General features: G+C 36.0%; 3 protein-coding genes across 8 annotated transcripts; 1 reads left to right on the top strand and 2 right to left on the bottom strand.

The window, feature by feature from the left end:
• Positions 1-20,722: 20,722 nt before the first annotated feature.
• On the top strand, positions 20,723-29,633 carry LOC139894422 (PH, RCC1 and FYVE domains-containing protein 1-like). 5 transcript variants are annotated; one of them, XM_071877707.1, is made up of 9 exons: positions 20,723-21,226; positions 23,028-23,114; positions 23,321-23,410; positions 23,943-24,047; positions 24,140-24,334; positions 24,752-26,902; positions 27,215-27,361; positions 27,824-28,209; positions 29,135-29,633. In XM_071877707.1, exons 1-9 carry the CDS (start codon positions 21,173-21,175, stop codon positions 29,265-29,267), a joined length of 3,348 nt encoding a protein of 1,115 aa, XP_071733808.1. In that variant the 5' UTR covers positions 20,723-21,172; the 3' UTR covers positions 29,268-29,633. The 5 variants fall into 5 exon arrangements, with proteins under 5 accessions (XP_071733808.1, XP_071733810.1, XP_071733806.1 ...); XM_071877709.1 differs by having other exon boundaries at positions 23,943-24,023; XM_071877705.1 differs by lacking the exon at positions 29,135-29,633 and having other exon boundaries at positions 20,723-20,968; positions 21,058-21,226; positions 27,824-28,444.
• Positions 29,634-44,327: 14,694 nt separating this feature from the next.
• On the bottom strand, positions 44,328-44,792 carry LOC139888708 (uncharacterized). Its single transcript, XM_071871701.1, has one exon. The coding sequence runs from the start codon at positions 44,790-44,792 to the stop codon at positions 44,328-44,330; it is 465 nt and encodes a 154-aa protein (XP_071727802.1).
• A 5,526-nt stretch (positions 44,793-50,318) lies between these two features.
• Positions 50,319-53,212, bottom strand: LOC139891803 (cytochrome P450 94A1-like). 2 transcript variants are annotated; one of them, XM_071874800.1, is made up of 2 exons: positions 52,805-53,212; positions 50,319-51,481 (listed from the first exon to the last, which is right to left on the bottom strand). In XM_071874800.1, the coding sequence occupies exons 1-2, from the start codon at positions 53,172-53,174 to the stop codon at positions 50,496-50,498; spliced, it is 1,356 nt and encodes a 451-aa protein (XP_071730901.1). In that variant the 5' UTR covers positions 53,175-53,212; the 3' UTR covers positions 50,319-50,495. The 2 variants fall into 2 exon arrangements, with proteins under 2 accessions (XP_071730901.1, XP_071730900.1); XM_071874799.1 differs by having other exon boundaries at positions 52,565-53,212.
• Positions 53,213-72,089: the final 18,877 nt, after the last annotated feature.

The following is a 72,089-nucleotide window of genomic DNA, read 5'->3' on the forward strand; positions in this document are numbered from 1 at the left end:
GGTCGGTATATATAATACTTTTGACCTCATATAAGTAGTGCCTCCAAGTCTTTAATGCAAAAACAACCGCGCCAAATTCCAAATCATGCGTCGTATAATTTTGTTCGTGAATCTTCAATTGTCTAGACGCATAAGCAATCACCTTCGTTCGTTGCATTAATACACAACCGAGACCTTGCTTTGATGCGTCACAATAAATCACAAAATCATCATTCCCTTCAGGCAATGACAATATAGGTGCCGTAGTTAGCTTTTTCTTCAATAACTGAAACGCTTTCTCTTGTTCATCATTCCATTCAAATTTCTTCCCTTTATGCGTTAATGCAGTCAAGGGTTTTGCTATTCTGGAAAAGTCTTGGATGAACCTTCTGTAGTAACCAGCTAGTCCTAAAAACTGGCGTATGTGTTTCGGAGTTTTCGGGGTTTCCCACTTTTCAACAGTTTCTATCTTTGCCGGATCCACCTTAATACCTTCTTTGTTCACTATGTGACCGAGGAATTGAACTTCTTCCAACCAAAATGCACACTTTGAAAACTTAGCGTACAATTCTTCCTTCCTCAATACTTCTAACACCTTTCTCAAATGTTCACCGTGTTCTTGGTCATTCTTTGAGTAAATAAGTATGTCATCAATGAAAACAATGACAAACTTGTCAAGGTATGGTCCACACACTCGGTTCATAAGGTCCATGAACACAGCTGGTGCATTAGTTAAACCAAACGGCATGACCATAAACTCGTAATGACCGTAACGTGTTCTGAAAGCAGTCTTTGGAATATCATCTTCTTTCACCCGCATCTGATGATACCCGGAACGTAAGTCAATCTTTGAGTAAACAGACGAGCCTTGTAGTTGATCAAATAAGTCATCGATTCTCGGTAGTGGGTAGCGGTTCTTGATGGTAAGTTTGTTCAACTCTCGGTAGTCGATACACAACCTGAATGTACCATCTTTCTTCTTGGCAAACAAAACAGGAGCTCCCCACGGTGATGTGCTTGGTCGAATGAAACCACGCTCTAAAAGTTCTTGTAATTGGCTTTGCAGTTCTTTCATCTCGCTGGGTGCGAGTCTGTAAGGAGCACGAGTGTGATGACCCGGGAATTTCTGACCAAATTTAAACTTGAATCTTATTTGATTTCGATACGATAAGTAAAGTTTATATACATAAGTCTCAATTTCTTGAAAATGTTTATATGGATTCAATTACCTTTGACTGTTTCCGAGGATTCACGAACAATTGTTTGTAAATAAATATATATATATATATATACATATATATATATATATATATATATATATATATATATATATATATATATATATATATATATATATATATATATATATGAATATAAGTATGTATGAATTCTATAAATAATTACTAAAATATACACATATGAATATACATATAATGTATAAATATTAGATATCTAATATATGTTAGCATATATAACATTAATAAATAAACTTAAATTACAAGTTCGAATATAATTGATTAATATTATTAAACAATACTTTCATTTTAAAGTATCATTATTGTTAGTATTAATATTATCAATTATCATTTATTATTACTAGATCCTTCATCAATAATTTTATTATTATTAGTAATATTATTATCGTATTAATATATTTATATTTGTAATTAACAAGATTTACAAATTATATATACTTATATATATATAGAGTTATACGCATGAAGGAATATACATATACATATATGTAATATATGTAATATAAATATTTATAATAGGAAATTAGTATTATTTTTATGTAGATTATTATTATTAATAAAATTATAATCATTATTATTTAAAATTAATAAATTTTTTTTATCGATATCTATTTATGATTACTTCATGAATTTAGAAGTTGGATTAGTTTTAAATCGCTATCTACATTATTGGTCCTGTCTGTAAATCGAATCCTTTTAACAAGAACAAAACAAAATCTGTTTAGGGTCAATCTCATCTTTAATATATTTGTCTACTCCAATAATTTGATGTAGAATTCATAATCTGTTATAAACCACTATCAACAATTCACTATCAAAACAACTAACGCGTTTTCCTTTCTTTTCTTGATTAACCACTATTAACACCACCGAAGCCTCCCATCGAGCTCTTTTCTGTTTCTATGGGTACGTACACCTACGAATCAAACACACAACCACCATGAACAAATATCACCACTCTTTATCTTTACAATACAATACCCACATCCACCATATCATACATATACACGATCATCACCCATAACCTATAATACATCACCACCATCGACCATTTCATCAACCAACAAACATCCACCTGCTGCTATACTAATGTTCGAAAAACTCAAGCAAAGAAACCCATTTACTATTCTTCTCGATCACCTTTAGTTAATAAAGTTGTTGTTTCAGTTTAACACCACAACCATACCACCTTCATCTTTTAAACCATCACAAAAATTGTTTCTGTTCAGATTTTGTCGAATAGCATATACAAACATACTACTTCTACTCATTTTTTTTTATCAAACACCCATTATCACACCACCACTTCCCTATTATCATTGATATGATTGTGTTCCTGTTTGCAACCACCATTATCCATCTTACAAAACTCAAACAACCACCACCACCGTGGAAAGCCCAAACCCATTAGTTGATAAAGGTTGCTGCTACTAAGCCATTTCTGTTTCCATTCGAGAACACCCCTAGTTACAATCTTTCTATTCTATAACCGAATAAGACAACCATCATGATCACAGCTGCAAAATCTGCTTGATTTCCTTCTGGTTCCTGCTTCATTCGAACAACAAAGGTTGTGTTCCCTTTGTTATTCTAATCGTGATATATCATTGATCTTTGTTATTCATTATAATAGATAAAGTAATGAAGAGTGGGAGACTTAATAATGATAAATCAAATGTTGTTGCTCTTTCTTTTGTTCGGTTCCTGTGGTGGGCCGAGACACACTCATATGGAATTGATTTTTTTACATGTTTAAATAAAATAAAGCTAGTGATAAAGTGCAAGTGGAATGTAGTGGGAACTAGTTGGAACTTTGGCCGATAATTGGGGATGAGTGGGATAGGATTTGTTTATTGCAATTTATATTGTTCCACCACCTTTGGTATTATATTTTTTTTTTAAACGAAACCACACAGCACCCTATTCTAAAATCAGTTAGCGGATTAATTGTGGGCCGTGACCCAAAAGAGCTTTTTCTGTTGGGGCAACATAGACCACGAATGACAACTTAATAATTTCTGTTTTTTTTTTCTTCTTGTTCGGCAACAACACACACCCGCAATCATTTAATGATGTACAAAATGGAATGAGGTTTACGGGATTGTTAGATGAAAACAATATTGATAATGGTAATATGATGAAGTAATAATGCATAAAACGAAGGTGATTAGATGAGGAGAATGTAAACAGAACATACGGGTTATATAGATACAAGTTGAGTATTAAACAGAAATGAATGGGCAGTGGAGTGGTTAGGTGTGTTTGTGTTAAACGAGAGGTCTCGAGTTCGAGCCGGTCTAAGGCATTCTTTTTGTTAGAAAAGCTTTGAGGTAGTTATCTTCTTTTTATTATTATTATTATTATTATTATTATTATTATTATTATTATTATTATTATTATTATTATTATTATTATTATTATTATTATTATTATTATTATTATTATTATTATTATCATTATTATTATTATTATTATTACTCAATATTATTATTGTTATTATTCTTGCAACTATATATTTTATCTAAAAATACATTACAATCATAATACATAATATTATATGATATCATTAAAATGATACTAATAAAACTATATATAAATTATATTAATTAATATATATATATATATATATATATATATATATATATATATATATATATATATACATGTATATTTTTATCGAATAAACCTTAAAAATAAGTTCTTATTATTAATGAAGGATAAATATTATAATTACAAATAAATTATCAAACTACCTTAAATTATTATATTAATATCAATAAAAGAATCAATGAAACATATAAATCATATCACTCATAATATATAAATTGTTCGATTTCCATTATATATGTTAATATATATACAACTGATATAGGTTCGTGAATCCGAGGCCAACCCTACATTGTTCAATGTTGTCATATGTATTTTTACTACAAAATACATTAGGTGAGTTTCATTGATCCCCTTTTACTCTTTACATTTTTGGGGCTGAGAATACATGCAAATGCTTTAGTAACTGTTTTACAATAATTATATGCGTGAGTTTCATTTACTCCCTTTTTACTCATTACATTTTTTGGGCTGAGAATACATGCAAATGCTTTATTAACTGTTTTACAATATTTATATGCGTGAGTTTCATTAATCCCCTTTTAAATGCTTTTGCAATATATATTTTTGGGACTGAGAATACATGCGCTGTTTTTATAACTGTTTTACGAAATAGACACAAGTACGTGAAACTACATTCTATGGTTGAATTATCGAAATCGAATATGCCCCTTTTTATTAAGTCTAGTAATCTAAGAATTAGGGAACAGACACCCTAATTAACGCGAACTCTAAAGATAGATCTATCGGGCCCAACAAGCCCCATCCAAAGTACCGGATGCTTTAGTACTTCGAAATTTATATCATGTCCGAAGGAGGATCCCGGAATGATGGGGATATTCTTATATGTATATTGTGAATGTCGGTTACCAGGTGTTCAATCCATATGAATGATATTTCTGTCTCTATGCATGGGACGTATATTTATGAGAAATGAAAATCTTATGGTCTATTAAAATGATGGAAATGATTATTTATGTTAAACTAATGAACTCACCAACCTGTTGGTTGACACTTGAAAGCATGTTTATTCTCAGGTATGAAAGAAATCTTCCGCTGTGCATTTGCTCATTTTAAGGACATTACTTGGAGTTGATCATCGCTCTGGAATCAAATGTTGATGACTTCGTCCAGAGGGATTAGGACGGGGCATTTCAACGAGCTATTGGTGCAGCTCCTGGTACAAGATCTATTTGAAATTCAACGGATCGCTGTGGGGGTAATCCCGGTAATTCTTTCGGAAATACATCGGGAAATTCTTTTGCAATGGGAACATCATTGATGCTCTTTTCTTCAGTTTGTACTTAATCGACGTGTGCTAGAACAGCATAGCAACCTTTTCTTATTAGTTTTTGTGCCTTCAAATTACTAATAATATGTAGTTTCGTGTTGCCCTTTTCTCCGTACACCATTAAGGGTTTTCCTTTTTCTCGTATAATGCGAATTGCATTTTTGTAACAAACGATCTCTGCTTTCACTTCTTTCAACCAGTCCATACCGATTATCACATCAAAACTCCCTAACTCTACTGGTATCAAATCAATCTTAAATGTTTCGCTAACCAGTTTAATTTCTCGATTCTGACATATATTATCTGCTGAAATTAATTTACCATTTGCTAATTCGAGTAAAAATTTACTATCCAAAGGCGTCAATGGACAACTTAATTTAGCACAAAAATCTCTACTCATATAGCTTCTATCCGCACCCGAATCAAATAAAACGTAAGCAGATTTATTGTCAATAAGAAACGTACCCGTAACAAGCTCCGGGTCTTCCTGTGCCTCTGCCGCATTAATATTGAAAACTCTTCCGCTGCCGTGTCCATTCGTGTTCTCCTGGTTCGGGCAATTTCTAATAATGTGGCCTGGTTTTCCACATTTATAACAAACTACATTGGCATAACTTGCTCCGACACTACTTGCTCTGCCATTTCTCGTTCCGACACCATTTGTTCCTTTCGTTCTATTAACCCCTGGTCCGTAGACCTCACACTTCGCCGCGCTATGACCATTTCTTTTACACTTGTTGCAAAATTTGGTGCAGAACCCCGAGTGATACTTTTCACACCTTTGGCATAGCTGCTTCTGATTGTTGTTGTTGTTGCGGTTATTATTGTTGTTGGGATGATTGTTGTAGTTGCTGTTGTTGTTGTTGTTGTTGTTGTTGTTGGGCCGTTTGTTGTAGTTGCGATTGTTGGGATAATTGTTGCGATTATTGTTGTAATTGCTGTTGTTGTTGTATTGGTGATTCTTATCACCGTTTTCCTCCCACTTTCTTTTGACTTGCTTCACATTGGCCTCTTCAGCAGTCTGTTCTTTAATTCTTTCTTCAATCTGGTTCACTAGTTTGTGAGCCATTCTACATGCCTGTTGTATGAAGGCGGGCTCGTGTGAACTTATATCTTCTTGGATTCTTTCCGGTAATCCTTTCACAAACGCGTCGATCTTCTCTTCCTCATCTTCGAATGCTCCCGGACACAATAGGCACAATTCTGTGAATCTTCTTTCGTACGTGGTAATATCAAATCCTTAGGTTCGTAACCCTCTAAGTTCTGTCTTGAGCTTATTGACCTAGGTTCTGGGACGGTACTTCTCGTTCATCAAGTGCTTATCATACAGAATATTAAGAGTAGTTAATAGTATTTCGTAGCATAATATGAACTCATTTATAAAAGCTTTTTCTTCATATTAGCGTTTTATAAGTTTAAATTCGGGTAGTACCTACCCGTTAAGTTCATACTTAGTAGCTAATATACAATTCAACTACTACAATTCTATATGAAAAACTGATTGTAATAATATTTCGCGTTCAAACTTTTATACAATATTTTACAAACTTACAATACCGCTTATTTTACATAAAGCATGAAATATAGCACACAATAACTTTGATACAAGATAGTTGTGAAGATAATTCTAGCTAGTACACAAGTCGTTCAGCAAAGGCAATAAAGACACGTAATTCATACGTCCAGAAACAAGTCATGCATTCTGGTTTTACTAGGACTACTTCCCATCCTTGGTCTTGTGGAACATAACCGTTATGGCCGTTGATAAGACAGCGTGTTGTAACATCGTCAAAGGGACGAGGGTTACGTAATGACCAACAGTCTCGTAATAACCTAAAAACCTCATTTCTTACCCCAATTACCGACTCCGTCACTTGTGGGAACGTTTTATTTAATAGTTGTAGCCCGATGTTCTTGTTCTCACTTTGGTGAGAAGCGAACATTACTAACCCGTAAGCATAACATGCTTCTTTATGTTGCATGTTAGCCGCTTTTTCTAAATCACGAAGTCCTATATTCGGATATACTGAGTCAAAATAATTTCTTAACCCGTTGCGTAAAATAGCATTTGGGTTCCCCGCAATATATGCGTCAAAGTAAACACATCGTAACTTATGGATTTCCCAATGTGATATCCCCCATCTTTCGAACGAAAGCCTTTTATAAACCAAGGCATTCTTGGAACGTTCTTCGAATGTCTTACAAACTGATCTCGCCTTAAATAGTTGTGCCGAGGAATTCTGACCGACTCTAGACAAGATTTCATCAATCATGTCTCCGGGTAGGTCTCTTAAAATATTGGGTTGTCTATCCATTTTGTGTTTTTATACTGTAAAATAGACAAGAGTTAGATTCATAAAAAAATACTTATTAATACAAGCAATTTTTACATATATCATAAAGCATAAGCACACTATATTACATATATTACACCACACGAATACAACTATCTTATTCCGACTCGCTCGTTTCTTCTTGTTCGGTTTTGGTTCGTTTTGCCAAGTTTCTAGGGATATATGATGTTCCCCTAATACGAGCCGTCGTTGTCCACATTGGTTTAGAAAAACCTGGTGGTTTAGAGGTTCCCGGGTCATTGTTACAACTTAAGGACTTCGGGGGTTGACGATACATATAAAGTTCATCGGGGTTGGAATTAGATTTCTCTATTTTTATGCCCTTTCCCTTATTATTTTCTTTTGCCTTTTTAAATTCAGTTGGGGTAATTTCTATAACATCATCGGAATTCTCGTCGGAATCCGATTCATCGGAGAATTGGTAATCCTCCCAATATTTTGCTTCCTTGGCAGAAACACCATTGACCATAATTAACTTTGGTCGGTTGGTTGAGGATTCTCTTTTACTTAACCGTTTTATTATTTCCCCCACTGGTTCTATTTCTTCTTCCGGTTCCGATTCTTCTTCCGGTTCCGATTCTTCTTCCGGTTTCGACTCTTCTTCCGGTTCCTCTTCGGGAACTTGTGAATCAGTCCACGAATCATTTCAATTTACATTTGACTCTTCATTATTATTAGGTGAGTCAATGGGACTTGTTCTAAAGGTAGACATCTATCACATAATATCAAACACGTTAAGAGATTAATATATCACATAATATTCATATGTTAAAAATATATAGTTTCCAACAAAAATGTTAAGCAATCATTTTTAAAGAAAACACGGTCGAAGTCCAGACTCACTAATGCATCCTAACAAACTCGATAAGACACACTAATGCAAATTTTCTGGTTCTCTAAGACCAACGCTCGGATACCAACTGAAATGTCCCGTTCTTATTGATTAAAAACGTTCCATATTAATTGATTTCGTTGCGAGGTTTTGACCTCTATATGAGACGTTTTTCAAAGACTGCATTCATTTTTAAAACAAACCATAACCTTTATTTCATAAATAAAGGTTTAAAAGCTTTACATAGATTATCAAATAATGATAATCTAAAATATCCTGTTTACACACGACCATTACATAATGGTTTACAATACAAATATGTTACATCGAAATCAGTTTCTTGAATGCAGTTTTTACACATATCATACAAACATGGACTCCAAATCTTGTCCTTATTTTAGTATGCAACAGCGGAAGCTCTTAGTATTCACCTGAGAATAAACATGCTTTAAACGTCAACAAAAATGTTGGTGAGTTATAGGTTTAACCTATATGTATCAAATCGTAACAATAGACCACAAGATTTCATATTTCAATACACATCCCATACATAGAGATAAAAATCATTCATATGGTGAACACCTGGTAACCGACATTAACAAGATGCATATATAAGAATATCCCCATCATTCCGGGACACCCTTCGGATATGATATAAATTTCGAAGTACTAAAGCATCCGGTACTTTGGATGGGGTTTGTTAGGCCCAATAGATCTATCTTTAGGATTCGCGTCAATTAGGGTGTCTGTTCCCTAATTCTTAGATTACCAGACTTAATAAAAAGGGGCATATTCGATTTCGATAATTCAACCATAGAATGTAGTTTCACGTACTTGTGTCTATTTTGTAAATCATTTATAAAACCTGCATGTATTCTCATCCCAAAAATATTAGATTTTAAAAGTGGGACTATAACTCACTTTCACATATTTTTACTTCGTCGGGAAGTAAGACTTGGCCACTGGTTGATTCACGAACCTATAACAATATATACATATATATCAAAGTATGTTTAAAATATATTTACAACACTTTTAATATATTTTGATGTTTTAAGTTTATTAAGTCAGCTGTCCTCGTTAGTAACCTACAACTAGTTGTCCACAGTTAGATGTACAGAAATAAATCGATAAATATTATCTTGAATCAATCCACGACCCAGTGTATACGTATCTCAGTATTGATCACAACTCAAACTATATATATTTTGGAATCAACCTCAATCCTGTATAGCTAACTCCAACATTCACATATAGAGTGTCTATGGTTGTTCCGAAATATATATAGATGTGTCGACATGATAGGTCGAAACATTGTATACGTGTCTATGGTATCTCAAGATTACATAATATACAATACAAGTTGATTAAGTTATGGTTGGAATAGATTTGTTACCAATTTTCACGTAGCTAAAATGAGAAAAATTATCCAATCTTGTTTTACCCATAACTTCTTCATTTTAAATCCGTTTTGAGTGAATCAAATTGCTATGGTTTCATATTGAACTCTATTTTATGAATCTAAACAGAAAAAGTATAAGTTTATAGTCGGAAAAATAAGTTACAAGTCGTTTTTGTAAAGGTAGTCATTTCAGTTGAAAGAACGACGTCTAGATGACCATTTTAGAAAACATACTTCCACTTTGAGTTTAACCATAATTTTTTGATATAGTTTCATGTTCATAATAAAAATCATTTTCTCAGAATAACAACTTTTAAATCAAAGTTTATCATAGTTTTTAATTAACTAACCCAAAACAGCCCGCAGTGTTACTACGACGGCGTAAATCCGGTTTTACGGTGTTTTTCGTGTTTTCAGGTTTTAAATCATTAAGTTAGCATATCATATAGATATAGAACATGTGTGTAGTTAATTTTAAAAGTCAAGTTAGAAGGATTAACTTTTGTTTGCGAACAAGTTTAGAATTAACTAAACTATGTTCTAGTGATTACGAGTTTAAACCTTCGAATAAGATAGTTTTATATATATGAATCGAATGATATTATGAACATCATTACTACCTCAAGTTTAGTAGGTAAACCTACTGGAAGTGACAAGAAATGATCTAGCTTCCGATGGCTTGAAAGTTCTTGAAGTAGGATCATGACACAAAAACAAGTTCAAGTAAGATTTTTACTCGAATTAAGATAGTTTATAGTTATAGAAATTGAATCAAAGTTTGAATATGAATATTACCTTGAATAAGAAAGATAACCTACTGTATATAACAAAGGTTTCTTGATCTTAGATGATTACTTGGAATGGATTAGAAAGCTTGGAAGTAAATTAGTAAACTTGAAGGGATTTTTGAAGTGTTCTTGAAGTGTTCTTCCTATGATGATTATAGCTTGATTCTTGAAGTGATTTTTGATGAAGATGATGATTAACTACTAGAAAAATACGTTCATAATAGTGTGTGTGTGTGTGTTGAGAGAGAATTAGAAAGAGAATTGGAAGTGAAATGGAGTGAATGATGAGTGGTAATTGGTGAGTGGTGAGTGGGGTTAAAAGGAGTTCTAGTTAGTTGACTAGCTCATGGTAGAAGTTAAAATTGATTAGTCATAACATAATCAAGAGTGGAATCCCATGCTAGTTCCTATTGGTATATACTCATAGTAAGTACGTTTTGAAGCTGTGTATAATACGGGTAAGAATACGACTAGAATTCTTGATGAAAGAAAAGAATGGAAAAGTAACTGTAACCATTTTCATTAAGTATGAGTGTTTTGATATATGTCTTCAAGTCTTCCAAAAGTATTTTAATACATCTAAATACACTACATGTATATACATTTTAACTGAGTCGTTAAGTCATCGTTAGTCGTTACATGTAAGTGTTGTTTTGAAACCTTTAAGTTAACGATCTCAATTAATGTTGTTAACCCATTGTTTATTATATCTAATGAGATGCTAAATTATTATATTATCATGATATTATGATATATTAATATATCTTAATATGATATATATACATTTAAATGTCGTTACAACGATAATCGTTACATATATGTCTCGTTTCGAAATCCTTAAGTTAGTAGTCTTGTTTATATGTATATAACTCATTGTTAATATACTTATGGAGATACTTACTTATCATAATCTCATGTTAACCATATGTATACCCATATATATATCGTCATGTCGTTTTTACAAGTTTTAACGTTCGTGAATCGCCGGTCAACTTGGGTGGTCAATTGTCTATATGAAACATATTTCAATTAATCAAGTCTTAACAAGTTTGATTGCTTAACATGTTGGAAACATTTAATCATATAAATATCAATCTCAATTAATATATATAAACATGGAAAAGTTCGGGTCACTACATGCGTTAACATGGTGGAATACCTATCTAGAGCAAGTGGGACAAGATGATGCGTACGCACTACCGTGGTCAGCATTCAAGCACTTGATGAACGAGAAGTACCGTCCCAGAATCGAGGTCAATAAGCTCAAGACAGAACTTACAGGGTTACGAACCCAAGGATTTGATATTACCACGTACGAAAGTCGATTCACAGAATTGTGCCTATTGTGTCCGGGAGCGTTCGAAGATGAGGAAGAGAAGATCGACGCGTTTGTGAAAGGATTACCGGAAAGAATCCAAGAAGATATAAGTTCACACGAGCCCGCCTCCATACAACAGGCATGTAGAATGGCTCACAAACTAGTGAACCAGATTGAAGAAAGAATTAAAGAACAGACGGCTGAAGAGGCCAATGTGAAGAAAGTCAAAAGAAAGTGGGAGGAAAACGGTGATAAGAATCACCAATACAACAACAACAGCAATTACAATAATAATCGCAACAATTATCCCAACAATCGCAACATCAATCGCAACTACAACAAACGACCCAACAACAACAACAACAACAATAACAATAACAACAACAACAACAACAACAACAACAACAACAACAGCAACTACAACAATCATCCCAACAACAATAACAACCGCAACAACAACAACAACAATCAGAAGCAGCTATGCCAAAGGTGTGAAAAGTATCACTCGGGGTTCTGCACCAAATTTTGCAACAAGTGTAAAAGAAATGGTCATAGCGCAGCGAAGTGTGAGGTCTACGGACCAGGGGCTAACAGAACGAAAGGAACAAATGGTGTCGGAACGAGTAATGGTGGAGCAAGTAGTGTCGGAACAAGTTATGCCAATGTAGTTTGTTATAAATGTGGAAAACCGGACCACATTATTAGAAATTGCCTGAACCAGGAGAACACGAATGGACAAGGCCGTGGAAGAGTTTTCAATATTAATGCGGCAGAGGCACAGGAAGACCCGGAGCTTGTTACGGGTACGTTTCTTATTGACAATAAATCTGCTTACGTTTTATTTGATCCGGGTGCGGATAGAAGCTATATGAGTAGAGATTTTTGTGCTAAATTAAGTTGTCCATTGACGCCGTTGGATAGTAAATTTTTACTCGAATTAGCAAACGGTAAATTAATTTCAGCAGATAATATATGCCGGAATCGAGAAATTAAACTGGGTAGCGAAATATTTAAGATTGATTTGATACCAGTATAGTTAGGGAGTTTTGATGTAATAGTTGGCATGGACTGGCTGAAGAAGGTGAAAGCAGAGATCGTATGTTATAAAAATGCAATTCGCATTGTACGAGAAGAAGGAGAACCCTTAATGGTGTACGGAGAAAAGGGCAACATGAAGCTACATCTTATTAGTAATTTGAAGGCACAAAAACTAATAAGAAAAGGTTGCTATGCTGTTCTAGCACACGTCGAGAAAGTACAAACTGAAGAAAAGAGCATCAATGATGTTCCCGTCGCAAAAGAATTTCCCGATGTATTTTCGAAAGAATTACCGGGACTACCTCCACATCGATCTGTTGAATTTCAAATAGATATTGTACCAGGAGCTGCACCAATAGCTCGTGCTCCTTATAGACTCGCACCCAGCGAGATGAAAGAACTGCAAAGCCAACTGCAAGAACTATTAGAACGTGGTTTTATTCGACCAAGCACATCACCATGGGGAGCTCCTGTTTTGTTTGTCAAGAAGAAGGATGGTACATTTAGGTTGTGTATTGACTACAGAGAGTTGAACAAACTTACCATCAAAAACCGTTATCCATTGCCGAGAATTGACGACTTATTTGATCAACTACAAGGCTCATCGGTTTATTTGAAGATCGATTTACGTTCTGGATATCATCAAATGCGAGTAAAGGAGGATGATATTTCAAAAACTGCTTTTAGGACGCGTTATGGTCATTACGAGTTTATGGTTATGCCATTTGGATTGACTAACGCACCAGCTGTGTTCATGGACCTTATGAACCGTGTGTGTGGGCCATATGTTGACAAGTTTGTCATTGTTTTCATCGATGACATACTTATTTACTCAAAGAATGATCAAGAGCACGAAGAACATTTGAGAAAAGTGCTAGAAGTATTGAGGAAAGAAAAACTGTACACTAAGTTTTCAAAGTGTGCATTTTGGTTGGAAGAAGTTTAATTCCTTGGTCACATAGTGAACAAAGAAGGTATCCAGGTGGACCCGGCAAAGATCGAAACCATTGAAAAGTGGGAAACCCCAAAAACTCCAAAGCATATACGTCAATTTTTAGGATTGGCTGGTTACTACAGAAGATTCATCCAAGATTTCTCCAAAATAGCAAAACCCTTGACTGCATTAACGCATAAAGGGAAGAAATTTGAATGGAAGGATGAACAAGAGACGTTTCAATTATTGAAGAAAAAGCTAACTACGGCACCTATATTGTCATTGCCTGAAGGGAATGATGATTTTGTGATTTATTGTGACGCATCAAAGCAAGGTCTCGGTTGTGTATTAATGCAACGGACGAAGGTGATTGCTTATGCGTCTAGACAATTGAAGATTCACGAGCAAAATTATACGACGCATGATTTGGAATTAGGCGCGGTTGTTTTTGCATTAAAGACTTGGAGGCACTACTTATATGGGGTCAAAAGTATTATATATACCGACCACAAAAGTCTTCAACACATATTTAATCAGAAACAACTGAATATGAGGCAGCGTAGGTGGATTGAATTGTTGAATGATTACGACTTTGAGATTCGTTACCACCTGGGGAAGGCAAATGTGGTAGCCGACGCCTTGAGCAGAAAGGACAGAGAACCCATTCGAGTAAAATCTATGAATATAATGATTCACACTAACCTTACTACTCAAATAAAGGAGGCGCAACAAGAAGTTTTAAAAGAGGGAAATTTAAAGGATGAAATACCCAAAGGATCGGAGAAGCATCTTAATATTCGGGAAGACGGAACCCGGTATAGGGCTGAAAGAATTTGGGTACCAAAATTTGGAGATATGAGAGAAATGGTACTTAGAGAAGCTCATAAAACCAGATACTCAATACATCCTAGAACGGGGAAGATGTACAAGGATCTTAAGAAACATTTTTGGTGGCCAGGTATGAAAGCCGATATTGCTAAATATGTAGGAGAATGTTTGACGTGTTCTAAGGTCAAAGCTGAACATCAGAAACCATCAGGTCTACTACAACAACCTGAAATCCCGGAATGGAAATGGGAAAACATTACCATGGATTTCATTACTAAATTGCCAAGGACTGCAAGTGGTTATGATACTATTTGGGTAATAGTTGATCGTCTCACCAAGTCAGCACACTTCCTGCCAATAAGAGAAGATGACAAGATGGAGAAGTTAGCACGACTGTATTTGAAGGAAGTCGTCTCCAGACATGGAATACCAATCTCTATTATCTCTGATGGGGATGGCAGATTTATTTCAAGATTCTGGCAGACATTACAGCAAGTATTGGGAACTCGTCTAGACATGAGTACTGCCTATCATCCACAAACTGATGGGCAGAGCGAAAGGACGATACAAACGCTTGAAGACACGCTACGAGCTTGTGTTATTGATTTCGGAAACAGTTGGGATCGACATCTACCGTTAGCAGAATTTTCCTACAACAACAGCTACCATTCAAGCATTGAGATGGAGCCGTTTGAAGCACTTTATGGTAGAAAGTGCAGGTCTCCGATTTATTGGAGTGAAGTGGGGGATAGACAGATTACGGGTCCGGAGATGATACAAGAAACTACCGAGAAAATCATCCAAATTCAACAAAGATTGAAAACCGCCCAGAGTCGACAAAAGAGCTACACGGACAGTAAAAGAAAAGATATAGAGTTTGAAATTGGATAAATGGTAATGCTTAAGGTTTCACCTTGGAAAGGCGTTGTTCGATTTGGTAAACGGGGGAAACTAAATCCAAGGTACATTGGACCATTCAAGATTATAGATCGTGTCGGACCAGTAGCTTACCAACTGGAGCTACCTCAACAAAACAATGGAGCTACCTCAAATTTGAAGAAATGTTTTACTAAAGAAGATCTCACTATTCCGTTGGACGAAATCCAAATCAATAAAAAACTTCAATTCTTTGAAGAACCCGTCGAAATAATGGATCGTGAGGTTAAGAGACTTAAACAAAACAAGATACCGATTGTTAAGGTTCGATGGAATGCTCGTAGAGGACCCGAGTTCACCTGGGAGCGTGAAGATCAGATGCAGAAGAAATACCCTCATTTATTTCTAGAAGATACGTCAACACCTCCAACTGCTTAAAATTTCGGGACGAAATTTATTTAACGGGTAGGTACTGTAGTGACCCGAACTTTTCCATGTTTATATATATATTAAATGAAATTGTTATTTACATGATTAAGTGTTTCCAACATGTTAAGCAATCAAACTTGTTAAGACTTGATTAATTGAAATAGGTTTCATATGGACAATTGACCACCCAAGTTGACCGGTGATTCACGAACGTTAAAACTTGTAAAAACTATACGATGACATATATATGGTTATATATATAGTTAAAATGATTTTATTATAAGTATGTATCTCATTAGGTATTTTAACAATGAGTTATATACATAAAAATGAGACTGTTAATTTAAGAAACTCGAAAATGATATATATAACGATTATCGTTATAACAACGTCTTACTAGGTACATATGAATCATATTAAGATATTGATACACTTGGTTAATTATGTTAAATGATAAGTAAATATATTATTAAGTGTATTAACAATGAAATACATATGTAAAAATAAGACTACTAACTTAATGATTTCGAAACGAGACATATATGTAACGATTATCGTTGTAACGACATTTAACTGTATATATATCATACTAAGATATATTATATATCATAATATCATGATAATATAAAAATTTAACATCTCATTTGTTATAATAAACAATGGGTTAACAACATTCAACAAGATCGTTAACCTAAAGGCTTAAAAACAACGTTTACATGTAACGACTAACGATGACTTAACGACTCAGTTAAAATGTATATACATGTATTGTTTTAATATGTATTCATACACTTTTGAAAGACTTCAAGACACTTATCAAAATACTTCTACTTAACAAAAATGCTTACAATTACATCCTCGTTCAGTTTCATCAACAATTCTACTCGTATGCACCCGTATTCGTACTCGTACAATATACAGCTTTTAGATGTATGTACTATTGGTATATACACTCCAATGATCAGCTCTTAGCAGCCCATGTGAGTCACCTAACACATGTGGGAACCATCATTTGGCAACTAGCATGAAATATCTCATAAAATTATAAAAATATGAGTAATCATTCATGACTTATTTACATGAAAACAAAATTACATATCCTTTATATCTAATCCATACACCAACGACCAAAAACACCTACAAACACTTTCATTCTTCAATTTTCTTCATCTAATTGATCTCTCTCAAGTTCTATCTTCAAGTTCTAAGTGTTCTTCATAAATTCTAAAAGTTCTAGTTTCATAAAATCAAGAATACTTCCAAGATTGCAAGTTTACTTCCAAGTTTTCTAAATCCATTCCAAGTAATCATCCAAGATCAAGAAACCTTTGTTACTTACAGTAGGTTATCTTTCTAATGCAAGGTAATAATCATATTCAAAATTTAATTCAATTTCTATAACTATAACAATCTTATTTCGAGTGGAAATCTTACTTGAAATTGTTTTCGTGTCATGATTCTGCTTCAAGAACTTTCAAGCCATCCAAGGATCCTTTGAAGCTAGATCAATTTTTCTCATTTCCAGTAGGTTTGTCCAAGGAACTTGAGGTAGTAATGATGTTCATAACATCATTCGATTCATACATATAAAGCTATCTTATTCGAAGGTTTAAACTTGTAATCACTAGAACATAGTTTAGTTAATTCTAAACTTGTTCGCAAATAAAAGTTAATCCTTCTAACTTGACTTTTAAAATCAACTAAACACATGTTCTATATCTATATGATATGCTAACTTAATGATTTAAAACCTGGATACACGAAAAACACCGTAAAATCGGATTTACGCCGTCGTAGTAACACCGCGGGCTGTTTTGGGTTAGTTAATTAAAAACTATGATAAACTTTGATTTAAAAGTTGTTATTCTGGGAAAATGATTTTTATTATGAACATGAAACTATATCAAAAAATTATGGTTAAACTCAAAGTGAAAGTATGTTTTCTAAAATGGTCATCTAGACGTCGTTCTTTCGACTGAAATGACTACCTTTACAAAAACGAATTGTAACTTATTTTTCCGACTATAAACCTATACTTTTCTGTTTAGATTCATAAAATAGAGTTCAATATGAAACCATAGCAATTTGATTCACTCAAAACGGATTTAAAATGAAGAAGTTATGGGTAAAACAAGATTGGATAATTTTTCTCATTTTAGCTACGTGAAAATTGGTAACAAATCTATTCCAACCATAACTTAATCAACTTGTATTGTATATTATGTAATCTTGAGATACCATAGACACGTATACAATGTTTCGACCTATCATGTCGACACATCTATATATATTTCGGAACAACCATAGACACTCTATATGTGAATGTTGGAGTTAGCTATACAGGATTGAGGTTGATTCCAAAATATATATAGTTTGAGTTGTGATCAATAATGAGATACGTATACACTGGGTCGTGGATTGATTCAAGATAATATATATCAATTTTTTTCTGTACATCTAACTTTGGACAACTAGTTGTAGGTTACTAACGAGGACAACTGACTTAATGAACTTAAAACATCAAAATGTATTAAAAGTGTTGTAAATATATTTTGAACATACTTTTATATATATGTACATATTTGTTATAGGTTCGTGAATTGACCAGTGGCCAAGTCTTACTTCCCGACGAAGTAAAAATCTGTGAAAGTGAGTTATAGTCCCACTTTTAAAATCTAATATTTTTGGGATGAGAATACATGCAGGTTTTATAAATGATTTACAAAATAGACACAAGTACGTGAAACTACATTCTATGGTTGAATTATCGAAATCGAATATGCCATTTTTTATTAAGTATGGTAATCTAAGAATTAGGGAACAGACACCCTAATTGACGCGAATCTTAAAGATAGATCTATTGGGCCTAACAAACCCCATCCAAAGTACCGGATGCTTTAGTACTTCGAAATTTATATCATATCCGAAGGGTGTCCCGGAATGATGGGGATATTCTTATATATGCATCTTGTTAATGTCGGTTACCAGGTGTTCACCATATGAATGATTTTTATCTCTATGTATGGGATGTGTATTGAAATATGAAATCTTGTGGTCTATTGTTACGATTTGATATATATAGGTTAAACCTATAACTCACCAACATTTTTGTTGACGTTTAAAGCATGTTTATTCTCAGGTGAATACTAAGAGCTTCCGTTGTTGCATACTAAAATAAGGACAAGATTTGGAGTCCATGTTTGTATGATATTGTGTAAAAACTGCATTCAAGAAACCGATTTCGATGTAACATATTTGTATTGTAAACCATTATGTAATGGTCGTGTGTAAACAGGATATTTTAGATTATCATTATTTGATAATCTACGTAAAGCTTTTTAAACCTTTATTTATGAAATAAAGGTTATGGTTTGTTTTAAAAATGAATGCAGTCTTTGAAAAACGTCTCATATAGAGGTCAAAACCTCGCAACGAAATCAATTAATATGGAACGTTTTTAATCAATAAGAACGGAACATTTCAAAACCCAACACTCGACAACATTTAAATCGAATTAAAAAACACTCATGAATCTCATATCTGGAGGTCAAAGTTCAATGGTACTCGGTCAATTTTAAATTGGATCGAGTCTGAGATTTTCAGGTGTTTCAAGTTATTTTCGAACATTCATATACTCATTATAAGCAACTTTTGTGTTGAACGCATCAACTGAAATGATCCGAATCAAAGGATCAAAGTTTGAATTCATTTTATAAGGTTATAACTGTTCATCGATTCAAACATGAGATTTGTTGATGTTATGGTTAAAGTTCCTTCACAAAAGATGTTAGTCGCTGGTTTTGCCATCCATTTCAACTGATTTCAGACGTTAATCAAACGATTGATAATCTTGTTCATCTTCATTATTCACGACCGCTGGTACCATTGTTAAAGCGTGTAGAATATGAGCACTATCAACCGTAGTTGCAGTCTCCGGTAATTGATGGAGAATTGGAAAGGGTTTTAGAGATAATTAATTTGGTGTAGAAATTAATTTTTGATTTGTACTTGACTAGGGTTTATAATTTTGGGGCTAAATTGAAGATTGAAGAAGAAGGTGAATGTGAAGACGGAAAAGAAGGGGTTAATTAAGGTAAAATGACTAAAGTACCCTCGCATGCCTGGCACATGACATCATTTAACGGTTGAAATTAACGGCAATTGGACGGAGGGATGAGGAATGTAGTAAGTTCATACAATAGGGACGAGGAATGCAAAAAAAAAAAAAAGAATAAGGACGAGGAGTGATTTTTAAGGTAAACCACAGGGACGAGGAGTGTAATTATGTCTTTCAATATAGTCCTGTAAGACCACCCCTATCGTTAGTTACCCGTCCGTTACCCGCACATTACCCGTCATTACCCGTAACTAACCATATGCACGGGCTCATTACCCGCTTTAGTTACCCGCATTCACCATGGATTTAACGGAAGTTTTAAGTTTAGTTATAGGAATTGTGGGTCCAGTGGCTTTTTATTGTTGGACTTGATGCTTTATTGCTTGTACGTTGTATATTAAGAGGAGTATTGTTTTAGCCATTATAGGGAATGTTTAATTATGAGTTAGTTATAGGATATTGGTGTTGATGTGGCGCTGATGTGAAAGATTAAGAGGATGAATAGTTTAGTTACGATAGGGAGTGGCCTAAGTAAACAACTAGAAAATAAAACATGTGCAAATACAGTAAAAATGAAAGTGAGGTATAATAATTTACTAACTTAATGATTATTACTCCTAACACTACTATTTCTTCCCCCTTTTAGGAACCAAGACTACTTTTAGTCCACCACCATCGCCACCACTTCTTTCTCTTTCTTTCTTCCTTCAACTCCTGATTTCATTTCACCACCAGATCAATCAATCCCAATCCACCATCAATTACTGTAGGTTTTAAGCTCCTTTACTTTTCAATTTCAACCTCCATTAATCACACCTCCAATGACACACACATACACATACGCATACATTTTCAGCTAAATATACGCCGTGAAAAACCAAACCTCACAGATTCCATCTCAAAATTAGATACAAATTAAGTACGAATAAGATATCCGTCAGATTCAACAATCACTGCAATTAATTACATAGTTCTTAATTGCTTCTGCTGATTCTGTTTTTTATTTAGGTCAATGTATAAGAGATTTGCGATTAATTTTGATGAACAAGATCAACAGAAAATGGAGGTTAATTGTCACGGATTTAGAAACTGCCACGTAATTTTGCTTGTTTGATTATTGACGATGAGTTTAGATGTTAGTAGAACCGGTGGACAAGTGGAACGAGATATTGAGCAGGTAAACTGATTATACTCGTAACTTTATTGAACGGATTGCACTCGTAATTATAATTACAATTAGTCATTATTAGTTATTAATTAATTATTATTATTTATAATAATACAATGATTACGCTAATTATAGCTTAATGTGTAGATATAGATGGTAACTAAATCTCTAGATAGATTTTCGTATTTTGGTTCTTAATCTATTCGATTTTATGTTGATTGTTAGTTACCTGTATTTAGTCTTAAGGTACTGTTAGTTAGTTAGTTACTTCACGGTATAAGCAACATATCACTAGGCAATTTCAACTATTGTTCTTTGTCATGATATGACTATGTTATGAGTATGATTCTGATGCTTCCTAACGTAAGATTTGCGGTCGTTGCAATTTCAAACACTTTGGCGATTACGAAGATTTTATTATTTGGAGATGCACATGTTTCTTTACTTATTTCCTGTATCTTCTGTTTATTATAAACAATTACCACCTCATTCTTGCCCCCAAAATTTGCCTTTAATCTTGCATAGAGGTAGGCTTCAACCAGAGTTCTGAAAGGATTACAAAGTGTTTGTATTAGCAAAAGATGTATATGTGAAATGCCTATAGTATTGTACAACAATGTATCCTTATTTGAGTATTTCTAAATATAGGCTGTATACTGTACAAAAGTAAGCGTAACCTGCCATCTATATTTATTTATAGAGTGGTTAACATTCATCCACTCCTGTTTACATGATTTTCACCTTTAGAGCAAATGATCAAACATCAGTTGGAGTCGTACAGTTACAACCTTTAGTGCGACCGCAAAGCATCTAAATGAATTCTGATAAAATATGATATAGGCAACACTCCCGGGTCAAGACTACTGGTTAATTTTTATGTGCTGCAAACCTAGATATAGTTTTCGACATACAAGGTAGAAATGTATTCTCCATAATGTAGATAAAATGAATATGGGTAGATTGTTACAAAGATAAAATGTATAAAGTTGTATATAAACTTACGTTGGAGCCTAGTTTCTTCTGCCGCATTTGAAGCCATTTATTTTTATCCATCACTTTCAAAAAACTCTACGAAGGAATGCAAACCTCATAAAAAAACCATTTTCTCATTGAGCTTCTTTCTCGCTTTATAACTATGTGGATAATGTCATCCATGATTTCCAATGCAATCCTAATTTACTCAATATGATTATATTGCGGGACGTGAGATGATCCAGAACTGAGAATGTAAATTTATGTTAGTGTTTATGGACTCTTTTGAAGTGAGAGTGTGGGAGATTTAGAGAAACAAACTCAAAGTGGGGAAATTGAGAATTATGAAGCTCTGTAATTTATTATTAATTATTATTATTATTATTTTTTTTTTTTTTTTTTTTTTTTTAAGTCTGTTCTTATGTGAGGTAGTCATGCTTCTGTACATTTTAGGCATGAACACCTCAAGTAATTCTTATTATTTTTATCAAGTTCAGTTATCCTACATGGAGTGGTAGAATAATGCCTAATGCACTAATATTCAAACCAATCAGTTATATTGTTCAACCTGCTATCACTTGTACATGGAGTGTCAAGTCTAAAAGCTAGTTTATGGTACACTATGTCGTCAACATTTATGTTACATTGTTACCTGAGTTAATATTCTCGGAAACATATGACTACTAGAAGATCGTCAATATATATAATTGTTCTATTGAATATTGACATACGCTAATGGTTGGTAAGGCTAACTTGTTTTACTTTTGCAAGTTCGTCACTATATAATCTATATGATGATTTCTGTTTATCCTACCATCTTGAATTTTCTTTACCACAGGCCATTACCGCTCTTAAGAAAGGGGCTTATCTTCTCAAATATGGAAGAAGGGGGAAGCCTAAGTTTTGTCCCTTCAGGTTGGCTAATGTAAGTTTGATTTTATCTTTTGGGATTAAGCACCTCTATGTATCTTTTATTATGTATCAATCTTTATTTTCATGAACAGGTACATCACCATGTATCCTTTCACTATCATCTAAACAATTTGAACCGAGAGTGTTTTTAAATATCTTTTTTGACTGGGGTAGTCAGTTTGTTATGAATGTAATGCTGGTTTTTTTCTGCTATTTCAGGATGAATCTATTCTCATATGGTTTTCTGGGAAAGAGGAAAAACAACTTAGGTTAAGTCATGTCTCCAGAATCGTATCAGGGCAGCGCACTGTAAGTAATTTGCTATACATATATTATTTTGTGCAAGATCAGTTATGCTAATATCTGAGGAAAGTCATAAAAGCTTTTCAGTTCCTTTCTGTTTTCCATCTAAACAAAATGAGCATCATATCCTGAAAGAAAGAACGTGACTTCAAAAAAATCTATTAAATAGTGCCTGATACTTGCTGTTAATTTAATTGCGAGAAACCTGTTCAGGATCACAAAAATTGTGATTACTCTAATCATCTTTTCTTTACGCATCAATATACATACAATATATAATTCACATTTCATGTGTGTGTGCTTGTGCTCGTACTGCTTCTATATTTGGTGGTTATTATGTTCAAAAAAAAAATTTAGTTCTCGATTCGTGGTTTCATGTCTGTATTACCCTGTATTAGGCCAGGGATATTTGATCTGTTAGGGCAGTATCATTTTAATTAATTTGCTTTACTATGATATTATACTATTAATCAAGTGAGTCTACTTGTATCGGTTTTTGTTGCTAGAATATTTACAATAATTTTACTTTGTTGTGTAGCCAATCTTTCAAAGATACCCGAGGCCTGAGAAGGAGTATCAATCGTTTTCCCTGATATACAATGATAGGTCTTTGGATTTGGTAGGAATTCAAACTATTATCACAGTTTGTACTATTTCTAGCATTTTATCTCCCATTAATAGATTTTGAGAATATCTGTTAATGTTGTTGCAATTATTATTTTTGTTAATTATTAGATCTGTAAGGATAAGGATGAAGCTGAGGTGTGGTTTAGTGGGCTTAAAGCGCTGATATCACGTGGCCATCAAAGAAATTGGAGACCAGAATCAAGAAGTGATGAAATCCCATCGGAAGCTAACAGTCCCAGGACATACACACAAAGAAGCTCCCCTTTACATTCTCCGTTTGGTAGTGGCAGTAGCTCACACAAGGTACACCTTCCTCTCCTCTCTGGTGCCATATATGTATCCATTACTTTTAAATTGGCTAAATCCCATTATGTGAAACAAGTAATAGTAATGAAGTTAAGTAAAAAGGAAATGGGTCACACAGGTATCATGTCCAAAAAAAAAAAAAATTTTCATTTCTTTTGGAACAAAACCTCCTAAGTTGATTTAGATAAGAGATTAGATTAGATTATTTTTGAAATGGTATAACTTTTCTAATCATTGAGGATCAACCGATCCTGTCTGTTTCCGCCAGTACAACATATGATCTGAATTGAATGTTATCCAAATGACTAACTCGCCCATTTTGCCACTTCTATATTTAGATATGTACTTTTGCACGTGTGTTATAGCTTTCTCGACATAAAAAGGTTAATGCCATTCTATATGTTGAATTTTCAGGATACTATCGATCCTCTCAGCCTTCACAGTCCATACGGAAGCCCACCTAAAAATGGTTTAGAGAAGACATTTCCAGATGAGATTTTGTATAAGCTTCCTCCCAAGGGTTTCTTTCCGCCCATTTCTGCAAACGGGTCGGTCCATTCAGTGTCGTCTGGCGGTTCTGACAGCATGCATGGTCACGTGAGAGGAGGCATGGGGGTGGATGCCTTCAGAGTAAGCTTATCAAGTGCCGTTAGCTCATCGAGTCATGGTTCTGGTCATGATGATGGAGACGCATTAGGAGATGTTTTCATTTGGGGTGAAATCACCGGAGATGGTGTCATAGGCGGTGGTCCCCACAAAGCTGGCAGTTGTTTAGGTACTAAAATTGATTCTTTGTTACCTAAAGCATTAGAATCTGCAGTAGTACTTGATGTTCAGAACGTTGCTTGTGGTGGAAGACACGCAGCTTTAGTTACAAAGCAAGGAGAAATGTTCTCTTGGGGTGAGGAAACAGGGGGTAGGCTCGGCCATGGTATAGACTCAGATGTCTTGCATCCAAAATTAATTGATGCTCTTAGTAATACAAATATTGAACTTATAGCATGTGGTGAGTATCATACATGTGCTGTCACCCTCTCGGGTGAACTCTACACCTGGGGTGAAGGGCATTTTGGTATTCTTGGACACGGGAATGAAGTCAGCCATTGGGTTCCAAAGAGGGTAAATGGCCCATTAGAGGGTATCCATGTTTCAGCTATTTCATGTGGGCCTTGGCACACTGCTGTGGTCACATCAGCTGGCCAACTGTTCACATTTGGTGACGGAACGTTCGGTGTTTTAGGCCACGGAGACCGGAAAAGTATTTCAAGACCTAAAGAAGTCGAGTCGCTAAAAGGACTTAGAACTGTAAGAGCTGCTTGTGGAGTATGGCATACTGCTGCAGTTGTTGAAGTTATGGTTGGTAATTCAAGCTCTAGTAATTGTTCTTCAGGCAAACTATTTACATGGGGAGATGGGGATAAAGGTCGATTAGGACATGGTGATAAGGAAACTAAACTAGTACCTACTTGTGTTGCTGCGTTAGTTGATCCAAATTTTTGTCAAGTTGCATGTGGACACAGCATGACCCTAGCTCTTACTACATCGGGCCACGTGTATACTATGGGAAGTCCTGTTTATGGTCAACTAGGAAATCCTAATGCTGACGGGAAGCTCCCGTTTTGTGTTCAAGGTAAGATTTCAAAGAGTTTCATAGAGGAGATAGCGTGTGGGGCCCACCATGTTGCAGTTTTAACTTCAAGGACAGAAGTTTATACTTGGGGAAAAGGAGCTAATGGCCGATTAGGTCATGGAGATACAGATGATAGAAATTATCCAACTTTAGTAGAAGCCTTAAAAGATAAACAAGTTAAAGGTATTGCTTGTGGTACTAATTTTACTGCAGCTATATGCCTTCATAAGTGGGTTTCAGGAATCGACCAGTCTATGTGTTCAGGGTGCCGCCTTCCATTTAATTTTAAAAGAAAACGTCATAATTGCTACAATTGTGGTCTTGTTTTCTGCCATTCATGTAGTAGCAAGAAGTCACTTAGAGCCTCTATGGCACCGAATCCAAACAAACCGTACCGTGTTTGTGATAATTGTGTTAATAAATTGAAGAAAGCTATTGAAACTGATGGATCATCTCAGCCGTCGTCTATTAGCAGAAGAGGAAGTATAAATCAAGGTTTCAATGACCAGAACGAAAAAATTGATAATTTAGATCAACGATCTCGTCCTCGTCTTGCTAGATTAGCTTCAATGGAATCTTTGAGACCAGTTGAAGGTGGTTATAATTCTAAACGCAACAAGAAGTTAGAGCCAAATAGCAGTCGTGTGTCACCAATTCCTAATGGAAGCTCTCAGTTTGGATCATCACTTAATAACATCTCTAAATCTTTCAACCCAGTTTTTGGTTCTTCTAAAAAGTTTTTCTCTGCTTCTGTCCCTGGGTCAAGAATTGTTTCACGGGCAACATCACCCGTATCTAGACGCCCAAGCCCGCCTCGCTCTACAACTCCAACACCAACGTTGGCTGGACTATCTTCACCCAGGATCATGGTGGTGGATGATGCTAAAAGGATAAATGATAGCCTCAACCAAGAACTAACTAAACTAAGATCACAGGTATATATAGATGTACACATTTACTTTGTAAAGCATATTATTAAATAATTTTCGTTCTTGTATGTGAATTTTTAACACGTAGAAGTACAACTTTGACCCAATTACTTATGCATGAGTCGATTTGATCCGCGTTGCCTCTAGCATTCAAATGGGAAAATTTAAAAACGCCTTAAAAGAGGATGGGTCAGAAGATTAATTTTTTACGAGTCTTCTTTTAAGTGCTTGTTGATGTATAAATGACGTGAATAGGATTTCTGAGATAAAAACATTTACTATGGCTGTTATATTCATTCAATTTGGTTTTCATCTCAGGTTGAAAGTCTTACTCGTAAAGCCAAACTTCAAGAGGTTGAGCTGGAAAGAACTTCCAAACAACTGAAGGAGGCAATAGCAATTGCAGGAGAGGAAAGCTCAAAATGCAAGGCAGCAAAAGAAGTCATCAAATCACTTACAGCACAAGTAAGACGAATGTTGTTAATCTTTCCCATTAATTAGAGACATTGTTCTTGTACGAATTTTTCTAAAGTCTATCTTAAATTGAAGTTTGTATCTGAAAGAATTTACCATCACATATAGCTTCTTAATTTTAGGATAAAGTGCTAACGTGACACCCTCCCACTTTTGCACCCAAACATAAATCACTTGGTGTTACCATGTTTCTTTCAATTATTGATTGTGCTTGGATCATTGGTTAGTGCATCAGAATATTTCTACTTAACAAATATTGGTGGATTTAATAATCGTTTTATATATGAGGGCACTGTATGTTCGATTTCATCATCCATTAATTTTAAAACCCAATAATGGTCACTGTCTATATACAGATCACCCATTTAGTTCCCTCATTAATGGTTATCATTAATTATGCTGTTATACTTTTCGGCTGATTCTGTCCTCGACTTTTGTGTATGTACAAAAAAGCTGAAAGACATGGCAGAAAGATTGCCAGTGGGAGCTGCACGGGACATCAAATCTCCTTCATTCGCTTCTTTCGACTCCAACCTTTCTACTACTAGTGACGCCTTGTTAAATCATGCTTCACTTGACCAGCCTAATGGTCAGGTGACATTATATAAAGAACCTGATTTAAGTGGTTCAGACACACCATTAGAATTAAATGGATCCAGCACCATGGTAAACCGCAATTCAGGCCAGAACAAACCAGGGCATTCAGAAACAACACCAAGAAATGGTGGCCGAAGCAAAGATGGTGAAGATGAATGGGTTGAGCAAGATGAACCTGGTGTTTATATTACTTTGACATCCTTGCCTGGAGGTATTATAGATCTTAAGCGGGTCCGCTTCAGGTATGCTTTTTTGCCTTCCCATATCTCCGTGGCAATTTTAGCCCATTATATATATGTAACTGGGTTGATTGGGCTATATTGCTCTTCTAATGAGTCAAATGGGCAAACTAAAGTATCAGCTGAGATGAAAACTGGTTGAACGGGTCGAATGTCTCTAGAAGTCTCCAAATATGTATTCAGACGGCATAACCTCGTAAATGCTTTCTGAAAATTAAAAAAAAAAAAAAAAAAAAAATAGATGTCTGGACTGGAATTGTAACTATGCATTTTTGTGATCATATTTGTAAAACATAACATGCAAGGACCAAAGTGTATCTGCTGACTGACTTATCGAGCATGTTTTAACATACCTAGTCTTCTTTGATTTCCCTTTGTATATAAGGAATGTGGCTTTACTAATGATTCTAGAGGCATAATACTATTTAATAGGTTAATCGTCAGTCTCATATGCCACTTAGATGTGTATATCTCAACTTTTCTACTATTGAATAGGTTAATTGGGAAAAAAATTTAATCTTGAACTTGATGGGATTGAATGGGTCACATGGGTCAAGTTGTCCCCCAAAGTCTTTTTTAAAACATAATAGCGCGTCATCCTTTGAAAAGTTTATTTTGTTAATAATGAGATAATTATAATTCGTAATCACGTTTGAGACACTACTAATCTATAATAAAGTTTTACACAATTGTTTGGATTAAGTACATGTTTCGACTTGTACCAAAAGCTAGAGAGTTTTGACCAATTATCAAACCTGTCCTTTTTTGCCACCTCCGATTATTGCAATTCTTACCAACCAACCTGTCCCTGCCTTTATTACAAAAGAAAATTAGTAGTATGCTATAGTTCTCACTCAAAATCAACATGCTAAAAGTGACTTTAATGGAAAAGACTAACTAATATTCACCTTCAACTTTTCTAATGCAGCCGAAAGCGATTCAGTGAGAAACAAGCAGAACAATGGTGGGCTGAGAATCGACCCAGAGTTTATCAACGCTATAATGTCCGATTGGTTGATAAGTCGTGTATAAGCGTTGCTAGTAATGAATTACCACAGTGACATTCATGTATGTCGAACATGTTGTTTGTAAATCATTTTTCCCAATTGTTGTAACCATCCACTGATGCAGTTCTACAAAGCAAAGCTCATGTTGATTTGTTTTCATCAGCTCATCACCTGGAGGTTGGAAGCAAAAGTTTCCTCATACAAGAGCTTCAGTTGTGATTCTATCTTCTCTTTATGGCTTCGATTAAATGGCTGGTTGTGGGTTGTTCATGTTTGATGAATATGTAAATTCATTGTAGGTTTTCTAGAAAGCAAGCTGCTATCGTGTATATTCACAGTTCCTTTCCGAGTTCTTTTTAGCTTCCAAAGTTGTCATATATATGTTTGTGATATATATATCTTTACATATTGTTGATTGCATGTAGTTTGTTATTGTCTAATCTTTCACTGGGTTTCCTTTTCGTTTAAATATTTATTATTAAGATCTTTAAGTCTGTCATGTTATATTACGGAGCATCTCCTAAGATTGTGCTTTACGACAACAATATAAATTTGTGTACTGAAGTTTGGATAACAATGTTATCCTTGTGTACCATGTTGAAACAAGGAAAGTGATTCCAGAATATTATTCACCCACAAACAATAAACGAAAGAGCGATGTGAAGAAGTAAATGGACAAGCAAATAGATAGTAGTGGGAGTTCCCTTAGACTTATATGCACATATTTGTTTCTTTTCATATCCGATGTGGGACTTGGATTTGCACTCTTACAAACGTATGTTTTTTGGTATAGTAACTGTTGACCAAAATGGATGAGTCTGAGACAAAGGGTTAGACAGGGGTCAACTTATAACTGATCAATTTTGTATGTGACTCACTTTTTGTACCAGCTTATTTGTTTAACTTCTGTTTAATCCCTTAAAGATTAAGCAAAACCCCAATTGATCCATCCGTAAGTAACTGGATCAAAATTTCCTCTCTAAATATTTGCACCATGAGTTGCAAGTTTATCATCATGGATTTATGGTGCTACCCTCATACAGTAGATGTAAACCAAAAGGTATGTTAATTTGGTGTTTTATTTTATTAAATTATTTATGTTCTATAATAACCATAACAAAGTCACCATCGATGCATTTTGTGTAACATCCCGCATTTTTCCGTTAAATTATTTTAACGCCCGTCTTTTTCTTTTTAAATAATACCCTTCATATCTAGATTCGTATCCTTTGTTAAGTAACATTTTAAATATTCTCGTTATCGGATTTTTTAATATCTCCCGTACTTCCGTGTAACTTAAAATATTTCGTTTGGTTAATTCCCGCACCCGACAACAAACTTGAGGGACTAGTTTCGCCATTGGAGCAAAGATGTGACTAGCTTGACTAGTCAACACCCACCTCCCCATTTTCCTTTTCATTTTCATTTCCATTTTCTTTCTATACTTTCCAATTTTCTCTCAAACACCACTACAAAGAATCATCATCTAAATTCGGATTTGGAAGCTTCAACCAAAACAAAATACATATTTGGAATCCTCTCTTCATCCTCTTCAATTTTATACCAACTTCATCTCATTTGGGTAACTTTCTAAAATCACTAATTTTATGTGTTCTTGAGATTTTTGAGTTATAAAGTTGTTAATTAGTGTCTATGGCTCATTGTGATGTCGTGTATGTAATTTGTATGCTCGATTCGTTGTTTTTGGTGTAGCTAGTTCAATATGAAAATTACTTGCTAAATCCTTGATTTTGGATGATCAAATGTTGTTAGATTGTTAAAGTGCATGTTTTAAAAGTGTTACTAGTATCATTAGCTTCGTTTTGATGTATAGGTTGATTAAGGAAACTCCAAAAACATGATTATTGATTTTGAGATGTTTGACTAGGGTTTGATAGTTCTTGACATGAATTTTTGGATGCTTGAATGCCATGAAATGTTAATTGTTAGTGTTTAGTAGTAATGTATGCTTCATTACCTTCAAAACGGCATATCACATGTGTGAATTGGATTCCCGAAACTTAAAATGCATTTGATGAACTTGAAACTTTGAAAATGGATTCTTAATGATCACTTGACGGAAAATCGGTTATTGAAATTGATGTTTTTGTTTGATGAAACGTGTTTAGTTGTTTTCCTTGTCAAATTACCTTTCCAACGATATATAGTATGCATTTTGGATGTTTTCGGTTCATAAAATATGTTAATTTGAGTTTTGGTTCGTGACTTGGTCTATTTTTCTGCAAACAGCAAAAATTCCAGGTATGCGCGCCGTGCAACCTCAGCGCGCCGCGCAAAACAGAAATCCCAGATATTTGTCCCCTTTAGTTGAGTTCTGACCCGGATTTACACTAGGGTGCGCGCCGCGCAACCCATAGCGCGCCGCGCATATGCCCAGCTCATTTTTGTTTTTATTTTTCCTTTCACAAAATGTTTCCCGCTTAACCGTAACTCCGATTACCATGAAACTTGGCCATTCTGCTCATAAATGATTTCTCATCATGGGAAAATTGTCGGATACCCGACCCGACCCCGTTGACCTTGACTTTGACCAAGTTTGACTTTTAGTCAAACTTAACCAAACAATTATACGATCGTTCTAACATGCTTAATTACTTGTATCGTGCATGAAACTTGACTAATTGATTCACATGCTACATAATCGAGTCGTAACGAGCCATAGGACTAATTGAACATCTTTGACCGTTTGTGTTTACCGTTATTGATATAACCTATATGTTTAGGTCAAGACTAGCTTTGTCTTTGCACGCGTTTACTTGTTGAAGTACTTTATTAACTCTTGCACGCAAGGTGAGATCATAGTCCCACTTTTACTCTTTTTGAACTTATATTTGGGATGAGAAAACATAAACGATTCTTTTGAACTAAGTGAACACAAGAACGGGAAAACAAACATTCTACATACGAGTTTAGAACAAAAATCCTCAATTCGATTATCATTAGTTACACTTGACGGGTGTAAGCGAGAACTTATGTTATATGGCCATATGGGTTGACAACCCTCATCTTTGACGGTTCGCTACCGTCTACAGATGAAATATATTTTCGAGAATCAGTGTTTGTTCTAGCACTATGGATGGGGTATACAATGGATGGAATGTTAAGCTTTGATAATTGGGTGCTCGTGAATATTAACTTTTAGAATGTATTACTATTATTTCAACTTTTCAAACCTTGTGGTTCGATTTACTTACTTTTACTCACTTACTTACTTAAACCTATGATTTCACCAACGTTTTCGTTGACAGATTTCTATGTTTTTCTCAGGGCTTGCACGTTATGTGAAACATGCTTCCGCTTACTATTTGATACTTGCATTGGATGTCGAGTATACATGCATTTCATGGAGCGTCTTTGACTTTACTTTAAACCGTGTCGTCTAGATTTCATTTGTACTTATAACCTTGTAACTTAACTGTTGGTTGAACAATTCTTGTAAACTTTGGAAACAATCTTTATTTTGAAATGATGGCGACATATTTTGGTCAAACGTTGTCATAAAGACTTATGACCAGGTGATGGGACCCATGTAGACGACGCCGTCACTTGACGATTTGTCGGGGTCGCTACAAGTGGTATCAGAGCCTTGGTTGTAGGGATTTAGAGTTCATTTGTGTCCACCCCGAGTCATAGGGTACATAGGTGAATCTAGACTACAACCGGCATATAGACTGAAGTAGGAATTACTTGACTATTTGTGCATTTATACTCGAACTCTTCTATCATATCTAACTCGTATTCGATCTTGATCTTACGTTGATAAATTTTGTTGACGCGCCACCTTGACTTTATAAAGTAATGTTAAATGCACATGTAAATCAGGGTAATATAATTTCCGGGATTATATTACGGTGATTCACATGGACGTTCCGACATTATGACGTAAAGAATTTAAGGCGAGTCAAGGAAAAATTTCCTCTCTATCCTTATTCCATACTCCGGTTAGTATTGTTGAAAATACTAACCAACGATATTCTTGTGTCATGAAGGAACAATGGCTCACCAAGGTCAACACAATACTCCTCTCGAAACCCTAGAACAAGCTCTTCAACGAATGATAACCACCGCCGTGGGTACGGCCGTGGCCGATCACTTTTCTAACAACAACAATCATGGAACCGGTAATTCAAACGAAGGTTGCTCCTACAAGAACTTCATGAAGTACAATCCTCCCACTTTCGATGGAACCGGGGGACCGGTTACTCTCACCCGATGGTTTGAACAAACAGAATCCGTTTTTAGCATAAGCGGTTGTCAGGACCAAGATAAGGTCAAGTTTTCCACCCTCACTCTTACCGGTATCGCTCTCTCATGGTGGAACACGTATGTACAATCAGTGGGTATCGATGAAGCCCTTACACTCTCTTGGACCGAATTAAGAGAAAGAATGATCACCGAATACTTCCCGCGCGATGAGACTCGAAGGCTCGAGCAAGGGCTAAGGAATTTAAAAACGGTCGGGAACGACCTCGAAGCTTATAATCAACGGTTTACCGAACTAGTCACAATGTGTCCAAATATCATGACTCCCGAATCCCTAAGAGTCGAACTTTACATGGATGGCCTCCCTAAGAGCATTCAACACAGGGTAATGACACCTCGACCCACTAACCTACAAGAGGCTTTAACAATGGCCCGCCATACTTTAGACACGGCGAATGAAATGGAAACGCCGGCACCAATGGTCGAGAACCAATCGAGCGGCAATAAAAGAACATGGGAAGCCTCTCAATCAAGCAACCACAACCACAACAACCTCTCCAAGAAGCCTTTCGCCTCCAACGACAAGAAAGGCTATACCGGAAAACTACCTTTTTGTAACGAATGCCGCAAGCATCACTTTGAAGGATGTGGCAGGTTCCTCCACCGGCGCCAAGGAAGTGGTCACATCGCCAAACATTGTGGAAGTGCCACCCCCATCACTCAAAAGGGACCCAACCCACGAAAGTTGGTCACTTGCTACGCATGTGGCCAAACGGGTCATTTTAGGAATGAATGCCCAAATAAGAAAATCAACCCCAACGCACGCCGTTGAACTTTCAACATCAACGCCTAGGATGCCCGAGACGACGATGGACTAGTCACGGGAACGTTTCTTCACAACAAACCGTATGTTTCATACTTATTCGATTCAATTACCACTAGACGTTTTACAACCAAGACTTTGACTTGTACTCATTACATTCCACCTTTTTCCCTTAGATACTACTTAGGCAATTTAAGCGACCAACGGAAAGATATTGTGTGTCTATAAATTCTATCGGAGGATATACGTTAAGAATATTGACTTGACACCTATAGAACTAGGGAGCTCAAAACCTATTCATTAAGGAGAAATTGTTGCCCTACATTTATGTATAGATTATTGTGAACTAAGAAATTTTTGGTTGGAAACCGATACCCTCTCCCTCGCATCCATGACCTCATGATTATTTGCACGAATCCCGTATGTTCCAAATCGACCTCCGTTCCGGTTATCATCAATTGGGGGTTAAGGGAGACGATGTCTCCTAAGCCATTTTCTGAACTCGCGACGTTAGTTGTAAATCTCTCTTAGTACCGTTTGATTTATTTAGGACTCCGTCCGTATTCATGAACCTCCTAAACCACGTATGCAACTTATCTAGACGAATCTGTTATCGTATTTATAGATGACATCTTAACTTATTCAAGTAAAGAAGGAAAACGAACAACATCACCATCTTAAGCTCGAACTTTTGAGAAAAGAGCAACTCTATACCAAATTCTCCGAGTGAGAATTTCTGTTGAACGAAGTCCAATTTTCTAGACCATGATGTTAATGGTCAAGGCATTACAATCAATCTCGAAATCAAGCCACATGTAATCAGGAAACTCTCCCAACTCAGACTTGTATTCGTAAAATCTTAGATCTCGTCTATTTTTACCGAAGATTCATTTCTGACTTTTCTCGTGTCACACGACTTTTAAACTCGTTAACTCACTAAGGAAAACTCTAAACCTCTCCGTGTTCGAACCTTGAGCGTGATTCTTCACACCAACATTTCTAGTTAAAATCGTATAGCAACAGATGGAACTCAAACATGGAAATATTTCTACTTGAACGCCGAAAGGCATACTCTCTCGACTCAAAAATCAACATAACTGAAATTCGTTATTTTGCACGAAGAATTCGAATACTAAATTGTGGATCCGATCAATGTTCTCGTCATCCCGTACCACACTACCTACCTCTGTTATTTCACCGTCACCGTCTGATATTACTGGGATTTAAGATAACACACAATCCAACGATACTTCACTCTTCTTTGACTTAACGCCCTTGTGTTTCTGATAATCGGTCAACTATTATTCAACCCCGAACTATACAACTACGTGTACTACCTCGTTTCTCTTTCAGACTTCAACTTTTGACAACTAGAGGCACGTTATGGCAACCTCGAGATGTAAACTCATCCTATTCTAAGTCCTCATTTCACTACTATCTTTACCGTTCGCATTTCCGTTTAAAGAAACTCCTTGTAACATTTCTCCATGGATAGAGAAACTCCTCATATTACATAAGTATTCGCCACGAGGGTGAATAGTCCTAACGAACATTTTTCGAACCCTAACTAACTTGTTCAAACGTATCTTAAGAGATTCTATTCCAACACGGTGTATCTTTGTCAATTATTCCGTATCGAAATACTCGTTTCACTTCTAGTTTTACAAGAAACCTTGGGAACCCGCTTAGACATGAGTACCGCGTACCACCCACAAACTGACGAACCGAGCAAACGAACGATTTACGTCTTGGAAAGACATGTCACAAACTCGTATTGTCACCTTTAGTAGATCACTCTTACAACAGTAGTTACCACTCGTGTGTTCACGCGCACTTTCCGAAACCCTATATGACCGCTAATGTCATACCCCTGTTCATTTAACCAAAGCATCAACCACCGAAATCTGAACTCCATCAAGAAACAACAATTGAAATCATTCAAATCCGGGGAGGGCTCGAGACGATCCGTAGTCGCCAAAAGAGTTATACCAAACTTAGATGAAAACCTCACAAATCCCAGTGTGTAACCGCGTAATATTGAGAAACCGCACCTTGGAAAGGTGTAATCCATTTTGGGAAATCGAGAAAGGCTATAGCCGCAATATTGAACCTTTTGAAACCTTGGGGCGTATTGGAACCGCTTCCTACCGTTTAGAACTTCCGACTCAATTAAGTTTCCGTTTACCTTACATTTCGTGTAACAAACATAGAAACGTGTCCTACGGAACAGGAACGTGCAATTCTTCTAAATGCACCAACTATTGAAGACAAACTTCTCTTCATAGGAAAACCAGTTGAAACCGGGGATCGTAAAAATCCAAATTCATGAGAACACTCAAGGACGTACCTTCACTTATTCATAGCATTGACATCTCCGGTCTCGAGTGAGAGGCATCGATTATTATTTTCCAACTAAATTTCGGGACGAAATTTCTTTTGAGGTGTGGATAATGTAACATCCCGCATTTTTCCGTTAAATTATTTTAACGCCCGTCTTTTTCTTTTTAAATAATACCCTTCATATCTAGATTCGTATCCTTTGTTAAGTAACATTTTAAATATTCTCGTTATCGGATTTTTTAATATCTCCCGTACTTCCGTGTAATTTAAAATATTTCGTTTGGTTAATTCCCGCACCCGACAACAAACTTGAGGGACTAGTTTCGCCATTGGAGCAAAGATGTGACTAGCTTGACTAGTCAACACCCACCTCCCCATTTTCCTTTTCATTTTCATTTCCATTTTCTTTCTATACTTTCCAATTTTCTCTCAAACACCACTACAAAGAATCATCATCTAAATTCGGATTTGGAAGCTTCAACCAAAACAAAATACATATTTGGAATCCTCTCTTCATCCTCTTCAATTTGATACCAACTTCATCTCATTTGGGTAACTTTCTAAAATCACTAATTTTATGTGTTCTTGAGATTTTTGAGTTATAAAGTTGTTAATTAGTGTCTATGGCTCATTGTGATGTCGTGTATGTAATTTGTATGCTCGATTCGTTGTTTTTGGTGTAGCTAGTTCAATATGAAAATTACTTGCTAAATCCTTGATTTTGGATGATCAAATGTTGTTAGATTGTTAAAGTGCATGTTTTAAAAGTGTTACTAGTATCATTAGCTTCGTTTTGATGTATAGGTTGATTAAGGAAACTCCAAAAACATGATTATTGATTTTGAGATGTTTGACTAGGGTTTGATAGTTCTTGACATGAATTTTTGGATGCTTGAATGCCATGAAATGTTAATTGTTAGTGTTTAGTAGTAATGTATGCTTCATTACCTTCAAAACGGCATATCACATGTGTGAATTGGATTCCCGAAACTTAAAATGCATTTGATGAACTTGAAACTTTGAAAATGGATTCTTAATGATCACTTGACGGAAAATCGGTTATTGAAATTGATGTTTTTGTTTGATGAAACGTGTTTAGTTGTTTTCCTTGTCAAATTACCTTTCCAACGATATATAGTATGCATTTTGGATGTTTTCGGTTCATAAAATATGTTAATTTGAGTTTTGGTTCGTGACTTGGTCTATTTTTCTGCAAACAGCAAAAATTCCAGGTATGCGCGCCGTGCAACCTCAGCGCGCCGCGCAAAACAGAAATCCCAGATATTTGCCCCCTTTAGTTGAGTTCTGACCCGGATTTACACTAGGGTGCGCGCCGCGCAACCCATAGCGCGCCGCGCATATGCCCAGCTCATTTTTGTTTTTATTTTTCCTTTCACAAAATGTTTCCCGCTTAACCGTAACTCCGATTAACATGAAACTTGGCCATTCTGCTCATAAATGATTTCTCATCATGGGAAAATTGTCGGATACCCGACCCGACCCCGTTGACCTTGACTTTGACCAAGTTTGACTTTTAGTCAAACTTAACCAAACAATTATACGATCGTTCTAACATGCTTAATTACTTGTATCGTGCATGAAACTTGACTAATTGATTCACATGCTACATAATCGAGTCGTAACGAGCCATAGGACTAATTGAACATCTTTGACCGTTTGTGTTTACCGTTATTGATATAACCTATATGTTTAGGTCAAGACTAGCTTTGTCTTTGCACGCGTTTACTTGTTGAAGTACTTTATTAACTCTTGCACGCAAGGTGAGATCATAGTCCCACTTTTACTCTTTTTGAACTTATATTTGGGATGAGAAAACATAAACGATTCTTTTGAACTAAGTGAACACAAGAACGGGAAAACAAACATTCTACATACGAGTTTAGAACAAAAATCCTCAATTCGATTATCATTAGTTACACTTGACGGGTGTAAGCGAGAACTTATGTTATATGGCCATATGGGTTGACAACCCTCATCTTTGACGGTTCGCTACCGTCTACAGATGAAATATATTTTCGAGAATCAGTGTTTGTTCTAGCACTATGGATGGGGTATACAATGGATGGAATGTTAAGCTTTGATAATTGGGTGCTCGTGAATATTAACTTTTAGAATGTATTACTATTATTTCAACTTTTCAAACCTTGTGGTTCGACCGACTTACTTTTACTCACTTACTTACTTAAACCTATGATTTCACCAACGTTTTCGTTGACAGATTTCTATGTTTTTCTCAGGGCTTGCACGTTATGTGAAACATGCTTCCGCTTACTATTTGATACTTGCATTGGATGTCGAGTATACATGCATTTCATGGAGCGTCTTTGACTTTACTTTAAACCGTGTCGCCTAGATTTCATTTGTACTTATAACCTTGTAACTTAACTGTTGGTTGAACAATTCTTGTAAACTTTGGAAACAATCTTTATTTTGAAATGAAGGCGACATATTTTGGTCAAACGTTGTCATAAAGACTTATGACCAGGTGATGGGACCCATGTAGACGACGCCGTCACTTGACGATTTGTCGGGGTCGCTACATTTTGGATCCGAGTCCTAGTTGACGCATGTTCGAATCCAGGTGGAGGTTTTCTCGAGGATTATGTTCTGGTGAATAAAGGTGTATGCCTTAAGCCACTCGGTTTAATCCAAAGAACGTCAGGTACCCAATGCGACGATGGTGTGTGAAGAGTTTTCTCCTAACGCGTGTGTATTAGATACAACAACAATACCCAATCCCGCACATGTGAGGTATGGGGGATGTGAGATGTAGACAATCCTTCCTCTACCCTAGACTAGAAAAGAAGTCGTCTCTCTAACCACGAGTTGAGAAAAAAATCCTCCGCCCACCGAAAGAGAAAGTCATCCCCCTCCCTAATCCCGAGTAGAGAGACTGCTTCCGTGAGGACCTCCGGCAAAAAAAAAAAAAAGGAATAATAAGAAAATAAAAGCTAGAAAAATTAAAAACAGAAAGTAAAAACGGACGCCATGAAAATGGTGGATTTAAATTTTCATGGGTTTTAAAGCTGCCTGGGAATTAATTTAGGCTCTAAGCGGCGGTCAAGTTGCCAATAGATCGACGCTTGTTGGTGCGTCGATTAATAGAGCCAAAAGTCAATGAAAACATAACTCGAAAGGCGTGCCAGGTGGAAGTTGTTGCTCAAGCAAAGAGCCAACCACCAGTAACAAACTAAACACCACTCATGCACCTTTACGGTAGACATCTCCGAAACCACCCAACCAAATGGACACCAACCAAGCTCAGGAGCAAAGGAGGTCGTCCTCAGCCGTAATAGCTCCAAGATGCACCGAACGATGCCAGACACCTAATAATACATACATACATACATACATGCATGCATGCATGCATGCACGCAACTGTACATAAGCATACATGCTATACCTACGTACCTACAAACATATATACATATATACATACAACCATGCATACATAACATGCATATTTACATGAGCATACTTACCTATGTACATACATAAATACCTACATACCTACATTCCATATGCGTAGATACAAACCTAGTCATACATAAGTCTAATTACATAAACATACACACGTGTATACCTATATACCCACCTACAAACAGACAAAAATGTAATAACCCGCTTTTTTTCGTTAATTTATTTTAACGCCCGTCTTTTTTTTTATATAATATCTTTCGTTATCTAAATTCGTATCTTCCGTTAATTAGCGTTTATAATATTCCCGTTATTTAATTATAACATATCTCGTTTACTCTAGCGTATTTAAGATAATTCGTATGGTTAATTCACGCACCCGCTTTTAAACTCGAGGGACTAATGTTGTCAAGTGGGCAAACTAGTGACTAGTCAACTAGTCAATCCTCCACCTCCCACCATTCATTTCCACCTCCCAAAATATCTCTACTACTTCCACTTTTCTCCATATTCATCTTCATCATTAAATCATCATCTAAATCATAACTAGGAAGCTTACTTCAAAACAAATTGCATATTTGTGATCTACTAATCAAGACCTTCATTTTGGTACCAATTTCATCACTTGGGGTAAGCTTTTCAAAAACACTAGATTTCTTGTTCTTGGTGTTCTTGGTTAATAAAAGTGTTAGTTAGTGTCTATGGCTCGAGTCTAACATGAATATATGATTTGTTTGCTCGTTCTTGTCATTTTTGTGTAACTAGCTTGAACTTGAAAAGTGACTAATTTAATCTTGAGATTTGGTTGATTAAATATTGTTAGATGTTAAAGTGCATGTATTAAATGTGTTACTAGCATCACTAGCTTCAATTTGGTATGTAGGTTGACTTAGAAAGACTCCAATAACATGATTGATGAGTTTATGATTTTTGGTTAGGGTTTGGTAGCCTTAAATATGAATTTTGACGCATTAAATGCTTTACAATGTTGTTGGTACGTGTTTAGTTGTAATGTATGCGTAATTACCTTCGAAACGGGGTAATATATGTGTGTGTTAAGTTCCCGAATCATCGTTTGCATTTATGAGCTTGAAACATTAAATGGTGAGCATTAAATGATCATTCGATGAGGATTTAGTCATTTTAAATGATGGATTTGATTGATGATATTGGTTGATTAAATATTGTTAGATGTTAAAGTGCATGTATTAAATGTGTTACTAGCATCACTAGCTTCAATTTGGTATGTAGGTTGACTTAGAAAGACTCCAATAACATGATTGATGAGTTTATGATTTTTGGTTAGGGTTTGGTAGCCTTAAATATGAATTTTGATGCATTAAATGCTTTACAATGTTGTTGGTACGTGTTTAGTTGTAATGTATGCGTAATTACCTTCGAAACGGGGTAATATATGTGCGTGTTAAGTTCCCGAATCATCGTTTGCATTTATGAGCTTGAAACATTAAATGGTGAGCATTAAATGATCATTCGATGAGGATTTAGTCATTTTAAATGATGGATTTGATTGATGATATGTGTTTAGTTGTATTCCTCGTTAAAATACCTTTTTAACGATGTATGGTATGCGTTCTAAGTGTTTTCGGTTCATAAATTGTGTTTGAATGAAGTTTGGTTCGAGTTGAACACTTGAAAACAGCCCAGAATTTCTGCTAGGCATTCGGAGCGGCGCGCCGATTCCCTGAGCGGAGCGCCGATTCCCTGAGCGGAGCGCCGAATGCCTACAAAGTGGCACCGAGACTTTGCCTTGAAACGGAGCGGCGCGCCATTTCCTGCTGTCCAAAAAGTCTCATTTTCGTTAAATTCTAACTATGCTACGCACCTCTGATTAACATGCAACTTGTTCTAAGATGCTCATATATGATTATATAACTCTGAAAAATTGTCCGAGACCCGACCCGAACGTGTTGACTTTTCCGTTGACTTTAACTTTGACCAAGTTTGACTTTTAGTCAAACTTAACCAAATACTTATGCAACCGTTCTAACCTTCTTTTATACTTGTATATTGCATGAAACTTGACAACTTGATTCACATGCTACATAATCGAGTCGTAACGAGCCATAGGACTAATTGAACAACTTTGATCGACTTCGTGTTTTACCGATATTGATACAACCTACTGTTTAGGTCAAGACTAGCATTCGTTCTTGCACACGTTTACTTTGTGAAGTGCCTATATACTCGTGCACTCAAGGTGAGATCATAGTTCCACTTTTACTCTTTTATACTTATAATTGGGATGAGAAAACATAAACGTTTCGTTTTACAAAGTGAACACAAGTACGAAAACAAACATTCTACGTACGAGTTAGAACAAAAATCCTCAAGTTCAATTATCATTAGTTACACTTGTAGGGTGTAAACGAGAACTTATGTTGTGTGGATCCATACGGGCATGACAAGCCCTCATTCGGACGGTTCGCTACCGTTAGCGGATGAAATATATTTTCGGGTATAGTGTAGGTTCTAACACTATGATTCAGAGGTACCATTCAGTTAAGCCTTGATAATTGGGTGCTCGTGATACAAATAACAACTTTTGGAATGTAAACGATTTGGATAATCAACTTATACTAAATCTTGTGGTTCAATACAACTTACTTACTAAACCTATGATTTCACCAATGTTTTCGTTGACAGATTTTTTATGTTTTTCTCAGGTCCTTGAATGCTAAGTGATACATGCTTCCGCACACTATTTTGATACTTGCTTGGATGTCGAGTATACATGCATACATAGAGCGTCTTTTGACTTTACTTTAAATTGTGTCACATAGGTTTCATTTGTACTTTAAACGTTGTAACGTAACTAGTTGTTAAACAACTTTTGTAAACCTTGAAACATCCTTACATTTGAAATAAATGCGACATATTTTGATCAAACTTTATTTTAAAGACTTATGACCACGTAACGGGACCTAAGTTGATGGCACCGTCAATGACGATTTTGTCGGGTCGTCACAAAAAACATACACACATACAAAAACAAACTAGCATACATACATGCATATACAAACATACGTACATAAAAATACATACCTAAACATACATACAGACATCCAAAAACATACAAACATACATGCATCCATAAACATACATACATGAAGATGCATACATACTCACATACATACATACATGACATTCATCCAAACGTGACCATACCTGCATACATAAACCTAGATACATACCTACATACAACCATACATAAACATACCTGCATACATACATGAAACATAAGTACGCACCTACAAACATATATACATATATACATACAACCATATATACATAACATGTATACATACACGAGCATACATATCTACGTACATATATGAATACATACATACATACCTCCATATACGTGGATACATACCTAGTCATACATAAGCCTATGTACAAAAGCATACATACATGCATACCTATATACCTACCTACAAACAGACAAAACATACATACATACATACCAAACAAACTAGCATACATACATACACATACATACGCATACATAAACATACATACCTAGTCATACATACAGATATCCAAAAACATACATAAATACAGGCATCCGTAAAACATACATACGTGAAGATGCATACATACTCACATACAAACATACATAGATAAACATATAAACCAATACTTACATACACATAGATAAACATAAAACATGCATGCATACAAAACCATACATAGATACTTAAACATGAATACATACATACACATAGATAAACATATAAACCAATACTTACACATATCTGCCCACATACATAGAAATCTCTAAAAACTCTATTCAACTATTCTAATTCTAGTCCTCCACGCATCCCTATCAGAAGTCATGTCCTCGGTCAATAAAAGCTCCTTCATGTCGAGCCTTAGTTTATACACCCAGTCTCCCACCTACGTGTAGGTCGACCCCTCCTCCTTACGCCGTCCACCGTGAGTACCTCGACTCTCCTAACGGGGCAATATGTGGTCACCTCCTCACATGCCTAAACCATCGAAGTCATTCTTCTCTTAGCTTGTCGATGATGCTTCTAACTCCAAGGTTCTCTCTAAACACCCCATTTGGAATCATATCTAACATGGTTTTACCACACGTCCACCTAAGCATCCTCATTTCTGCCACATCTATCCTTCTCTCTTGGGCCTTTGTCATTGGCCAACACTCTGATCCGTACAACATGACAGGTCTAATTGCCACATTGTAGAACTTCCCTTTCAATTTAAGCGGCATCTTCTTGTCGCACAAGACCCCCTTTCGCTGCTCTTCACTTCAACCATCCTACCTTAATACGATGAGTCACATCTTCGTTTATCCTCCCCGATTTGTGGAGCACCGAGCCTAGGTATCTAAACGACTCTTGTGGATGCAAGATCCGGTCTCTAATGCTGATATTCACTCCAACATTTTGTTCGTCGCCAGTCCTGTCGAAATCACACCTAAGATATTTCGTCTTTTGTCTACTGATCCGTAGGCCATTTCGTTCTAAGACCTCCCTCCATTGCTCTAGTCTTCTATTAAGATCCTCCGTGGATTCTGAAACAAGCACAATATCATCGGAAAAAATAGAACACCAAGGGATGCTCTCTTGTATTCCTCGAGACAGCTCGTAAAGGATCAAAGCGAAAAGGAAAGGGCTAAGGGCAGACCCTTGGTGCAGACCTAAGTCTATCGGGAAATACTCCGTGTTTCCCACAGGCGTCCTAACGCAAGAATTTGCCCCGTTGTACATATCAATAATAGCTCTAATATATCTACTTGGGATACCTCTAGCATTAAGGGTCCCCTAAATCAGCTTTCGCGGAACACAATCATAGGCCTTTTCCAGGTCTAGGAAAACCATCTCTAGGCTCTTTTGCTTTTCCCTATACTTCTCCATAAGGCTCCTTATAATATGAATTGCCTCAATCGAGGAACGCCCTGGCATGAAACCAAATTGATTCTCTGAGACATATGTTTCGTGTCGAAGTCTAGTCTCAATCACTCTCTCCCAAAGCTTCATAGTATCAATAAGTAATTTATTGCCTTTATAGTTACCGCAAATTTGGGCATCCCCCTTATTTTTGTAGATGGGGATAATCTCGCTGAGTCTCCATTTTGTAGGAATTTTATAGTTTCTAAAATTCTTGTTAAAAAGACGCGTCAACCACCTAATACCATCCTTGCCAAGGCATCGCCACGCCTCTATTGGAATCTGATCAGGTCCAACAGCTTTGTTTCTCCCCATCTTTCGTAATTCCGATCTTACTTCTTCAAAGCTGATCCTCCTACAGAAAATGTTGTTCTGAAATTGTCCTATAACCAAGTCTTGCAGATCCTCTTGACTCCCGGATCCTTCACTGATGAAAAGAGATGAGAAATACTCTTCCCATCTTTTCTTAATTTCATCTTCCTTCATTATGATTTGACCGGCTTCATCTTTGATAAACTTGATGTTATCTATATCCCTCCTTCTACGTTCCCTAGCTTTTGCGATCCTGTAGATGTCATTTGCTCCTTCTTTGGAGTCTAGTTTCCTATACAAATCTTCATACGCTTTTTCTTTTATACGCGCTACCGCCTTCTTTGCTTCGTTTTTGGTTTCTTTATATCTCTCTTTTGCCCTAGTTGCATCCTCGGGTGTCCCTTCCCGACATGTACTGAGCTCCCTAAACCTCAGTTGCTTAAGCGCGACTTTGATTTGGACCTCGTCGCTCATCCACCATGATTCTCTACTAGATTTATGTCCTCTCGATGTCCCTACTGCCACACCAAAGACTTCCATGGCTACATCTCTAATAGTGGACGCCAGACTATTCCACATCTGATCAGCGTGAACATGAGTTTCCACTCCTGCCTCAACTCTTTCTAGAACCAAAGATTTAAAAGTTTCGGCTTTTCCTTCATTCAGCTTCTTCCATAGGATTCTAGGTTTAGCGGGTCTGACACTTCTGGTAACCCGTCTCCGTAGAACTAGGTCCATGACCAATTATCTGTGTTGGGTGGAACAGGTCCAGGTAGTCAGGACTTTACAGTCTCTGCATGCCCTAAGGTGTCCTTTGCGAAGCAGCAAGTAGTCAAACTGGGTACTATGACCCCCGCTATGGAAAGTTGCTAGTTGGGCTTCCGTCTTCCTGAAGAAAGAATTTGCAACCACCAATTCGTGAGCAACAACAAATTCGAGAATAGAGCGCTCTTCCTCGTTTCTAACTCCGTACCCAAAGCCCCCGTGGACTCCCGCATATCCCTCCGAATCAGTTCCTATATGTCCATTAAGGTCTCCCCAATAAGCAAATGATGATCAGCAGGGCACCTCCTCACAACTTCATCTAACGATTCCCAAAAGCACCTTTTTTCTTCTTCTCCTAAACCAGCATGAGGTGCGTATGCGCTAATGACCATGTAAGTTTTCTCCTGAATAACTAACCTAACCGACATAATCCTTTCGCTACACCTACCCACACCCACAACACTGTCCTTATAAGAATGTCCTATTATGATCCCTTCCTCGTTTCTAGCTCCCCTAGAACCCGAAAACCACAACTTGTAGTCGCCAAAGTCAACCGCTTCTTCACCCTTCCATCTGGTCTCTTGAACACATAAAATATCCACTATACTTTTAAGTAAAATGTCTACAAGCTCCAGGGATTTGCTAGTCAAAGTTCCTACGTTCCAACTACCTACTCTAATCCTAGCCCGATATTCTCTACTCCCTCTAGAACTACCCGCCCCTAAGCTATTAGGACATGACCTCAAGTAACCATGCGTACGAGAAGAGTTAATCTTACCTTATAAACGAAAACAACAAATACCCTAATAGTAGTAAGAGTTGCTAATAACAGAAATAGAAATACAATTAGTAAGCAAAACGATTATGATAGTAATTGCGAATTAGTAATTAATAATAACAATACCAATAATCATAATCATATAGGTTAAAAGATTAGATAAAAGAGTATGTATGTAATATAATTGTTATATTATATATAGAAAAAATAGATAGATATATTTAGTACTCCGTATATGCTATTTATATATGGGGTAGATGCTAATAATTAGGTGTAGAAACGGAAAATTAATAAACTAAGCTAATCAAATTGCCCTAACTGTAGGACACACATACAGATTATAAAGCTCAGCACATATAAATTAGAGTGAGAGTTAAAAAGGTAGGGCAAAGCAAAGCACGCAGCAGATCTAGTAAAAGATGTAGGGATTAGAAAATTGCAAACCAAACGCCGGAAGACTATCCGGCAGCAGGAAGCAGGGGAAATAACGGCGGTGGAGCAACTACGTAGTTCCGGCAACCACGGAGGAGAAAAAAACTCGTAGCCGGAAACTCGCCGAAAAAGTGCCAAAATCTGGTGCCGGCGCGTGGTGGTGCGTCACTAGTCCGTTGCCGGAGAAAATAGTCTTGTTATGTTCAGAAAATTATAACACAGAAAATTATAACACAGTTAAAGATGATGAGGGAAGCTTGTATTGTATAGATTAGTCGAGTTAATTTTCAGGCCAAAGAAAAAGGTGGGTTTTGATGTTTTAGAGTTGACAAAAGCTGTACAATAACGTTCTTCGATGATCGCGTGTATGAGATGTATTAACAATTAATTTGATAATTAGAGAGCAAGTTAGGATTAGATACTGTAAATATAGTTTTCATATTTATTGTAATTTATCTTGTTCCTCAAGTTGTAGAGAATTATTTTCTATTATATGATATCAGCCTAATCGATCTCTCAAAATTCCCACCACTCTTCTATCCTAGTCTTCTGACTTCTTATCTTCAATCTTTTATTTCCGATCCTCATGATCATCAAATATCCATCAACTCGTTTTTTTTTTATTTATTTATTCTTATCAATAAACTTATTAAATCGGTTTACCGCAAAACTGAACTTATTCCTTTTCTAAATCTTCTTTTGTTTGACTTCTATTTGCGGATTAATATTCTCCCTTATTCATACCCAAAAAAAAAAATTGCAATCCTTTTGATATTGTCACGTTGAAATCAAAAGATCATGTGTTTATATTTCGTCCTTTTCTTCTTCTTTGTTTCTTGTTTCTTTCATGTTCTAAATCAAAGTTATATAATCACTTTTTTAATCTTTATTCTTCTTAAAAAACATCGTTCATGTTCTTCTCATTCTCTATTTTCTTGATTCCTAGTCAATCGTATTAGAATATATATATATATATATATATATATATATATATATATATATATATATATATATATATAGATCTCCACTGATCATTGAGCAATCATAGCAATGATCGTACAATTGATCCCTTTGTCGAGCAAGTTTTATCACGAGCAAGTCAGGCCTTTATCGTGTCACCGTTTCTTTACACCACCGACAAGTCTCCACTGTTCTTTTTCTTCTTATTCTTCTTCTATCTTCATGATCTTTTTTTTTTTATTCCCAACCCCCCTTCTATTTGTTTTTCTTCATATTCTAAAAAAAAATGTCATATCTTTTCTATTCCCGTACTTCTTTTATTTTATTTCCATCCATAAATAAATAAAGTCGATATATTCTCATAATTTTCTAATTTATCTTCCCCAATTCTTCGATCTTTTCCATAAATATAATTTCATTTCTTCTTTTGCTTCTTATTTTATATTCTATATTAAAAAAAAAAAAAAAAAACTCTTCCTATCATTCTTTGACCTTTCTTTCTTTGCTTTTCTTTATTTTCTTAAGAAAAAATAAATAAATAATAGAGCTACCAAATCTCAATTTCCTACTATATTCTTTCTAAAAAATTTTCTTCCACTTTTCTATTATTTTTTTCTTTCTAAACTTAATTGCCGTTGTCGAGCTACTACTCTCTTCTTCGAAAAATATATATATTTTTTTTTCTCCTTCATCTATCCTTTTCTAATTTCTTTATTTCCTTTTTATTAATTCTCTAAATTCTTTCCGTAAACAAATTATCTTCGATTTTTTTCTCATATCTTTGTTTCTCAACTAAATTCTATGAAAGTTTCAACTTTTTGATATCTCCAATGCAAGTTCGAAAGCTTTCTCTTGTTTAATTTCATTCTTTTCTTTCCATGAAACAAATTTCATTGTTTTTTTGTCCTTATTATTAACAAAAGAAAAGAAAAAAATATTGTGGAGCTCAAATATGGAGAAGTGAAAGATGATGCAAACTTTATGAAGACATTCCCTATAGTTTTTTTTTCAAGTTTTATTGATTTTGTATAGTTGTAATATGTATTTATGTAATTGCATTCCAGTTTGAGCGTATGTAATTTACTCTCGCTCTAACTGCGGGGAGTATTAGATGTATTAAAGATATAGTTAAGGACCAAGTAACTTGATACTTAGAGAGCAAGTTAGGATTAGATATTGTGTAAATATAGTTTCCATATTTATTATAATTTATTTTATTCTCCAAATCATGTATTGTACTATAAATATTAATGAAATCAATCTGATTTGGAGAATTATTTTCTATTAGTGTGTGAGTAACAAATGAGAGTATTATATGTCGAAATAGCCGTTAAAAAAATAAAAAAAATAAAAAAAATAAAATAACAAAGTCGTATTTGATCAGGAGTTGGATGATATATGGGTCTATCAAACAGTTGGATGATGTTGCCGTCATATCGCATAACACGTAATTAGTTTCAAACATCTATCTTTTCATTGCACTTTTCTGTTCTTGAATCGGTGGCATCTTTTGTATTGTAATTGTATTATGGAGCTGGCAATATATGGTGGTCAGCCAGGTTCGACAACAGTTTCATGTTTAACATGTCATTCATTTTATGGGTTAGGACAGGACGGGTCGATCGCCTATAAAATTCTTTTACTCCATTTCTATAACTCTTCTATAATAATCTCGTACTTCATTGATAATGATCAACGAAAAGATATTATTACAACACCTGTCCAAAATTTTGTACAAAAGTATTATGAGAAGGTTTTTATAATTTTATGCATTAAAAAAAAAATATAGCGACTTTTAACATGTTCCCAGTGTAGCGATTTAGTTACGTGATCCATTTTATATGCTTGACATGACCCATTTATAAGAGTAAATGGGTCAAAATAGCTACCATAAGCAAAGAGTGACCTATTATTCCTTTAATCATTAGTTTTATATATAATATAAATAAGACTCCCTTTGTTCAGTGCACATCCTAATTTGGGAATTTAGGAAAAACACAGTTTTAGTGGCCCGCCGGATTAATTATGATCATCTGAATTGAATTGTGATTGTTGACTTTAATTCTAGTTGTAGCATTGTAGATTCAACATAGGTTAGTTAAGCAATGTTGAACAGATAGTTAAGTAAAGCTTGCAGATATGAGATAACTGTACACTACAACATATCGTTACATACACACTTGTATAATACAGACAATACACTTTTGGTCCCGGCCGCCATTTTGTTATCAAACAGACTTGTATAGTAGTAATGATCGCAATCCAACTGCTACCTGCTACCTATAAGTAGGAAAGGAATATGTCTTCTTCTTTAGTCTGATAGGTAATCCGTTTTTCATACTTAGAAGAAGCGATAGACTATAAGGCGGGTCCACCATCTTTTTTGTCGTACCACCACCTCCGATCACCTCAATTTCAAACTCATACATGACAGCCACAACCACAGATTTCATTTGCAAGTACGCCATTTCTTTTCCTAAACACATTCTAAATCCACCATGAAAAACCGGATACTTAAACTGATCCAACGGCTGATACACCCCATTATCATCTAACCATCTTTCAGGTTTAAACTCTCTACAATCAGCCCCCCAAATTTTCTCCATTCTTCCCATCGCATACGCCGAATAATCCGCAAACCACCCTTTTTTAACTCGTGTTCCATCAGGTAATATGTCATCATTCACTGTTAATCTAGAGTTTATGGGTACAGGTGGAAAAAGTCGCATAGACTCTGATAGTGCAGCATGTAAGTAATTTAAATCCTTTAGTTCATCGAATTTGAGATCTTTTGGGTGATCAATATCGGGTAATGAAGCTATTAATGTGGTAAACTCTTTGTATATCAATCGTTTACAATGTGGGTGTCCATCTAATAACCAAAAGAACCATGTAAGTGCAGTTGCAGTTGAATCTTTACCTGCAAGTATGAAGCTGATGATGATATCTCTCAGGAATTTTCTCCTTTCTTCATCATTATTATATCCCATATCATTACTTGAAACCATGAATCTTGATAGCAAATCTTGGCTATTTTTAGACTCTTCAATTTGTGTTTCTTTCGATTTTATTATATCCATAGCGAATTGATTCACAATTTCAATTGCCTCTTTGAATTTTCTCTCATTACCAATATTAAGAAACCTTTTCACCTTCCACACCATGGGCACCGGAGAGAGAAACCGATTGGAGGTATGCTCTAATGCCGCATCAAATGCTTGAAAGAAGAGCACATTGTTGGAGTCATCCGAGCTCAATGTCACTACAACAGACACATATCCTACACATTAGTTTTTCACATCGACCGAAATGTGCAAATTCATTGTACAAAAAATGAAAAATAAATGAACAGAATTAGTAACTAAGATAAGAGCACAAATAAATGACAAATGCTACTGATAATAAACAATCAAAGTCTTGATATGAATTCAAATTTTTTTTTTTTTTTTTGAAAAGCAGTACGGGATCATTCAGAGAGACCACCCACGCGTTCATCTCCTGCAGTTGCATAACCCGCTCGAACTGCTACCCAGGAGGAAACTCGACTCAATTCAATGGCATGGGCGGTGGATAACCCCCTCTTCCCCCACTGCCCCCGCGATGCGATGTGCGGAAGACACTCTTGGGTGTAATTCAATGGTAAATGGGCAACCTTGTGTGCAATGCTTATAGAATGTTGAAGTGTCACTTAAACACTGTCTTGGAGTCGAACTCCTTACCTTTTACTAAGACAGACATACCACTAACACATGAACTACAAGACAAGGTTTATGAGTTCAAATCTTATTAGTATAGTAGCACATCTTAGAGTGGGGTAAGTGGCTAGTTAAGGCTCAAAAAATGTTTATAGAATGTTGAAGATAATAGGTTGTTAATGTGTGCCAACTAAAGTCCCACATCCAAAATTAAAAATAACTAATGTACGCATATAAACAACTAAGATCCTCCTCTATCACTAATTAGTTAGAGTATTAAGTATAGGATATGTTGTTGAGCTAAAAACGATCCCTATAGAAAATAGAAATATAGAATAACCATTTTTAGGCCCATATAATATTATCCTTATGTGCTTGCCACATAAAGGACTGAAAATGATCAAAACATAAATCGGGATTCATAAACATGAAAAACTTCGTATGTTTCCTCATTTACTGGAAAATTTCATTCCACACATATTTAACCATTTAACATTTTTAAAATAAAATTTAATCCCACACGACACTATTGAACTCAATTGCGTGATCACTTTTTCCGCACCAAACTAATATAATATTCACCATTTTGTGCTACGCAAGATTATTGAGTTATAAAAAGTTTGTTGGTAAAATTACATAATTTGTCAAACCTGGGTCAACTCCAAAGGCGACATTACATATGTTATAGAAGCTGAACTTTCTAAGGACTTGTTGTAAATCTACAATTTCTCCATTGAGCCCAGCAGCAGATGTAAGATCGGGGATTAAAGACTTGGAGAGTTGTGATTGGACGGTTTCAGATATAAAATTTCTAAGCGATTTGGTATTAAATTCATGACTAGCAATCTTTCTTTGTGATGACCAAAGTTGACCATCAGAATTAAATATACCGTTGCCAAGAAGCTCATGGAGCATGGATGTGAACCGGATTCCTTTGACATAATTCGGAAAGTTTGATCGGAGAAAGTGGTGGATGTTGGTGGGGTCCGCCGTGCAGATACCGTGGGAGAGGTTTAGGAAGCCGTTGACTTGTAGTGTTAAAGTAGGAGTGGTGGACAACATGTCGGTCACCCAATCGTGGAACCGGTGTCGGTTTTTGAGAAAACCTACGAGGTTTCCGATGAGTGGATAGGATTCCGGGCATGGTGTTGTGGTCGAAGAGCGGTGGCGACGGAAGGAGGTGGTGGTTAAAATGAGTAGTGATGATAAAGATACGATGAAGATAGACACAAAAATGTAATAGTTGAGATTATCCATCATTGCTTGGTTTATGATGCAGTTGGAAGATAATGAACGGATACCTTATTATTAAAAAAAATGTAGCTCTTAAACTATAACTATATCTCTGGCAAACAGGTTAAGTTGTGTAGGTTTGGATAATAGATTAAAACAATTTTGGGTTGAAATGAGTCATGAGTCAAACGGCTAAAAAATTTAAACGGATTCAAACGGGTGAAATTGGATCAGTTTGAGTAACAAGTAAAAACGAGTAATGGGTCAAATAGATCCAAACGGATCATATACTTTTACATTTGATTTTTTTAAATTTTATATATTGTTTTATTTATTACTAATATATTTATTTATTATATATATATAAGAAAATGTTAATATGCATACTAATTGATATAACTATTAATGATTTCACAAATAATTGACAAGTGAACCTTGTTATGCTCGATTCATTTGACCCATTCACAAGACTCATTATTAAAATTTAGGATTTGATACCATTTTACCCGTTATTTTATATTTTGTATAATACCCAACATGTTAAGGAGAAATTCATTAGACCTTTTTTTAAGTTTTGATTTACATTGTCATGTCTAATTTATTTCAAGACTCAATTGACCCGAAAACTTGATCCATTTAACTCAAATTTAAGATTATGAGTCTCAATTATCAGATATAGACTATACTTAAATTTAAATATATGCATAGATGATACGGAGTAGTTCACTAAGGTCGTAATAAGGTTGTTATTAAAAGTTAGTTGGTGTTATAACCAGTCATATTAAAGTTACATTTTATCTACATCATTACACATTTTTTTTAAGTTTATGACATACAATATTATTTTTAAACGTATATAAGTAAAAGTATATGAGATGACTTTAACCTTTAAAAAATTTCAGTGTTATATTATCTTTTTATTATATGTTATTTTAAAGGGGGATGATTCTAACACAACCTTTTTTGATCCTCACACATCAATTTAAAGAAATGGAGTATTATTAGAAGAGTAAAAGGTTAAAATAGGTGTGTAAGGATCAAAAAAGTGTGTGTTAGAATCATCCCCTTATTTTAAAGTTATCACCAAACAATTTAATACTCATTTCTTGTCAAATATTTTTCAGTTACAACAGTAGAACATATCGAAGATTAAAAACAACATTATTTTACCATATTATTTATCAAATTATAAAAGTAGTAAATTAATAAAAAAATATCTCAAAATAAAATACCATATATTTAACTAGGAACGGAGAGAGTAGTAAATGGTACTCCCTTCATCCCAATTTAATAGACTTGTTTTTCTTTCCGAGATGTCTCAAATTAATAGTTCACTTTTAAAATTAGATAAAACTAGTTTACGAACCCTCGCTTTGCGTCGGGGGTTCGGTTTTCAATGTATTTTATTGCGTTTAGTTTGTAAAATTATTTCGTGGCTAACGATGATGTCGTTGAAGCGCAACTCGAGTCGAACTAAAAGGTATAATCCGTTAAAAATTTAAATGTTATTTTAAATTATTGCATCTCCGCGTTTTGCTATGGAGTTGTCGACTTTTAAAAATTTAACGCAAAATCAACGTGTATGAAAAGTACCTCAAATATTTAACGTTTTTTAAAAAGCGTCCGTTTTGCGTATAGTTAGTGACATTGTGTTCCTAAAATTATTTCGAGTTTAACGATGGTGTCGGGAAAATTTAACTCGTTGCGAGCGAGAAGATATGACCCGTTGAATATTTGGGTGAAGTTTAGTTAAGATTTTTTATGAAAATGGTTATTTGACAATTTACCCCCTGTTTGGGGGTCGCTTTTAATTTTAGAACAAAGTTTGGGGTTTTTTTGGGAAAAGAAAAAAAAGGTGAAAACACAAAAAAAAAAAAAAAAAAGAAGGGAAAGGACGAAAGTGCCCCTGATTACTATTCACAGTTTTTTGTCTGTTAGGTAGTATATAAATATAAATATAAATAATAATAATAATAATAATAATAATAATAACAACAACAACAACAACAACAACAACAACAACAACAACAATAATAATAATAATAATAATAATAATAATAATAATAATAAAAATAAATAATAGAAAGCTTTGGCTACTTTTGTAAATATATAAGATAATATATAATAATAATAATATAAGGTTTTGTGACTATTTTGTAAAAACTAAAACTATGTTGTTTCTTTTCAAAATGTAAAAAGTAGACTAATAACAATAATAAAATAAGGTTTTGTGGCTATTTTGTAAAAACTAAAACTTTGTTGTTTGTTTGCAAAATGGCAAAAGTAAAGTATTCATAACTAAAAATATAAGGTTTTGTGGCTATTTTTATAAAAACTAAAACTTTGTTGTTTCTTTGAAAAATGTAAAAGGTAGACTAATAGTAACTAATACATAGTATAAGGTTTTGTGGCTATTTTATAAAAGCTAAAACTCTATTGTTTGCTTTTAAAGTGGTAAAAGTAGACTATTCATTACCACTTTGTCAATTAGATAAAGGAATAATTAATACGGTAAAGTTCTTTTATACTCTTTAATGACGTGTGTGTAACTGAACACGTCACATGCTTTACGCATGACGTACAATTATTCAACCCGTGTTTTTGGGAGGTGTTTTATAACACTTTGTGATACCGAAAATTTATTATTATTTTTAAATACACAACGTAACTAATAAGCATTATTAATTAACAACATAAATATATTATCATTATGTAAAATTCAAGTGTCACTTAAACACTATTTACAAATACATAATTATATAAAATCCACATCAGCACGCCTGTCGACTCCCCAAAACATGCACGCCCGTCGACTCCCCAAAACATGCAACTAGAAAAGCTAACAACATGCAGGGAGGAGATGGAGGAGTTAGCACGAAGCTAAGTGAATGACACTAACAATTAGCAGTAGTATATATTTCCGTCATACAATGTGTCATACAGCTAAAGCAGACAAGCCACCAGTGTTGTCACAAGAGACTCCGACGGCCTGGTCAAGCCATTAGCCACAGTTGATCAGACTGGGTTTACCGGAAGTTCCTTCCCATAACGAATCGTATAAGTTCTCCATACACAACGAATGAGTCGTTCAAACTTATACAGATCCCCTACCATAAGGAACCCAACCACTAAACCTGGTTGATCTCTACCTACCCTTAACTTGATAGGGACGTACTAGTGTTATAACACAGAAAACCAACACGTATATCATATACGATATCATTCAATATCCAACAACAAGAATAGCATGGTAATCCTAACTAGCATGGCACAAGGACAACTAGCTACTCTATACTATGCATTAACGGCTAGTCCCACTCACCGAATACCAGCAACAGAAGGTTCTCAAAGGTCTAATCTTTCTGAGCCTTTTCTCTTTCTTTATTACCTGCACAAAAACAAAAACAAGTTACTAACTTTATTCCAAGAATAGTGATGATAGTATTGAATCATTAACAAACTAGGTCTACATCTATCAACCCTTTACTAAGCCACATTTTCATTCAACGGAATTGTAGTGCACGCTCACAGGAACAACATACATAATACGAAATCATATTAAAATCACAATCCTGGCTGCTAAGGTGTTCTTTAAAAAATTAGACACATGGGAGCATACGACTAGAATATAAAACTTAGAAAACAATTAAAACTTCCATACACCATTGGTCACTGTCAGAGACAGTCGACCGACTGTCAATACACCATCGGTCGATGGTCAAGTCAATCGGTCGATGGTTACTAACAGACACCATCGGTCGATGGTAAATTCAGTCGGTCGAGGATCCTCTCTGTCGGTCAACAGTTGACCAACTATGTTCATCTGCTGCATGCAGAAGATGAACAAAGCTACGAGTTTCAAGCTATAATCACAAATTCTTGATCTAGAGCTCGTTTTTGACATCAATACTGACCTCAACTTAACCTAGTTTAGATTATAAACCCACAACTTTAACATAAAAAAAATCAAAATCAAAGGTTTTGACCTAAAATCACACTTTTAACAAACTAACTCAATAATCCAATTTTGACACAGATTTAAGTATGAAATCTCATGATTCTTACCTTAAAAGAATCGGTAGATGATAAGGAACAATTTGAAGTAACTAATTTGAGCTCAAGAACAAGATTTAGAAATTAGGGTTTGGTAGGTGAAGATAAAGAAGTACAGTGTTTTTTAGGAAGAATCTGGAAAAATGAGAGAAGTAAGCGGACTTTCTTTCACAAAATTGGGTTAAAATCCCATACTTTATAACACACGCGTATTTATTAGTTATCTGATATCTTTCGTACATCGTTAGTCAGCCCTAACGGAGTTTAATTTAAATAAACAAACCTGTTCTGTGACCCTTGTCACAAACTGGTCTTAACCACATAGTCAAATAATAATAATAAACATCATATTAAAATAAAAGTATATAATAACACATATACAAACTTAAGGGCAAAAATAATAATCTTACAGGTCTGAGGGTGTTACAAATCCACTCCCTTAAGAAGATTCAGTCCTCGAAATTTGGTGAAGGTCGAACAAATGAGGATAACGTGCTAGCATTAACTCCTCGGTTTCCAATGTCATGTTGGCACCTAAACTGTGCCGCCACTCAACTAACACCATCGGAATTTGCTTCTTCATTAACTTGGTAATTTTTCGGTCCACCACTCTAATCAGCTCTTCAACTAGTTTCCTGGTCAAATCTACTTTAAAATCCTTTAACGGGAGAATATGACTTTCATCTACGACTTTACACTTTCTTAAGTAGCAAACGTTATTCTGTTGCATCAATACACAACTAAGCCCATGATGTGAAGCGTCACAATAGATCACAAAATCATTAGTACCTTCCGATAATTCTAAGATAGGTGTGGTGGTCAGGTTCTTCTTCAATAACTGAAACACAGACTCTTGATCCTTTGACAACTCAAATTCCTTACCAATTGTGTGTCAATGTTGTTAAAGGTTTCGTGATTTTTGAATACCCCTGAATAAACCTTTTATAATAACCAGCAAGACCTAAAATTTTTTGGATATGTGTTGGGGTCATGGCACTTCCAATTCTTAGTAGTTTCTACTTTAGCTAGGTCAACATGAAAAAACTGATTGTCGACAACATGTCCTAAAAATTGTACCGTCTCAAGCCAAAAATCACACTTAGAAAACTTGGCATATAACTGCCTGTCCCTATAAATTTCAAGATTGTTTTCAATGTTGTTCGTGCTCCTCCTTACTCATAGAATAAATCAAAGTATCATCGATGAAGACACTAACAAACTTGTCTAAGTATAGTTTGCACACTCAATTCATAAGATCCATGAATATAGCAGGCACATTAGTCAAACCAAATGGCATTAAGTACTAAGAACTCGTAAAGACCATAGCGTGTTCTGAATGCTGTCTTGAAATTATCATCTTTCATTACTCTCAACTGGTGATAACCTAATCTTAGGATAATTTTCGAGTAAATACGAGATCCTTGCGAATTGATCGAATAAATCATCAATTCTTATAAGTGGTGTCGATTCTTTTTTTTTTTTGGTTTTAAACTCTTTATAATCGATACACATTCACAAATAACAATAATTGTTTTTGACGAACAAAATTGAAGCTCCCTATGGCGAAGAACTCGGTCGAATGAACCATTTGTCCAACAATTCATGTAATTGACTCGATAATTCTTGTAATTCTGAAGGTGCCAATCTATAAGTTGATCCGAACACTAGTGCAGCTCCTAGCACTAAATCAATTTGAAATTCCACCTGTGTATGCGGTAGTAGTTCGGCCAATTCTTTAGGAAAATCCCTGACTATGGGTATATCTTCAAGTCGCTTATCCTCTGACTTAATTTCCTTAACGTGTGCTAAGATAGCAAAATACCCCCTTTAAAGTATTTATGGGCTTTCATGCACGAGACTGTAACATCATGGATTCTGAATCCCTTGAGGGTCACGGTGCGACCTGTGGATGTCGCGGCGCGACTTGTGACGGGCATGGACTGTTTTGTTATTCTTGAGAATTAAAATCGGAAATCTGGAGATTTTACTTATGTGCTGGGTTCTAGTCCTCAAATATGCTTCAACCTCATCCTAATCCTCATTTCCTCCATTCGCACACACTTCCACTTAGAAATAGAGAGGGGAAGAGTCTTAGAGAGAGAAAGCTTGAGATCTCGAAGAAGGAGATTGATTCTCAACAAAGTCCAAGTATTAAAGTTTTTACCCTTGCTCTTAGCTACGATTTAGTAGTGGTTTGAAGTCCTATCACGAATTTCAATTTCATTTGGGGTTATGTTTGAGCTTTCACGTTCTTGAGAAACCCATGTAGCTTACAAATTGGTGATTGAGGCTAGTTATTGGAGTTGTTGACTCATTATTGGTGGGTTTTGGGTTGAAAAACATTTTGGCCATGTTAGGGCTTGTAAGTTGGGCATAATCACTAAGATATAGGAGTATTAGTGATTATGTTGGTGTTTTGAGCTTGTGTGGGTGTTTGGAAGCTTAATTTTGAAATCGGCCAAAATTAAGGTTTGTGAGTTTGTTTTGCGGAAGACAAGTACTTGGTGCTTGGATATTGGTTTAAAAGGTGTTTTAGAATTATAATCATTAGTTGTTAGTGATTATTGGTGAGTTTGGGCATGAGTTGTGCTCGGAAGTGCAATTGGGTCATAATTGCACTAGGTGTCGATTTGGGTTGGTGGTTATCCACCCTAATTGTGTTATTAATTGTGTGATAAATGGAATAGGTACATTCCATTGACGGGTTGCGGTTTTGATCTATTGCATTCATCAAGGCACTAAGGTGAGTGTAAATATATTATATGCATATATATGCGTAGGGTGGGTGCGGGCATGGTAGAGTGAACCTCGTGTGTTTTGAGATCACTTTGTATGTGTGTGTGTTTCAGTGACCACCCTTGGGGTGGTGATTCGCGTGAGTATTCGGATTGGCTATGGCGCGTGAGTGTTCGGATGACCCCGTTGTTGTTGTGATGGTTGGGGGAGTGAATTGCATGAGTTTTTGGATTCACAATGATGCGTGAGTTTTCGGTCATCCCCGAGGTTGTCTTGGATTGGGGTAATGAATTGTGTGAGTATTCGGATTCACTACGGCGCGTAAGTGTTCGGCCAACCCCGTTCTCATTACGATGGAGGTAGTGAATTGCGTGAGTATTTGGATTCACTAGGGCGCGTGAGTTTTCAGCCATCCCTCTTGTGTTTAAGGTTAAGGGTTAACCTTGGTGTTTGTGTGTATGTGTGTGTGTGTGTATATATATATATATATATGTATATATATATATATGTATGTATATATATGTATATATATATATATATGTATATATATATATATGTATACATACATATATATATATATATATATATATATATATATATATATATATATATATATATATATATATATATATATATATATATATATATATATATATATATATATATATATATATTGATGTGTTGTAGTTATTCTTGTGGACTTGCCATGGAGGTGTTTGCTTATAGCTTGCTTTGTTATACTCGGGCATGGTATACGTTTATTATATGTTATTGTTGAGGCGTAGTCACTCTATGCATATGTATATATATATATACATAGTATGTTTACATTCACTAAGCATTGTTTATCCTTTCGTTATTTACATTTTTATATATTCGCGAAGTGGAGGTGGCAAGGGTAAGTACGGGGACTAGAGGACTACCGCATGTCGCTTTAGAAGATATAGCTTTTGGATTTGACTTAGGATTGGATAGTGCATTCCCAATCACCATGCTCGATCTTTTGTGTAACTAAACTACATTGGGTCGAAATTGTCATGTTATTGTACTAATGGGTCAATGGAGTCCCGAGGGTCGAAATACGCGTCTTGTTACTTGAAAATCCATTTGTTTGATGTTTAGTAATGTTAAACTTGGTTTTAGTGTTTATTGGTAGAGTCGGGGTCGAGTTCGAGGTGTCAAAATAATTAAAAGGCATCAGTATCTGTTCCTGCCTGGGATCGCGCCACGACCCAACCTCATCGCGTCGCGACCTTAAGTGTAATTTGAGTACCGAGCATACTTTGTGGGTTTGGGAGTCTGAGTCAAGGTAAGGTCGCGTCGCGACTGAATGCTGGAACAGATGTTCAGTTGTGGTTACCGGCTCGGCATTAGAAATTCGCTTGGGATCGCGCTGCGACAAAAGGGCATCGCGTTGCGAGTCTTCACTGTCAAAATGTATCATATATTGGTGTAACGTTTTAATAACGGGTTGAGGTCGTTTTAAGTGGTATCAGAGTATGGTCTACGGGATTCAGTTGACTTGAGATAGGTGCCTAGACTTACACTGAATTGTATGTGCTTTGTTGTTGTGGGACTTGTAGGAGTATGAGTCGGACTAGGATTGCTTACGAGTGCAAATCATATCTAACAAGTAAGGTATGTCGAGTGTTGAGCAAGATATAGTGGTGTTGTGCGTGTGGTTTATTCGCGTTTTGTTGTTTAACCTATTTCACTTTTTAGAATGAGGACGAGAAGTGAGACTACAAGTGGGAAATAAGGCAGTGACGATGAGTTGGAGGCTAAGATAGAGGCCGCCTTGGAGAGCTATTCCGCGGATTGTACCGGAAAGGTTAAAGAAGTCTTTCAAGAGGCGAACAAATAACCGATCTCATTAAGGAGCAAGTGAGTGTAGTTGTTTAATCGGAGTTTGAGAAGAGGTTCCCTAAACCTCAAGTTGAAGGCGATGGAGAGGAGGATCCTCTTGACCATGGGGTCCCATGTAACGCAAATAAGAAGGAGTTTAGTTATAAAGACTCCATGATGACTAAACCTCCAACTTATGCGGGAGACCTCGATTCTTTAAAGAGTACCGGTTAGATCTCAGACATCGAGGGGTGTTTTCGAACAAGTGAATGCCCTCCAGATAAGAAGACGTGGATCTCGGACATCGAGATGTGAAGACGTGGTTGGATTGTAAGATTGATATTGTTGTTGAGGAACCATTCGTAGGGTTATCGTGGGACGATTTCAAAAGGGAATTTTCCAAGGAATTCTAAACATAAGCCAATTTGACAAGGTTGCGTAATGAATTTTAAAAACGGTCTATGGACCTAAATACTCTTAGGGCTACCTTCTTGGCAAAGGCCCGATTTTACCTCGAATATATCATGAACGATTGATTGTTAATGGAGAATTTTCATGAGACTTTGAATGATGATTTTCGTGGGAAGATTAGCCTTGGGCAAGTGGACTCTTTTTCTAAGCTATTTTGCTGTGGCTAAAGATTTTGAATCGCATGCTCCTGTAAGACCCGTTTATTCGTACGATGTATATATGAAGAGCACGTACGACGTATAACGAATATATATATATATATATATATATATATATATATATATATATATATATATATATATATATATATATATGTTGTATATATATAGTGTACAAGGGTTGAACGAAGGGTTGTATAATTGTATAAATATGATTGTACGATGCGTGTATGAAGTGTACCAAGCGTGTACGTGTTGCTTGTTCGAATGTCGAAGAAAACTGGATATTGTTTGAGTTACAAGGTGTGTACGTACCTTTTCGACCCCAAATAAAGTTTGAGTTGATGTTTCAAAAACTTATCATTAGAAAGGAAATCTTATTACGTTTCCAAAGATATTTGATTCATCGAAAACGGAGTTAAGATCAAAAAGTTATGGCCAAAACAAGTTGCTGAAGTTCGGATGAAACAGGCAAACTCCGCGGCTCGACCAGAATCGCCACGGCGCGACTTTTGCCTATTTTGAGGGTCAGAAGGCTTGGAAATGTGAACTAAAATCACCCTTTAAACCACGGCGCGGAGGGTTTACTCCGTGGCTCGACAATAGGCACGATCAGATGCTTTTCGGCCTTTTAATGAGTTAAATGAGGGGTATAATCGTCTTTTCACTTGGGGACGGATTTATAGCCATAATATCAGTTTGGTGGATCATTTTCACATCCACACAACTCTCTCATCTCAGCTTAGAGAGAGATGGAGATTTTTAGAGAGAGATTTAGAGATTTGGGGAAGAAGAAGCTTGAATCGATCAAAGGTCCGAGAATTAAAGTTTTTCTCCTCGTTCACGGCTACGTTATAATAGTGTTGGTATGTTCTAACTCCGAATTTTGTTGTTTATGATTCCTGTTCATGTTTAGGGTTGAGCTAGTTAGGGTTATAAACCGCATTTCTCATGAAATTGAGGGTTTTGTTGTATGTAATGTGTAAGTAAACCCGATTATTGTGGGTTTAGGGTTTGATGACGAATTTGGAAGTATTTATCATGGATTCGGGTGTTAGTCACTAGTTTGTAAGTATTGGTAGTTTTGATGTTCTTAAGAACAAGTTTGCTAGTCAAATGGGTATTGACTTGATTTGGTGTCAAAATGGGTTTTGAGTCAAGTTTTGGTGAATCAAGTATGTAAATACTTGATTTAGGTGTTAATTGGTGTTTTGGAAATATAATCACTAGTCGTTAGTGATTTTGGGCGTTTTTGAGACTTATGTCAAAATGGGTTGACTTTGAATTGGGTTAAAATTGATGATGACACTAATTTAGGATTAAATGAATGTTAAATGCTTTTGTTAAGCGTTAAATGGCGTTTTTGAATGAAAGTAGATGTGGGAAGTAATTTTGGGTTAAAATGGTATTTTTTAACATAAGTCAAACGTGGTCAAAAGCAATATGGGTTAATATTGCACGTGTTGGGGTTTTTAGTGTATTTGGTGTTTGAAATGATTACTACCTAAGTAGTAATTTAATGTTAAGATCTAGGTTTGGTCTAATTGGTGTAAAGTATGATTTGGGCTAATACTTTGTTGTGGGGTTTGAATTACCACCCGTAGTGGTAGTTGGTGAAGTCCACTTTAGGTGTCTAAATGGGCAGATTGTGAAGGTAGGTATAATCCCTTGGTTAAGGGTGTTGGCATCGAATTCTCTTGTATAGAATGTATGTTGATTATGTGTATACCTATATGTGTATTATAGGTAAAGGTTGCTCGGTGGCGTTTGGAGGCGATTTATATACATGACTTGTGCGGACATTTTGAGGTGAGTGGAATAATTATATGTGTATTTATATAATGTATTTATTTATGTAGGATGGATATGTGTTGTCTATACCACCCACGTGTTAGTGATATATGTCGTTGTACACTAACGGTTGTTATGAACGGATATGTGTTGTCGTTACCGTCCAAGGGTTAGTGATATATGTCGTTGTACACTAACGGTTGTTATGAACACCGATGGGAAATTCGAGTACCATCCCCGTGTGCGAATGGATATGTGTTTTCCTTACCACCCACGAGTTAGTGATATATGTCGTTGTACACTAATGGTTTTTATGAACGGATATGTGTTGTCCTTACCACCCACGAGTTAGTGAATATGTCGTTGTACACTAACGATGGTTATGAACGGATATGTGTTGTCGTTCCGCCCAAGGGTTAGTGATATATGTTGTTCTACACTAACGGTTGTTATGAACACCGATGGGAAATTCGAGTACCATTCCTTTGTACGATTGGTTAACCATGGTTGTGTGAATTTTGTATTAGCATATTAAATTGTGAACTATATGCTATTGGTGTTGCTAGCTTATTGTGAATTGCGGATATTAGTTAATGCATGATGTTTGCATGGTTGTTGAATTGCTAGCTTGTATGCGGTATTGTGTAAGTGATTGCAAGTAAGTAGATTATATATATATATATATATATATATATATATATATATATATATATATATATATATATATATATATATATATATATATATATATATATATATATATATGTATAATTATTGCATTCACTAAGCTTTATGCTTACCCCTCTCGTTGTTTATCTTTTAATAGGTATTGTTGATGCGGAGTTGCCTAGTTGCTAGACTAGGGTTGCTAGGCGTTGCTTAAGCTTGGAGGATTAGCTTTTGGACATTTGAACGTGGATTGGGGATTTGGTAGATCCTCAGGATTATGCTCTTGGTATCGGGTTGGGCTATTGTGTCTTAACCGTGGTGTTGAGTAAATGTTTCGAGGTCGCATCGTTTGGTTGTGTCGAGTTAAACTTTGTATGTGAAATGCATTCTCGTAAGGATGTATGGTGTCATTTGTAAACCAAGAGTCGAGATAAAACGTTTAACGTGTTATTATGATAAATTGTATACAGATAACTATTATGAAATGGTTTGTTTACTTAGATGTTATTGGGACCTAAGTTATAAAAAAAATGTGCTCCGTTTTTGGTAAACGAATTTGGGGATGTTACAAGTGGTATCAGAGCATAGTCTAAGGGAATTAGGTGACCTTGGGATAAGTGCCTAGTCTTAGACTTATTGACGGTTATGCATTATGTGCAGGACTTGTAGGAATACGGGTAAGACTGAGATTTGAAAGTGCCTAATGTAAGTAGGTGAACCTGGACATTGTTTTAGTGATAGTCACCTAGGTTGTAGGTTGACTTATTATTGCGGTGTACTTGTGTACATTTATTATTATATTGTATATAGGTGTATATATACATATATCTATTTGGTGCGGTGTCCTAGGGATGGACCTATCGGAGAGATTCGAAGGTTTGACAGTTTTGAGTTATCAAGTTCACGGTAAGGACTTTGGTCATTCAGGTACTAGGAGTTATCATGTGTTATTTGGTGTGAACGTTGCGTTAGTCTGAGTAAAGTACTTTGCGTGACCGTATGAGAATGGTAAGGTACGCATTTGTAATAGTGATTGATCACCATTATTACGAAAGTGTATCTTCACACCAAGCATGACATGACAAGTACCGAACGGAGGAAACGTGGCATGGTTGGGATAGATTCGGGATGAATAAGGAATCTTTCATTGGTTCCTAGGATATAGTGGTCCCGGGTGATGTGCCTGTAGTCACATCAGGTTCATTGCGAATCGAGAAGTGTTGCGGTGGGTTCGGTTAGTTAAGTGAGTGAGCCAACTCACGAGTTTGGCGCATACTTAGTCACCCTAAGTAGTGGGAGCATTATTGAAATTGTCATTCATTGTAGTTACTCATCGTAACTAGGATAACCCATAATGGTGTGGGTGTGTGCGACGAAGACTTGAATTCCGTAATGGAATGTGACAAGTCTAATGATTATAGTTTTAAGTTACACTCGGTAGAGTGTGTAGTTAGAGAATCATGTTAGGATTCTTATTGGGAGTCGCCTTGGAATTGGCGAATCGAGGAGTCTTCGGGTCATTAAACTCGTGGGAGTTGGGCCCGTATAATGATGATTGTGTTAGTGAATTGTAGATTATGGGGTAACGTTCCTAATGGAACATCCCTTGTAGTAGTGGTTTTATCGAGGTGTGGAAGGATGTAAGACTTTGTGTTTCCAAGCATCTCCTTAGTGTTGGGTGAAAGGTTTCGTTAGGCTATACTGTTTTGGCCTTGTGGAAATTGTGGGTAGCATGTGATCGCTAGGAACTTTCGATAAGACAATGAACCGTAAGGTTTGTCGGGTAGGGATGACTTCGGGTCATTATTGTGGAGAAACGGGTGACATCGGGTGTATGGAACCCAAAGATCGAGTTTCTAAATCTTGGTAGATTGTGGTGGGAGTCTGCATGACACTGCGTCAGGTGCCCCTTATGCCTGCTAGTGTGATGTTCAACTCCGGTGATGGTGTGATCACTTTGTGCTTAGGGTGACCATGAGATACCCTTCGAAGCAGCGGAGATTACAATAGTGATCGACGGGTGATAGTAATTCGAAAATTGCGAAAGTCGAAGTTTAAAAGCATTGCGGTAAAGACTTCTGATGAAGTAACGGATGAGCGAATCTTGTTGCTCTTAAGTGATGGACGGGCAAAGATGACCGGTGAGCCGGTGATGGACTTAAGGGTCGGTTAGACCGAAGGTTATGATGAAGTGTTGATATTGTGGTCGATGAAATTATTGTGTTGGATTACTCACTCTTCTCCATGAGAGTGAGCAATTGTTGGTAAAGGTTCGTTGAGTGGAAGGTCGGGTGATCTCGACTGAGATGCACGACTGATTTATCAGAGTGACGTATGCTTAGGCATAGAGACGTATGTGGGACTTTGGTGGAGCTCGCTTTGCGAATGATTAAGGAAGTCGATTGTGATTTGTGGTATGAAAGTACGAAGTCGTCGCGTGTACGACATCTCTGGTAATTTTGTATGACGGCTCTGAGAGCCTAAAGTGAATTTGCAGTGATTCAGTGTTTATGATCGGTGATGAGAATGATCATGTGTGTTGTGGAATGGTAATTCCGTGGGATGTTATCATCTTGGCGGTGAGAATGTGGAGCTGAATCCTAAGTGGGGGAGTTTTTATTGCCGCCCGAGGAAGCTTACGTGGTACTAGATCCAGTGAAATCTAAGACTTTTTATGTAAGGTGGTCATGTAGTACCAAAGTGTGGTATGAGACCAAGTGTGAAGTTTGAGATCACGGAAGTGAGAGAATGTAACTGTTATTACGGGTGCTCTCGTGATATAAATTTGGGTTGGTGTGAAACTCAGATAGTACTGTCGAGTGAGTACGAGTTCGATGTCGTGGTGGGTGTTGTATTTTTCCCTATCGGGAAACGTGATCGTGAAAATTATCAGTGGATTATTCACTTTATGGATGATTGTGAGGCGGGGATTGCCAGTTCAGATTGTCTCACATAAAGACACGCGGTTGTTGTTTGTTTGCGAGAGTGTGTTCCCTAGTGATGCGACCCGTTGGTTGCATGGAAATGTCGAGGCCATCCTTAATGGACGGTCTAGGTAGGAGGATTCACCCGGGGTCGGTGAATATTTTATGGGTCGTGTGTCGAATTGCGAAATTGTAGTGATGATGATTTGCTGTTGATGGGATTCTAGTATACGAATAGTTTCCATGCTAGTACTAGGAAATCGTCTTGCGTGGTTGTGTTGTAGGGTTTATGAGAGAAATCCCGTGTTGAGTGTTGATGTATTGTTTAGCACGTGGTGTATTATTGTTGTCCTGGATTAATCCAGAGACTGATGGTCGTGTACGGATCAATTTATGGGAAAGTTTGTGTCCCTAGTGTGATTAGTTGGCGATACCGAGATTTCTTCGTTGAAGGAATGACCCTGTGGTGCAGACAGGGGAAGTTGGTTCTTGATTCGGAGAACATTCGTGATTGACCGGTTGAGTGATGTGTTTAGGAACCGACGAAGTACGGAGTTTTAATGAGGCATGGATCCTTTTCGATTTGGATTAATACAAGACTTAGTTCACGACGTAGTGAATTTAGTAGATCACGTTGGGTGATATGGTTATGGATGTAGCTTGTTGCGAGTTGTAACCGGGAGAATTTGAAGGAATATAATGGTGTTTTCCGTATTTTTCCTAAGTGGGCATTTGGGTGTTGAGTGTACGAGATACAGTTTGTTGCGATAATGCATGCTAATGGTTATTACCATTAGCGTGTGGTGAGACATTCGGGTTAATGAGAATCGTTGTGGACATCGAGTTTGGATGTGTGTCGGAGGACTATAGAGTGTAGGTTCGGATTGGTTAAGTGACTAGGATCACGAGGACGTGATCGAAATAAGTGGGGGAGAGTTGTAAGACCCGTTTATTCGTACGATGTATATATGAAGAGCACGTACGACGTATAACGAATATATATATATATATATATATATATATATATATATATATATATATATATATATATATATATATATATAAAGAATGTATATATGTGTATCGAGTATATATATATGTTGTATATATATAGTGTACAAGGGTTGAACAAAGGGTTGTATAATTGTATAAAGATGATTGTACGATGCATGTATGAAGTGTACCAAGCGTGTACGTGTTGCTTGTTTGAATGTCTAAGAAAACTAGACGTTGTTAGAGTTACAAGGTGTGTACGTACCTTTTCGACCCTAAATAAAGTTTGAGTTGATGTTTCAAAACTTACCATTAGAAAGGAAATCTTATTACGTTTCCAACGATATTTGATTCATCGAAAACGGAGTTACGGTCAAAAAGTTATGGCCAAAACAAGTTGCTGAAGTTCGGATGAAACAGGCAAACTCCGCGGCACGACCAGAATTGCCACGACGCGACTTTTGCCTATTTTGAGGGTCAGAAGGCTTGGAAATGTGAACTAAAATCACTCTTTAAGCCACAGCGCGGAGGGTTTACTCTGCGGCCTGACAATAGGCACGATCTGATGTTTTTCGGCCTTTTAATGAGTTAAATGAGGGGTATAATTGTCTTTTCACTTGGGGACGGATTTGTAGCCATAATATCAGTTTGGGATCCAATTTTGGATCATTTTCACATCCACACAACTCTCTCATCTCATCTTAGAGAGAGAGGGAGATTTCTAGAGAGAGATTTAGAGATTTGGGGAAGAAGAAGCTTGAATCGATCAAAGGTCCGAGAATTAAAGTTGTTCTCCTCATTCACGGCTACGTTATGATAGTGTTGGTATGTTCTAACTCCGAATTTCGTTATTTATGATTCTTGTTCATGTTTAAGGTTGAGCTAGTTAGGGTTATAAACCCCATTTCTCATGAAATTGGGGGGTTTGTTGTATGTAATGTGTAAGTAAATCCGATTATTGTGGGTTTAGGGTTTGATGATGAATTTGGGAGTATTTGTCATGGATTTGGGTGTTAGCCACTAGTTTGTAAGTGTATTGGTGGTTTTAATGTTCTTAAGAACAAGTTTGCTAGTCAAATGGGTATTGACTTGATTTGGTGTCAAAATGGGTTTTGAGTCAAGTTTTGGTGAATCAAGTCTGTAAATACTTGATTTAGGTGTTAATTGGTGTTTTGGAAATATAATCACTAGTCGTTAGTGATTTTGGGCGTTTTTGAGACTTATGTCAAAATGGGTTGACTTTGAATTGGGTCAAAATTGATGATGACACTAATTTTGGATTAAATGAATGTTAAACGCTTTTGTTAAGCGTTAAATGGCGTTTTTGAATGAATGTAGACGTGGGAAGTGATTTTGGGTTAAAATGGTATTTTTTAACATAAGTCAAACGTGGTCAAAAGCAATATGGGTCAATATTGCACGTGTTGGGTTTTTTGGTGTATTTGACATTTGAAATGATTACTACCTAAGTAGTAATTTAATGTTAAGACCTAGTTTTGGTCTAATTGGTGTAAAGTATGATTTGGGCTAAATTGTACTTTGTTGTGGGGTTTGAATTACCACCCGTAGTGGTAGTTGGTGAAGTCCACTTTAGGTGTCTAAATGGGCGGATTGTGGAGGTAGGTATAAACCCTTGGTTAAGGGTGTTGGCGTCGAATTCTTTGGTAGAGAATATATGTTGATTATGTGTATACCTATATGCGTATTATAGGTAAAGGTTGCTCGGTGGCGTTTGGAGGCGATTTATATACATGACTTGTGCGGGCATTTCGAGGTGAGTGGAATAATTATACGTATATGTATATAATGTATTTATTTGTGTAGGATGGATATGTGTTGTCTATACCACCCACGAGTTAGTGATATATGTCGTTGTATACTAACGGTTGTTATGAATGGATATGTGTTGTCGTTACCGCCCAAGGGTTAGTGATATATGTCGTTGTACACTAACGGTTGTTATGAACACCGATGGGAAATTCGAGTACCATCCCCGTGTGTGAATGGATATGTGTTGTCCTTACCACCCACGAGTTAGTGATATATGATATTGTACACTAACGGTTTTTATGAACGGATATGTGTTGTCCTTACCACCCACAAGTTAGTGATATATGTCGTTGTACACTAACAGTGGTTATGAACGGATATGTGTTGTCGTTCCACCCAAGGGTTAGTGATATATGTTTTTGTACACTAACGGTTGTTATGAACACCGATGGGAAATTCGAGTACCATTCCTTTGTACGATTGGTTAACCATGGTTGTGTGAATTTTGTATTAGCATATTAAATTGTGAACTATATGCTATTGGTGTTGCTAGCTTATTGTGAATTGCGGATATTAGTTCATGCATGATGTTTGCATGGTTGTTGAATTGCTAGCTTGTATGCGGTATTGTGTAAGTGATTGCAAGTAAGTAGATTATATATGTATATGTATAATTATTGCATTCACTAAGCTTTATGCTTACCCCTCTCGTTGTTTACCTTTTAATAGGTATTATTGATGCGGAGTTGCCTAGTTGCTAGACTAGGGTTGCTAGGCGTTGCTTAAGCTTGGAGGATTATCTTTTGGACATTTGAACGTGGATTGGGGATTTGGTAGATCCTCGGGATTATGCTCTTGGTATCGGGTTGGGCTATTGTGTCTTAAACATGGTGTTGAGTAAATGTTTCAAGGTCGCATCGTTTATTTGTGTCGAGTCAAACTTTGTATGTGAAATGCATTCTCTTAAGGATGTATGGTGTCATTTGTAAACCAAGAGTCGAGATAAAACGTTTAACGTGTTATTATGATAAATTGTATACGGATAACTATTATGAAATGGTTTGTTTACTTGGATGTTATTGGGACCTAACTTATAAAAAAATGTACTCCATTTTTGGTAAACGGATTTGGGGATGTTACAGCTCCGAAGGCGGTTGATGATACTTCGGGCAAGAGGAAGTTTGATTCACATAGTACACCGAGCAAGAAAGCTAAAAGTGAAAGCGAGAGCACATGTAGCGTGAGAAAAGGAGTGTCAGATACTAGCGCGTCTAGATGTTTTAATTGTCGGGAAAGGGGTCACAAGTCTTGGGAATGCCCGAAACCATCCTCGAGAGTTAATTGCCGTAAAAAAATGGCATCGCAAGACGGAGTGTCCTGAATTAGCGGTGGATGAGAGGAAGGGATTGGAAATGGCGGACACCGCGAAAGGACGTTCAGGTACTTATAAACGTGGTGTTTGTATGTCTTTTATTTTGTTATAACATGTAGAGAGTTAGGTAAGCTATAGCTGTGATGTCCCCGTCAAAACA

Source organism: Rutidosis leptorrhynchoides, chromosome 2 (genome assembly GCF_046630445.1).
Source record: "Rutidosis leptorrhynchoides isolate AG116_Rl617_1_P2 chromosome 2, CSIRO_AGI_Rlap_v1, whole genome shotgun sequence".
Lineage (NCBI taxonomy): Eukaryota > Viridiplantae > Streptophyta > Magnoliopsida > Asterales > Asteraceae > Rutidosis > Rutidosis leptorrhynchoides.

Coding starts and splice junctions, on each gene's coding strand:
- LOC139891803 (XM_071874799.1), bottom strand. CDS start 53,174: ATGATGGATAATCTCAACTATTACATTTTTGTGTCTATCTTCATCGTA. Junction 51,482..52,564: donor CGCCTTTGGAGTTGACCCAG/GTTTGACAAATT, acceptor TGTCTGTTGTAG/TGACATTGAGCTCGGATGAC.
- LOC139888708 (XM_071871701.1), bottom strand. CDS start 44,792: ATGTACAACGGGGCAAATTCTTGCGTTAGGACGCCTGTGGGAAACACG.
- LOC139894422 (XM_071877705.1), top strand. CDS start 21,173: ATGAGTTTAGATGTTAGTAGAACCGGTGGACAAGTGGAACGAGATATT. Junction 24,048..24,139: donor GAATTCAAACTATTATCACA/GTTTGTACTATT, acceptor GTTAATTATTAG/ATCTGTAAGGATAAGGATGA. Junction 27,362..27,823: donor TCAAATCACTTACAGCACAA/GTAAGACGAATG, acceptor TGTACAAAAAAG/CTGAAAGACATGGCAGAAAG.